Source organism: Pseudorca crassidens, chromosome 5 (assembly GCF_039906515.1).
Source record: "Pseudorca crassidens isolate mPseCra1 chromosome 5, mPseCra1.hap1, whole genome shotgun sequence".
Lineage (NCBI taxonomy): Eukaryota > Metazoa > Chordata > Mammalia > Artiodactyla > Delphinidae > Pseudorca > Pseudorca crassidens.
The window spans coordinates 96348335-96420423 of NC_090300.1; positions in this window are offsets into that span (position 1 = coordinate 96348335).

A 72089-nucleotide genomic window follows, 5' to 3' on the forward strand; every position below is an offset into this window, starting at 1 on the left:
TTCAGAGCAAACATAAAAGTTTAAATATTATGCATTATTACTCATAAAAATAAATAAAGCAAACCCAAAAAACTAGCTAAGGGACCGAGCCTCCCCAAAGCTAGCAGAAGGGGAAGAATTGTTGCAATCTCCTTAGAGACATTTTCCATTGGCCATTCTCTGTGACAGTACATGGTGTAGAATAGAGAAGGAAAGCTATTTAGAAGGTCCATTTTGTTCATCTGCACTTCCTCAGAATCCAGTGTAGTTGCTGGTGTATACTAGGCATGCAGTAAATATTTGTTGAATAAAGAATGAAAATAGGAGTAAATATAGGGCTCATTCTGGTATACTCATTGTTCAGTTCTTCCTATGTGCTTGTTCCGCCCAGCAGCACACTAGCTTCCTCAAAAGGAGCACCTCAGAAGAGCCTTGGGTCCCTTTTACTCATTCATGCCTCCTTTCTATAACTTCACCTTCTTCTTACTGACCCTCCCTTTTCTCTTTCTTCTGACTACTGCCTATCTCCTGCTCCAGTGATCCCAGCCCCTCATTCCGATTGCTCAGTTTCCTGATTTCAATTCTGCCTTCCTGTCTTTTTTTTTTTTAATTTATTTATTTTATTTATTTATTTTTGGCTGTGTTGGGTCTTTGTTGCTGTGCGCAGGCTTTCTCTAGTTGCGGCGAGCAGGGGCTCCTCTTTGTTGCGGTGCGCGGGCTTCGCACTGCGGTGGTTTCTCTTGTTGCAGAGCATGGGCTCTAGGCGCCCGGGCTTCAGGAGTTGTGGCTCGTGGGCTCTGGAGCGCAGGCTTAGTAGTTGTGGCGCACAGGCTTAGTTGCTCCGCAGCATGTGGGATCTTTCCGGACCAGGGCTTGAACCCGTGTCCCCTGCATTGGCAGGCGGATTCTTAACCACTGTGCCACCAGGGAAGCCCTGCCTTCCTGTCTTGATATACTCATAGATCTACTTGTAATGACTTCTTTTGATTGATGATTCTTGGTCCATCCTCTCCTGCTGTCCTACCTTTTAAGTAAACTTCAATCCACCAGGACAGTAGAACCCAGTCAGCTGTAACTTCATAATGACCTCAGGGTTTAAATAGGTGGTTTCTCCTATGTTTCTTACCTTCCTCAACATGCTGCCTCTAGAAGCCTTCTCCAAAAGGTTATAATATAGTTCAGTTGACTCTCAGTTACTGGCCCTTCATCTAAAATTTCAATTCTTATCCAATCAAAGCTTTGACACTTCATATTAACACTCTATGACCTTACCATTTTACATTAAGGAAATAATTCCTGTTACCTCCCAAACTTGAAAGATCTTAGAAAGTTACCCACAGTGATAATATGCAATGTAAAACTTCAGAGAGAGAGGATGAATGCTTTTGACTTTCTGCAATACTTTTTGGATATTGTCTGATAGTGAGGAGAGAGGAAAATTAGAATCAAGTAAAATTTTTATGAATTCTTGACAGAGGAACACTCATAACCATGTTAGCAATGTTATAGTGTGAATAGTGTCAAACAAAGCAGATAAATGTGCTATTTACACACTTCCAGTGTAAATCTTAGCAACTTTTTAAGTGTTTTGTTTACATATTTCTGTTTTCTATGTCATTGTCAAATCCATAAACCTTTCAAACATGCACACATACACACACACACAAATAATCAATAAATATATCCGAGGAGTAGTAGATTTAGTGAAATTCCACTAGTTTTCACTTACCTGTACACGTTCCAGTTGCATTTATTTCTCTCTATTCTTAGAAACTAAATGTCAAAGTGAAATAGATGGGGTTGGTTCTAGGTAGGATTCTTATTTGTTTCAGCCAGTCACAAAGAAAAAGAGCCAGACCTTCTGCTGGGTCTTCAGAACATGGCTTCACATTTGAAAAACCTGAATGAGCTTAAAAACAATACTGATCCCCAACTCTACCCAGAACAACAACAACAAAACAAACAAAAAAAAAACCCTGGGTTGTGGGGGAAGCAGTGTATTTGTTAACACCTCCATGGTGATTCCAACGTACAGCCAAAGTTAAGAACTGCTGATTTAGAATGTGTTGTTGTGCTATTATTTTCTTTGCTTTAGCTGAAGAAAGGCAATTTAGATTATTTTTATATGGTCCTGGGAAAAATGAAACAAAAGTATGCAAAGCAAGAAAGTACTTCAGTAGGGCCAAGTAAGTGAGGCAAAGGGTTTCTATTTTATAACTTGATAGGCTATTGTCAAAATAGAAACAGGTCTAGGTTAGAATCCACTTTGAGATCCATAGAATTTGTAGCAAGCTCCCGTAGCTGGAAGATAAACAAACAGGCTTTCTCCTGGCAACACACTTTTCCCAAACTCTCAACTACATTCTACACTTGCTGTTTCCTGAAGATAATGCTGTTTTTATTATTTGCTGTTTAATGTTAATTACTTTTGCTCTTTAGAATTACTCACAATACATTTTGGAATCCAGTGAATACATTAGTGTCTTAGAGTATCAACATTTCTCCCAACTTATCCTTCATTATTACAAAGCTGAAAACCAGTTATAAAATAAACGCTGCTAAATGATTTATTTCTCATCCATTGAAATATACTTTTCTCATGAACAGGAAGAAATTATTTGAAGAATTTAATGCAGTCAAGCAGGAGATTCCAAAATCTGTACATAGAATTTCAAGTCCTTGTAAATAGGTCAACAACATTTGTAAAGTATGCATAGATGCTTAGCACTATAATAGGAACCTAAAGTGTATAGTTGAGATTAGACATGACTTATGCCCTCAGAATTTTATAATCTTTCAAAAAAGACGAGATAGGTTGGTATTCAATGAATACGAATACATACAAAGAAATACTCTGACAGAAAGAGATAAGGAAGGGATTGTGCAGAGCCACAGTTAATTGAGGGAAATTTCCCTTGAGATGTTTTTGTGAAATGGGCTCTGAACTTCAATTTAAAGTGAGGGATATGGTTTGTAGGACAGGAATGTTGAGACTATTCCTTGTATATGTGATAAATTAAATGAAAGCTCTAAGAAGTGAATAAAATGGAGTGAACTGGCTGAAAAAGAAAAGGAAGAAGAAAGCTCCTAGATGTCTGTAATGTCTGTGAAAAGAGACATTGCATCTTTCTCAGCATTTTAAAATTAGCAGTTTACTGACAGTTTTCTGAATTAAATGATTTATATGAACATTTATGGATGGAAAAATATGTTTCTCTGATGATAAAAATGCTATAATTTCTCCTATTTTAAAAGTTAAGTGCCTTTATATATGAAATATTTTTTAATAGATCTTTATTGGAGTATAATTGCTTCACAGTACTGTTAGTTTCTGTTGTACAACAGAGTGAATTAGTCGTATGCATACATATATCCCCATATCCCCTCCCTCTTGAGCCTCCCTCCCACCTTCCCTATCCCACCCCTCTAGGTCATCGCAAAACACCGAGCTGGTCTCCTTGTGCTATGCTGCTGCTTCCCACTAGCAGAAATTTTACATTTGATATGTTGATGCTACTCTCACTTCGCCCCAGCTTCTCCTTCCTCTCCCCTGTGTCCTCAAGTCCATTCTCTATGTCTAAATCTTTATTCCTGCCTGCCACTAGGTTCATCAGCACCTTTTTTTTTTTTAGATTCCATATATATGCATTAGCACATCGTATTTGTTGATCTCTTTCTGACTTACTTCACTCTGTATGACAGACTCTAGGTCCATCCACCTCACTACAAATAGTTCAATTTCGTTTCCTTTTATGGCTGAGTAATATTCCATTGTATATATGTGCCACATCTTCTTTATCCATTCATCTGTCGATGGACATTTAGGTTGCTTCCATGTCCTGGCTATTGTAAATAGAGCTGCAATGAACATTGTGGTACATGACTCTTTTTGAATTATGGTTTTCTCAGGGTATATGCCCGGTAGTGGGACTGCTGGGTCATACGGTAATTCTATTTTTAGTTTTTTAAGGAGCCTCCATACTGTTCTCCGTAGTGGTTTTATCGATTTACATTCCCACCAACAGTACAGGAGGGTTCCCTTTTCACCACACCCTTTCCAGCATTTATTGTTTGTAGATATTTTGATGACGGCCATTCTGACTGGTGTGAGGTGATACCTCATTTTAGATTTGATTTGCATTTCTCTAATGATTAGTGACGTGGAGCATCTTTTCATGTGCTTCTTGGCCATCTGTATTTCTTTTTTGGTGAAATGTCTATTTAGGTCTTCCACCCATTTTTTAATTGGATTGCTTATTTTTTTGATATTGAGTTCCATGAGCTGTTTGTATATTTTGGAGATTAATCCTTTGTCCATTGTTTCATTTGCAAATATTTTCTCCCATTATGAGTGTTGTCTTTTCATCTTGTTTATGGTTTCCTTTGCTGTGCAAAAGCTTTGAAGTTTCATTAAGTCCTATTTGTTTATTTTTGTTTTTATTTTCATTACTCTAGGAGGTGGGTCAAAAAAGATCTTACTGTGATTTATGTCAAAGAGTGTTTTTCCTATGTTTTCCTGTGAGAGTTTTATAGTGTCTGGTCTTACATTTAGGTCTTTAATCCATCTGGAGTTTATTTTTGTTTTCAGTGTTAGTGTTCTAATTTCATTCTTTTACATGTAGCTGTCCAGTTTTCCCAGCACCACTTATTGAAGAGGCTGTCTTTTCTCCATTGTATGTTTTTGCCTCCTTTGTCATAAATCAGGTGACCATATGTGCATCGGTTTATCTCTGGGCTTTCTATCCTACCACTGATCTATCTTTCTGTTTTTGTGCCAGTACCATACTGTCTTGATTACTGTAATAGTTTGAAGTCGGGGAGCGTGATTCCTCCAGCTCCATTTTTCTTTTTCAAGATTGCTTTGGCTATTCAGGGTCTTTTATGTTTCCATACAAATTGTAAAATCTTTTGTTCTAATTCTGTGAAGAAAGCCAGTAGTAGTTTGATAGGGATTGCATTGAATCTGTAGATTGCTTTAGGTAGTATAGTCATTTTCACAATATTGATTCTTCCAATCCAAGATCATGGTATATTTCTCCATCTGTTTATGTCATCTTTGATTTCTTTCATCAGTGTTTTATAGTTTTCTGAGTACAAGTCTTTAGCCTCCTTAGGTAGGTTTATTCCTAGATATTTTATTATTTTTGTTGCAATGGTAAATGGGATTGTTTCCTTAATTTCTCTTTCTGATTTTTTGTTGTTAGTGTATAGGAATGCCAGAGATTTCTGTGCATTAATTTTGTATCCTGCAACCTTACCAAATTCATTGATTAGTTTAGTAATTTTCTGGTGGCATCTTTAGGATTTTATATGTATAGTATCATGTTATCTGCAAACAGTGACAGTTTTACTTCTTCTTTTCTAATTTGAATTCCTTTTATTTCTTTTTCTTCTCTGATTGCCGTGGCTAGGACTTCCAAAACTATGTTGAATAAGAGTGGTGAGAGTGGACATCCTTGTCTTGTTCCTGATCTTAGTGGAAATGCTTTCAGTTTTTCACCATTGAGTATGATATTTGCTGTGGGTTTGTCATACACGGCCTTTATTACATTGAGGTAGTTTCCCTCTATGCCTATTTTCTGGAGAGTTTTTATCATAAATGGGTGTTGAATTTTGTCAAAAGCTTTTTCTGCATCTATCGAGATTAGAAAATATAAACAGACCTATCACAAGTAATGAAATTGAAACTGTAATTAAAAATCTTACAACAAACAAAAGTCCAGGACCAGTTCGCTTCACAGGCAAATTCTGTCAAACATTTAGAGAAGAGCTAACACCGATCCTTCTCAAACTCTTCCAGAAAATTGCAGAGGGAGGAACACTCCCAAACTCATTTTATGAAGACACCATCACCCTGCTACCAAAACCAGAAAAAGATGTCATAGAAAAACAAAATTATAGACCAATATCACTGATGAACATAGATACAAAAATCCTGAACAAAATACTAGCAAACAGAATCCAACAACATACTAAAAGGATCATACACCATGATCAAGTGGGATTTATCCCAGAGATGTGAGGATTCTTCAATATATGCAAATCAATCGATGTGAACACCATATTAACAAATTAAGGAATGAAATATTCTTATTATACCTCTTATGTTATAAATATTGTTACTTCTTGTAGAATTATTCTAAAGCTGACTCCCTTGTGGCAGACACATTTATCCTCATGAAATAGCCATGATCTGTTCCATATTTTTCAGCCCCCTTGAAGATAAGTGGGACCATTTAACTAGTTTTTGGCATGTAGGCTGTGTGCAGAATTGATGTATGTAACTTTCTTGCCAAGGCATTTAAGAGTTGGTGTGTTCCCTCAAGTTCTCTCTTCCCCAACTCATCATCTGGAAGCTGATGCAGACAAAAGATTCAAGCAGAATGAATCTCTGGGTCACTATTTGGATAGGAACCACCAAGAAATGTCATCGCATTGTAGTAAACTTTCTTAGGTTATACTCCTGAGATCTTGGTTTCTTTCCCTGGTATAGGCTAGGCTAACCTCACTGTACCCTCCAAGCTTTTTGCATGCATAATCTTTTGTTTTAGAAGAGATGAATTTCAGGAAAGTGGTGGCAACAGGGGAGATGGGAAACACAATGTATCATTACAATTAAAGACTCATGTTCTAGCCACAAATCCTTTCTCCCTTGAAATAAACTTTTACAAACGATGTCAGGTTAAACTGCCTTTATTTTTCCACAGTTTAGCTAGAATAAGGCAATATCTTTCTTTTGGGTTGCTAAGGAGGATTTTATTTATTCATAGAATTGTACTTTGACAACAGAGTCAACTTACCTCAATTGCAGGTTCGCTGAATTGCTCTCAATTCTCCTATTTATTATCTTCTAATAAATTAAGACTAAGACCATGTCTGTTCATTGAACTTCAGCTAAGAGTTATATCTAGCCAGAGAACTCAAATATGTTTTGGAACTTGTCTTATTCACCCTAGCAATTGTTAAGACATTTGTGAGGAAAATGACTTTCACCAGGAATGAGGGCAGGATACATTTTTATAGGGGCTAATCAGAGTCTAATGAAATTGAAACAAATAAATTATTCTTAAGTGAAATCAGTTTCATTAAGCCTCTGCCATTTCAAGCCTTCACCTTGTATGTCCATCCTTAGCCCGCAGTAGAAAAGTGAATCTGGTGCTGTCATGGTGCCTCAAATGGCTTGCTGCAAGCTCTAAGAGCTGTTGTTCAGTAGGTAGTAGCTAAAAGTCTTCTTTGCATTAATAGCATTTTGTTTTTTAATTAAGAAAATTTTGGTTTTTAATTAAGAAAAAAGCAAGGCCCTTAACTTTCACTCCATTCTTTAATGATGATAATGGTATATGCAAAATAGAGCCAGGCAGAATTCCACAGTGATAGTCCTTATGTAAAAACATCAAACTTCAGGCTGCATTAAAAGAGCTTTTGAAATTTTTAAGAATGGCAGCACATTTGGCTACCATTTTCCTTTTTTTTTTCTTTCTCTGCCCGCACCGTGCAGCATGCGGGATCTTAGTTTCCTGATGAGGGATTGAACCAGCGCCCCCTGCATTAGGAGCGCAGAGTCTTAACCACTGGACCACCAGGGAAGTACCACTATTTTTTTAATATATCAACCTTATCATCAAAAATGTTTCAGAAATAAAAATATAATAGGTATGTATTTATAATAAGGGACATTGTTTTTAAAGACCATTCCTATGAGCAATATAGTTGATACTTGTCTGTGTGTAGAAACACGTATCTGAAAATACTGAGTACAAATCAAACTTTACAAACCAAAACAAATGTAAAGGGAAATGGTAAACAATAATAAAAATATTTTCATTTTAACAGAGATTTTGAGATTCCCTAAAGCAGCCATATTTGTATTTTTTTAATATCTTAATTGGAGTGTATTTTTGCATGATCTTCAAATACTATTCATATGTTAGACATAGAATGAATTTTATCAGTGTAAATATGGTTTGGGCCATACCTGAAGAATGGTAAAATATATATTTTTTATATATAATATAAATATATTTATAAATTCCTACTATCTGGAATATAGCTGAGAACTAGAAGATAAAGTATAAAATGATGTTATGTATTCATGTTTTTGAGAGGTTGTCTGTTTTCTCAGACATAGCAGATGAGGCAAATTTAAATGGAAGGGAAGACAAGGTTGTAGGACTATGGAACCAGCAGATACACAGCAGTGACTTTAGATCCAAATAGACCCCAGTTCAAATCTCAACTTTACCCCTTGCTAACTGGGGAAGGCAGTGAGTCACTTAATCTCCGTGACATTCAATTTCCTACTTTGGAAAATGAAAATAATCACACCTGTCTCACAGGATGTTGTAGAAATTAAATTCAATAATGTGCATATATGTCATATATAATATCAGACTCATACTGTACTCTAAAAATGCTAGGGTCATCTTTTATATATTTATTCTAGAAATGTTTAGTATGAACTTACTATATGCCAAAGACCATGCTCATTCACAGTCGAATGAGAGAGAATTCTAGTTTAAAGTCTAGTAATTGAGGCTGACCCCACTGAAGCATCCCATAGCCAATCCTGACTTCTATAGGTATACAATTTAATAACAAGAAGGTGCAGTAGAGAGAGAGGGAAAAAATAACCAAACATAAAGAAATCCAAGAAAAATGGTCTAATTTAGTGAAGGGAAAAGTATCCTAATATATCTCAGCATTCATGAGAGTATGGCTCTCTGGTCTCAAATTTGACCGGAGCCAGTATAATGATCTTTTTTTTTTTTTTTTTTCCTGTACGCGGGCCTCTCACTGTTGTGGCCTCTCCCGTTGCGGAGCACAGGCTCCGGACACGCAGGCTCAGTGGCCATGGCTCACGGGCCCAGCCGCTTCGCAGCATGTGGGATCTTCCCAGACTGGGCACGAACCCGTGTTCCCTGCATCGGCAGGCAGACTCTCAACCACTGCACCACCAGGGAAGCCCAGTGTAATGATCTTGAGTCACTGAGTGGTTAGTAACATAGAGATATTAATAAAGTATTTAATTGTTTTTAAAAACTATATCCTACAATTTTATAATATAAAGTGACTAATAAGTGGTAAAAGTTCACTAATGTGTAATACTATATGTGGAATACCTCATCCGTTGTTGATAGCACAGTATGCATTTATATATTCAGCAACAGTAAGAATGACTCTGTAGCTAAGGCACTGTAGGTACCATAGGAGAGAGAGAGAGGTAATGGAGACACTATTATATATTTATTTGCTTTTAGCAAGTTTTCTCTCTGACATGCCATGTACCATCACAGGAGTCTTTGCATCTCCCTACAATACTGCCCACCCCCATCCATTTGCTATATGTCAAGCTAACAAAAATGTCCTGATAAGGAAAAGCTACCTGCTTTTCCTTCCCTTATCAGTACTTCAGGTTCCTTTTAGTCAATAAGAATAATACCGCTGAGTCTTGACAAGGTATAAATTCAGACTTGTCTGCCACAGAGGGACAACACCTTGAGGCAGTCACAAACTCAGCTTTGTTCTTTTGCTTTTGGGAAAATATATCGAGTCTAAGTTTGTACTGTCATTTCTCCCTTAGAAGCTAATGATATCTTGAATAAAAAAGTCACCAGAGGAACGTATTATCAACCAAAATTTTCAAATGATTCTAAATTAACTGCTGCTGATGTGTTAATAGTCTTGCTGTACTTGAGAGGGTGGGGCACAACCTGAGTATGCTTTTTAAACTTTTTATAATTTCAAATAGTACTTCTGTTCCTGTTGAAGTTTGCCACATGCTGATAGAAAAAACAATAGATGAAAAATCAAGAGCACATATGTAACTTTAGTATATTTTTTTTTATCTCAGTAATCCCAGGTTGTAGGACAGACAAATAATTTTCTTCTTTTAAAGGAAAGAGAATTCTCTTCAAGTTTTCTTCACTTTGTGAATCATGGCTGAGACAAGTTCAGAGGCTTAAAGGATGTATTTCTTTAAATATTTACTGAGGAAAAAGATGTATGTCAGGTTCCCTTCCCATCATCCAAGTCCCCTGAGGATTCCTATATGGGAAGCTTTTCCACAGAAAGAATTTCATCCCACCATTAGCTTTTGTAGATATAAACACATCATGGAAATTTCTGAATGAGAAGGAATACTGCATCACAGGAAGATTGGTTAGACATAAGGGCTAATCCTTAATGCCAAGCATATCAGGACATATTATATGAAAACAGTTTGACATGACCTTATAGCAGGTGGTTTATTATATATTCCATTTCTTTTAAAGCAATAAACAATGTCTGTGTTCAAAGTAAGAGGGCAAAAGTAAACCAGCTTTTCTAGACTATCAATATTCCCAAATAGAGTTTAGAGTTTCTCTGCACTGGAAAAGAATTTACATAATCATTTGACATTGGTCTTTTAAAATAGCATGTCTATGTCTATATGGTCCCACCACACCTATATCATAGCTTATGACTGCTCAGGCAATGTCATTATTATTATCTTTCAACACTGTGTCAAATTCCTATTCAAATAAATGAATATGGCTAATTAAGTTCTTTTAACTAGATGGCTACTCCTAAGCAGCTAAGAAATAATTCACAAATATTGGATTGAGAAAGTTTTGAGTAGAGGAGTAATAAAGGAACTACTAGCCTACTTATCTTTTTAATCCAAGACTCTATTATCAAATGTATGAAGAAAAGTCAATAGGGAAATAAAGTACACACACACACACACACACACACACACACACACACACACACACACACACACACACACACACACACCCCTATTTGGAATATCCTTAAGATGTACGTTCTCTCTTTTGTTTTCTCTTATCCCCAACTAAATTTGTATTAAAGGAAAATTATTCTACTTTTGCTTTTATCCTTTCCTACTTTTCTCACTTGGGAGAAATCAAAAGTTAACTTGATTAATAACTACATTAGTAATGCTTGTGATACACATCTGCATTGGGTAGTCATGTCTCTAAGGATGGAGGTTACTCGCTGCCTGGCATTTTCTACTCATATCTCTAAATTTTCTTATTCCCATTCTTTGGCTGTGATAAATATTGCTTACAGTTTTTCAAATCAACAAATTAGGTGACAGCGATGCACTTGTTGATTTATAAAAAATTTTCTGTATCCTAGCAGTTACCAGAGTTCCTAGTGTATATCAGAAGCTCAATAGGCTGTAAAAAAAATAAAGGAATGGTTAAAGGAGTATTTAGGTACCTTATAAAGTGTACAGTTCAATTTAGCATTGAAACAAGTATGTGACTGCTCCTTCATGAACGTCGTACAGAGCACAGCGTCTGCTCATCTTAGGACTGGTTGCTGGACTAGAAGCAGGCCCTACTAGACACTAAGTGGTGCCTGCCATCACCACCTTCCATGTTCCTTTTAGACTTTTTCCTACTTTGTCTCTAGAATTCTCAATGTCCTTATGATTCAGATCCCTTCCTGGGAAGAGTGAGAATATGCCAAAATTGTTAAAGCCAAAGTGTCTCCAACTGAGAAGTGGGTGCTTTAATTTTAAAATAAAAGTTTCAATGTTATAGGTGTGCTAAATCATATAACAACAGGAACAAAAAATCTTCCCATTTTTTCCATGAAACTTCAATGACATTAATATCAAAGGTTGACAAAGACAGCCAAAAAGAAAAGAACAGAAAAGAAATAAAGAACAAAAGAAAACAGCAGAACTCACAAATACAAATACAAATACCAAGCAGAAATTTCCAGCTGAAAATCAGCAAACAGAATCCAGAAGCAAAGTGAAGAATAACACCGTGATGGTGAAGTATGTTGAATTGTGATTCAATATTAAAATCCATTAACATAGTTCAGAATACTAATAAAATCAGGAAAGTTGACTCCACAGATGATGAAAAGTTATTCAATAAAATTTGACATCCATTCTTTATTTAAAACATTAGAAAATTTCCAAATATGATCAGTAGCAAAGTAGCATGAATTTTATCACTACTACCATTTTAACTTTATTTCCTAATTGCTAATGGATGAAATTAAGCAAAAAGGGGAAAAAAGTAGTTATGAAAATGGGAAAAGTAGAGATAAAATTACATATTTTAGATGATTGGAAGAAAAAAGAATCAACTGAATAATTGTTAGTAATGGTAAAATAATTAAAGTGAGAAGAAAATCTATAACAGGATCACATTGTTGTCCTATATACTGCAACAACCACTTCTTTGTAGAAAGAAAAGGTTCATGTACAATAGCAGCAAAAAGGTAAATATCTGTGAATAAACTTGGGAAGAAATGCACAGAATCTATGAAGACAATGTTAAAATAAAAGTTAAGGACATATAATAGTTTAAAATACAGAAATTGATAACAATGTTCTATAATAGGAAGCTTAAACAGCATAAAAATATGAATATCCTCTGAGTTAATTTATATATGCCATGCCAGTCTTCTTCCAGTCAAGGCCTTGTATTTTAAAATGTCTGGAAGGGCCCATTTCCCCTAATACAAATGAAAACAAAATGTTTTTTAAGGTACACAGTTGATTCTACAGTTTACTTAATACATAAGTAGGAGTAGCCAATTAAGTTACAAAAAGAAGAAAACTAAATCGTGCTATAAAGCTGTTAGAATTAAAGCAGGATAGTACTTGGTATGCAAATAAACAGATCAATAGAAAAAAATAGAATATACAGAAATAGATTTCAATATATATGAGACTTTAGTAGATGATAAAAGTGGCCCTTAATACATTGTGTTGTTGGGACAACTAAGTAGCCATCTAGAAAAAAAAATACATAAAATAAATTCCAGACATATCAAAAATGTAAACATTCAAAAATTGAAATATAAAAGTAATATAATGAATATTGAAAGATTTTAGATAATGCCTGCCTTAGTATAAAACAAAATCTAGGAGTAATTTTTAAAGTAATAAATTTAATTAAATACTTAAACTTATTTTTCTGAAAAAGGAAAACCACAAATTAAATCAGAGACAGATTAAAAACCAGGAAAACTATAACTTTGTCATAGAAAAAATAGCTGAATTCTTTAATATATAACAAGCCCCTACAAATAAGTAAAACTATGTAAACAATTCAGTAAAAAGGAGCAAAAGGTGACTACAGTCCACAGAAAAGAAGGCATAGCTTCTAAACGCAGGAAAGTATCCTCAAGCCCACTCATAAGAGAAATGCAAATTAAAAGCCACATAAAAATAACATTTTTCACCTAGGAGACAGGTAAAGATAAAACGTTTTAATAACACTCTTTTATTAAGAACTTAGGAAAAGAAGTTCTCTTACATTACTGGTGGGAGTGTAATTTTTATATCTCTATGGAAACAAACAGCACAAGCTATAAAAATTTAATATGTATATTTCCCTTTGCCCCCAAAATTCCATGTTTAGAAATTCATTCCACTGATAAACCCATGAAAATAGCAGATATAGAGGTAAATTTATCGTGGCACAACATGTAATAACAAAAGATTGGCAGTAATTTAAGTGTCCTTTAATAGGGAATTGGTTAAATAAACAATGGTGATCCATACATTGGAAGTCTGTATAGCCTTTTAAAAAAAGCTGAGGGCTTCCCTGGTGGCGCAGTGGTTCAGAGTCCGCCTGCCGATGCAGGGGACACGGGTTTGTGCCCCGGTCTGGGAGGATCCCACATGCCGCGGAGTGGCTAGTTCCGTGAGCCATGGCCACTGAGCCTGCGCGTCCGGAGCCTGTGCTCTGCAACGGGAGAGGCCACAACAGTGAGAGGCCCGCATACCGCAAAAAATAAATAAATAAAATTTAAAAAGCTGAGACAGAACTATATGTACTTGTGAGGACTATCTCCAAGATATATGATTTAATATATTTTTTAAAAAGCCAAGTTCAAGTCAAAGCATTGTGTCAAGAGGCCCAAGTTTAAGACTGTATGTTTATTTATATCTCAGAAATTGGAAAGAACTTTGGCAAAAAAGTATGGCATAATGAGGGGAAACTTTAAAGAAATCTAACGTGACATTGGCATACTGATCATATTTATTGGTGACATATTTCAGAGGCAGCTTTGCTCCACAAACTGATTGGAGGAGAATATTGAGTCAGAAGAAGAAAAACTGTCTCTCTTTAGCACTGCCAATTCTTGCTCTTCAACCCACCACTACCCACCCCTTAAAAAGAATAGCTGTTTGCTTATCATAAGTAATACCTCCCGCCCATGTTTCAAGCCTGGATGCTGTTTACACTGGTTAGACCTTTCTGGTTATTTAGCTAATGAAAAATAGAAGGCTGAAGAAAGAATGACAAAAATATAGACTCATTTACAATTTCAGCCTGGAACTGCTAATATCAGGACTTAATTGCAGGCAACAGCCCCTGTATCGACATTTGAATGTGGACCAGCTATGTTTCGAGAAGCAGAACATGTACCCAAACCATAAGTGCTTGGTGAGGAAGGCAAAAGAGTGGCCAGTGGTACTTACTGAATAAACATAAGAGGAGTGTTTTAGAAGGTACAGGTAAGTCCTGTGCTTGAGAAAAAGAACATGCAGATTAGCGTTATTATTTAGTCCACACAGGAAGAAACTCAACTCTTTTTTTTTTTTTTTTTTTTTTTTGCGGTACGCGGGCCTCTCACTGCTGTGGCCTCTCCCGTTGCGGAGCACAGGCTCCAGATGCGCAGGCTCAGCGGCCATGGCTCACGGGCCCAGCCGCTCCGCGGCATGTGGGGTCTTTCCCGGACTGGGGCACGAACCTGTGTCCCCTGCATCGGCAGGTGGACTCTCAACCACTGCGCCACCAGGGAAGCCCTCTTTTCTTGATTTATAAATAAGTGAATTCAGAATCTATTTAGTGACATATAAAAAGAAAACATAATCTCTAAAGAAATTTAACAAGCTGGAGTGGTAAATACTGTGCAGCAGGAAACATAGTGTTTATCGATTTTCTAGTGTCTGACACAAATGCTGCAGTTGCTGACTTTGAAATGGCTAAGGGAGTTTAACAATTAATGGCTTGTGAGCTTTCTCAAAGTCAAAATCAGTGTTTCTCTCTCCCCGCCCCCTGTCCCCCCGACTGTAACAACCTGTCCTTAAATCCTCATGCTGAGTTTCTACTCCATATGTGTGTTTGGATATGCTCTGGACAGGGAACTGGCTTTTCCAGACCTTTTAAGTAGAAGGACTTGACTGGAAGAAGACTGGCAGCAATTCAGCTTTACCACCTTTTATTTTCTGAGTTAGTGCAGATAAGGGAGCTATCAGCTTGGGCACCAGGCTGCAGCAGCAGATCTGATTGAAGCAGAGATTACAGTAAATTAAGAATTTGTTATCATTTACAACAGGCTATCCTTCTTGCAGGGCTTGTGGGCAATGTCACGAACTGATTGAAGGGCTTCCTTGTTCTAATAATACTGAATATTTACATTTCTGAGGCTAAAAGGACAACTTAAAGATAAAATGTGTTGGTTCTCAAACTTGGGAGCTTCCTGGGGTGAAATTTGAAACTGGCCCACATACACGGAGAGCAAGGAGAGACCAAAGGTAGAGAAGCAGGCCACTCCAGATGGGTAGGTGGCAGGTTTAATAAGCAACAACTTACATTCAAGGCTGGTCTTGGGCGGCCACAAGATAAGTATTGATATATCTCTGAACCCACCCACCAGACTCTTAAGTTTATACTGAAGCCTTACCTGAGTTCAGTCATATATTCAGTCCATGTGGTCTCAACTACACCTTGCCTTCTCAAGGCTGTGTCCTTGAAAATGGCTCCAGCTATGTGAAGGGTGGGCAGAAGCTACATTCCAAGTACAGGGGACGGGAGGAGGAGCCTCTGATTCCCTGGATCCGGCTCACAGGTCAATCATCAGTCACATTCTCTCCATGACCTCCTCCAACCCTCCACCCTTTGTGCTGGTTCTTAGAATTTCATAAGCCCCCCTCTTCTATCATGTTCCCTGAGTCAGGCAGGGGTTCCACTAGCTTGGAGGTGGGTCATTAGGTGGTTATCGGGCGGCCCTGGAGGCAGATACCACAGCAGCAACAGAGGCACGTGCAAGAGAAAACACACATCAAAATAATGGTTCCCAAAATAAGTAACGATTTTTTCCTGCAAGATCCCTATGATCCTAACCATGAACCACTGATTTATTAAGTCCCCTGTGCTGGGAGTGGGATCACTCAGGACATTCACTTGTGTCTTCATGTGACTTAATAAAAATGTTTCATTAGCAAGCTCATCAGGTATGAACACATAGCACTCTGTTTGGATAATGGCACAGGTGCCTCCTTGTGAGGCAGTAATAATATCCAAGGCCATCGTATCTTGGAGGACAGCTTTTCTCATTAGATACATTTTAGTGTTCAGTAAAGACAGGCTTTGCCAGCTATCATTTAAGGTTTGCTGGGTGAATTTAGTAAGGGCTTCTATGTGTGGTATAATGTCCTCCAGGCCAGTGGAAGGGACAAAGATGGTGGCCAATTGATTGTACCAGTAGAAAACAGAGCATGCCCATCTTGCCTTTAGGGGAAGGAGGCTGGCACATACCCATTAGCTGGGGTTTGAGTAGTTATATCTCTTGTTGCCGTGGGGTAGATTCTCCCCTGTGCCCAGGGAAAACCCAGGGTGCAGTGGCCGAACCATCCAGGTGGAAGCCGTGTCAAAGATTCATGCCACACAACCGCTGGGTCCCATTTGGGGCTACCCATTAAATTCCTGGGCAGTATAACTAGTCAGTGCCAAACCAGTCACTATCTTTTAATGTGTCTGAATGACTATACCGTTCTGGTGATATCCACCCCATATCCCTGCAGCAATTGAGTTGGTTCCATTTAGAGTGATATTTCTGTTACCAACATAGACGTACCTGGGTTCAAATGTCCATAACCCCAGGTGCTACATGAACCTACCCCAAATCAGTGTAGCCACCCATGGCTCTGTTGGTGGTGTTTTAGGACCTTTCCCATCAGCAGTTTGATGAGCTGCCTGTGTAGTTTGACAGAAAAAGAATACCTGTGCCCAGTGTTATGGATAGTTTATGCCACAGGCCAGGCTTTTGGGTCAGTATTGATAATATCAGGTGAATTAAGATTACTAGTCCTAGCTTGTTCTCCCTCAATATACTGCTTTAGGGCCTTCCAACCCCCTCCCTGGAGGGGTGGTGCCCACCGTGGTAATCCTGATATGCTAGACAGGGGGCAGCAGCCCACATACCCATCAGCTGGATTGGTTCCTTTGTGCGGCATACAAGTAGGTCCACTGTAGAAAGGTATTTCCATCAAGTGTCCATCTCATGACCAGATACCTCAGGAGTAGCAGGAGTCTAAGGTCAAAAAGACCAATATTGAGTAGGAACTTTGTGTGGGATAGTCTTCTTTTTCTGCAAGAATTGCACTTGTGGCCTGATCCTTAGATGTTAATATGGTAGCAGCTTTGGGAATCTGACCTGGTTGTGTATACCACACACATTGGCCAGGGGAGGCAGCACTGAGAGACGTGAGAAGATGGACTGGGGTGGGATATGCCAGATCAGGACCCCCACCTTCTCCCTCTTTCAGTGTTGCATTCCAGGTATGGTGCATTTCAACAGCTCTGGCTTGCAGCAGAACAGTGGGATCCCAGTGGAGTTTGAGTAGTTATATCTCACCCAGGGATTCAGAGTAACTCACAAATCCCAGTGGGACATCCCATTGCAAATTTCAGTAGATAATGCTTTTCCCAGGTGCAGTGGAGCTTGGTGTTCTCAGCAGCCATAGGACGTTAATTCACACTGAGAGTCGAGGCAATGGCTGTCTCCTGAGACTTCTGTATGTTTAAGATGTTGGGTATCTAGGCAGGGGTTGCCAGTACGGCATATGGGGCAATAGCCCTAATGATTGATCATTCAAATGCATTAAAGCCTGGGACAGTACTTTAGTCTTTCCAGCCAAGGTGGTTTTACTTGTTAGTAATTTAATCTACTGCTTTTAATATTTCATTTTTTCTTTCTACCAACCCTGCTATAGGGGAGATGGAACCTCCATTCAGTATTAGGTCCTTTTGTCCATTCTTGACCTTTGAAATGTGATCCTCAATCACAGTCTAATTGACGAGGGTATTTGTACATGGTACTCCTCTTCTCTCATCACTAATAGTGGAAGCCTGGTTTGCACAGCAGCAGGGGAAAGCTTGGGTTAGGCCAGATGCAGTAACCATGCAAACAAAGGCATATTTAGAACCCTTACTCAGAGGGAGGGGGCCAATATAATCAATTTCCCAGTCCCTCACTTGTTGGGAGCTCTAGTGGATGGCCCAAGACTCCTTTGACATTCACCTTGGGCATTGTTTAGAGCAAACAGGAAATGCTGTTATTGTGTCAACCAAGTCACTCTATTTCAAGGGCAGTCCATCATCCCTGGCAATATAGTTGCTAGGGCTTGTACCCAAGCTAGAGCATCAGCTTCCTGATTGCCAGGAGGTGTCAGCATCCTATGAGCTGGGACATGGAAGACAGTGAGGACTGCCTCAGGCTTTTGCAGAGCAACCCAAACGTCTTCCCACATATGCTGACCCTGCAATGGTTTATTCATGATCAGTCACCCCTTGGCTTCCTATTGTCTAAGCCATAGGGTTAATGCCTTTAGAACGGCTCAGTTGTCAGTGCAAAGAGTTAACAGCTAGGGGTCTAAAGTGATCTTTAGCCAAACCCCTCTAAGTTGAACCCACTGGCTGCTGCAGTTTGTTCCTTTTTCCATCCAGATGGTGTCAGTGTTGGGCTGAATGGCAACTGCAGTCCGTATGGATGGGTTGCCTCAAACAGACCTAAGTGTGTAAGGGGTGTCAGTGGGAATTTCCCCCATTCCATCTTTACAGGCTGCAGGGGCCTCTGTAGGAACAGGGGCGGAGGCATTTGAAGGATCTATATGTTCCACAGGGCCCAGTAGCACCCGCAATTCTAGAGACAGGGCCCAGTAGCACGGCAATTCTAGGACAGGGTACTCCTCTGCTGCCAGTAGGCCACTCAGTCAACCTGGGAGTGTGAGCTATGGCAGAGGTGGGTGGATGGAATGTATTCTCAACCCAGCCCTTCATAGGAAAGGAAGTTCTTACGATAATACGCAGTTCCTTCATGAGAGGCTCTATCTGGAGGAGCTCTGTGTACACAGCTAGGAGCTGTTGCTCTATGGGGTATATGGGGTATCTGCCCCCTTCCAGAGCTGAGACCAAAATCCTAGGGGTACTCTCTCCTTCTGTTGTCTCTGCCACAATGCCCAGCCCATCCCTTCCAGAGTCACAGACACATCTACCCAGATTGTACCCTGCTTGGGAGATGCCCAGAACTTTAGTCTGCTTCCCTAGTACTTTTGCCTTCTGGAAGGTGGCTTGATGCTCTGATCCCCAGTCCCACACATACCCTTTTTTAACCAGGTGGTATAAGGGATGGAGGCACTGTGACAGGTAAGGAAGAAAAGTTCTCCAAAACCCCTAAATCTCCACAAAAGCTGGCACCTCTCTCATGTTCTTGGGGGTTGGATAGGCTTGTACCTTATCAGTCACAGCTTCTGAGTCAATGTGCATCTTACTTGACAGAATGACACCATAAAACTTTATGGTGGTGCATGAGCCATGAATTTTCTGTGGTTTATCATCCGTCCTCTAGATACCTCATAGGTATTCCAGCAAAGTCTGCAGAGTGTCTTGCAGCTTAGGCAAATCTTCACATGTTAACGTTATATCATCAATGCAGTGAGCCCATTTTACTAGTTGGGGAAGGAGAAAAGGGACAGATCTCAGGCTACCATCCCATATAACATATGGTGGGGCTGGGCATGTAGCCTTGGGGAAACACTTGAAAGGTCTATTGTTGTCCCTCCCATGTGAAGGCAAATTGATCTTGTGACTCAGTGACAAGGGATATACTGAAAAAAGCATTTGCTAAGTCCAGTACAGTAGGATACACTCCTAGGACCAGGGCCAAGGCATCTAAGATGGTGGCAATGTTGGGTACAGCCGCATGGATGGGGCCACTACCTTGTTCAGTTCTCTGTAATTCATAGTCATCCACCATGAGCCATCTGGCTTTTTTACCAGCCACACTGAGCTTGTTGAAGGCACTATGGGCAGGATGTGCAATGCCCACTCAGTGCAGTTCTTGCATAGTTTCTCCTATTTCTTTATGCCCCCAGGCAATTTATGTTGTTCAACGGTTACCGCTCTTCATGCGGTTGGTACACTTACTGGTTCCCAGTTGGTGTTTCCCCTCAGTGCTGGTTTGATTACTCACCAGAGGCAGAATTTACTGACAGAGCTTTGCAGAGTTTGACCTTGTAGGATGTCAATACCCAGTATGTTCTCTGGTATTGAAGAGATAAAAACCTCATATTCTTATGGGAGAGAACATCCAATCTGCAGTGTCAAAGGGACCTTTCTGACTATAACCATTTGTTGTTCGTAATTATTGATGGTGCTGAGGGGACCAGAAAACTTCTGTGGGTGACCAGGTATTAGAGTACATTCAGCTCCAGTATCAACAGAGCTGTTGCCTTTTGCTTAGTTCTGGGGGACCAGTGAATAGTGGTCTCAGCATGAAGCCTCCTGTCACCTCCAACAGCCCTCACCTGGAGGCTGTCTTGGCCTGCATCCTATGCCTGGGCTGTGCAGGCATCCACCCTGAGTAGGACTGTATCCCTGAGGCTTCTGTTGGAGCAAGTGGGGCATCAGAAATGGTAGAGACAGGGGGGGCAGGTCTGAACTGCTGTTCAGTTTTTAAGGCTTTCCACAGGCTGACCAACAGTGCTAGGTTGCTAGTCTGTCTTTTCAGGTAGGGTCCCAGCAGCAATGAGGTCAAACCACATTTGTTTTGGGGTTAGTTTTGCCAGATCCAGTACAGACTATTGGGAAAGCATTTTGGATTTTCCACTCCCATCTCTGTCTTGGGCCTTTCCCACAACTCATACCTGTTCCCAGGATTTGTCAGTTTGTGTTTTCCCCCAGATCAGCAGTGGATTGTCCAACATCATAAATGTCTTCTCCCACAACTGGGCTCAGCACAGATATCAGTGTCCCACACCAGCTGTTGGGGGCAGACTAGAGTATCTTTGCTTTCATTCCTGAAGTGAATGGGACTGGATCAGAGCCTTCAAAGGCAAAGGCTTGTCTCATTCCCAACTCCCTAACAATTTGTTACACCTCCTCTATGGATTTCCAGGGTCCCACATGCCCAGGGAGATCCCCCTCATTGCATCAAGCCTCCCTGCAGTTAGAATAGTCCAATCTACAAAGGAGTGAACTCCTTGAACCGCCCAAACACCATACAGGCACTGCCAGAGGGCAGGGTGTGTGGTGATATTGTTCCTTTTCTCTGCTTCCTGTCAGTCAGAGAAATGCCATCACACCCCATATCCCATAGCTGCACTAACCAGGCCTGGATACTTTCCCTGGCCTTTCCCTGGAACTTGGCAGCTCTATCAATAAGCTCAGTGGGATTATATTCTCTCATCATGAACATTTCCTGAATGTGGGGCTGCTCTGCTGCCTGGGGTTGTGGTTACTGTGCTTTACCTTTTCTGTGTATTAGGAGTTGAATGGCAGCAGGTGTTTCATCCATTTCTGTCAATCACCATAACCTCCTCTGGCTCTCCTCACTTTCCCAGGAATTCCTCCTCCTAGCATCCCAATTAGGCTTTGTCACAAGCACTGGGACTTTAGTCCATGGCCATCTGCACCCTCCTAGCTTTGTAGAATGGCGCCCTAAGTTCTTCAACTTCTTATCCTGCTCTCCCACCTTGTCTGCCAGCCCCAAGCTAGCAGAACAGTAGACACTGCATGTCCTTCTGTAACCTCAGCTCTTCTTCCAACTTTCTAACTCAAGCTTCAGTGTCTAGTTGGGCATCAGAGGCTAGCCTACCATGGTGGCTGTTCATTTTTCTTCTTTGCCACAGTGTACTCTGCACAGTTCCTTACACAAGTGTATTAAACCAGCCAGCTTTTTAGGGCATTCCCCATATTCACGTGGTAGTCCCCAAGCACCTAACATATAGGTCACCTCTCCCACACAGAAGTCGATGGCCAACCCAGGATTTCCTCTTGGATGACTCTTTCCCAAGACCCATTTCTTCAGTCTCCTGGCTGGCTTGCCAATTTCTGGAGCTTCCCCGCATGAAATCTGGAACTGGTCCGCATACAAGGAAGGCAAGGAGAGACCAAAGAAAGAGGCAGGCCACTCCAGATGGGTAAGTTCCCTTTTTGATAAGAAAGGGAACTTACATTTGAGGCTGGTATTGTGTGGCCACAAGATAAGTAGATCTCTGCACCCACCCATCAGAATCTTAAAAGTCTATATAAAGGCCTTAACTGGGTTCAGTCATGTATTCAGTACAGATGGTCTCAACACCACCTTGTCCTCTCAAGGCTGTGTTCTTGAAAATGACTCCAGCTGTGGGAACATGATTGCAAAATCATGAGAGGAGTGAGGAGCCTTTGATTGCCTGGGTTCAGCTCTCAGATCAACTGGAGATCATGTCCTCTTGATGACTTCCTTCACCCACATCGAGAGTCATGATAGATCCAGCTACATGTCAAGTAAGCAGACTTGGTAAGTGACCATGCATACTGCAGTAATGTTAAGAGCCTAGGAATTTTGTGGTCCACACAGAGGCTAGCCAGTGCCTAAAATTTAGTTGACTCTTTCCAATAAATTAGAGCTTTGATCTGTAAACTGTGGATTCCTTTCCTGCTATTGGGACAATCTTTAAATTATTAGTAGACATTTTCTCATTAGAGTAAGTGTGTTTCGGATTTTCTAGGGAATAGGTTTTTAAATGTTTGAGGCTCTTTCTTAAGTATTTTTGATCATCCCTCTTTACCTTATCACACTTCATTGTAAAGTACATGTTTAATTATTTGTTTCTTCTATTAGTCTATAAGCTCTGTGAAAGCAGGGGCCTTGCTTATATTCAGAAGGAGTTTATCTTACCACAGTGTCTGGCACTTAATAAAATCTCAGTATTTGTTGTATAGAACTGAATTTCATTAGACAGAATTGAATGAGAGGTTGTTCCTTGAAGAGAATAAATTCCTTTCTTCCTTTAATGAAGAAAAATGGCACAGCTAACATTACTAGAGACAGACTTCACTTACTGAAAACCATTAAAAGCTTGACTGACCTTGAGCCTTATTTAATGGTCCATCTATTTTACAGATGAGGTACCTGATTCAGTGACTTGTCCAGAGGCATACAGATATTAATTGGTAGAAACAGAATAAGGGCCCAAGTCTCCAGACCAATAGTCAGGCATTTATTGCACCACAATTTGTCTTTCTTCTGTCTTAACATATTGCTGTTTGGGAGAATATGGAGACACAGACAGCATGGCTGTGGAGGGCATTCAGCAGCAGGCTCTGGCATGCACATCCGTCCAATCTGATAAACGTCAGCTTGCTTGTCATTTACTTTTAGGAAGTCTTACCAAAAAGTGCCTCTAAACTGTAGATGCCCTCTGTTTACTTGAACAACTGATTCCAGTGGCTAGAAAGAAGGATGCTGTACTCTCCTGTCTGGAGAACAGTGTCTGATAAAATGAGAAAACTTTCTTGGAGAATCTCCTTGAAGGATTCTGATACCCTTTACTTGGTGGAATTCTTATTTCTTGACTTTCTTCTCCATCTTTCTGCCTCCTTTTTGTTGCTGACAGCTACATGGCATGGTGGGTACACATCTGGGGATGACCCCACTAATGTGGTAAATTTGTTTAATAAACTACCTTTAACTTGGTTAAAATGTATTTATTAGTGCCATACCCCCTTTCCTACAAAGAATAATGTTGTGTTCATAAATAAATAAATGGGCAGGAGAACTTCTGCAAAGTTTAAATTTTAGCAAGGAAGCAATGTACTATAACCACGGCAATCTGTCACTACTGAATGTCAGATAAGAGCAATTGAAAAATATCAACTAAGTTTTTAAAACCCTGTTTATTCAAAGCAATTATATCTGCAAATCTAAATGCATAACTGCACATAAACACTATACTGTAGTTGATAAATTTGTTTTCCATAGGGGTAAAGGTTAATAATTATGATCCTGCTTTGCATGTATACTGGAACTGAATATTTATGTAAGTGGATGGTGGATGATGGTAGCCATATTTCTCACTGTTGAAGTGGCAGTTTACAGATGGGCAGGGGCAGAAGGCTGGAATGATTCATGCGGTGGCGGATTAGAGTTGGAGAAATCATTATGAACTCATGTTTAGCTTAATATACACACATATGGTTACATATAAAATATTTATAGATACGTGTATATACATAGGGCAGTATTCACACATATATTTCCCTGCTCTGTCATCTGAGAGGGCCTAAAATAAACAATATCCCAGTAGAAACAAGCACACTTAGCACCCAGATCTTGGTTTCTAATTCCATTCTCTGACTTAGAAACAAAAAACAGACTCCTTGGAGTCTGAAATGTCTGATTTTAGGACTGGGAGATTAAATATAATCTGGAGCATTTTATAGTCCAAAAATGTAAGGAGGTGCTCAAAAAACAAACAAACAACAACCCATAAACCAATCTACATTGATGAGGGTACCTAACAGAGACATAAGAGCCAACTGAAAGTGTTTACAATGGCCAAAACCAGAACAGTTTGAGTTACAAAATTAATAAAGTAGTATTGAATTATAACCCAAAATATAATTATTCATGATCCATACTGATATAAACATATCATTGAATAAATGGTGGAGAAGAGACAAATCTCTTATTCAAAAGAATTCCAAATAAATTATGTAGATAGTCCACCCTAAAGGAGGGGAATCATACCTATCCACTTTTTAAGTACAGACTGCACACAGTGACTTCCTTCCAAAGAGTACAGTATGGAAAGAGGGGGGAAATAAATGGCTTTACAAAAGTAGAGAAACCTGACAAATACTACCTTGGCTAGATGATCAAGGTTAACAACATCAGTTGATATCAAATTGATAGTATGTACCTTTATTTTGATGTGATGAAAATGGTACTTCTGTTATGTTTCTCCCCAAAACCTATAACCCCAATCAAACCGTGAGATAAACAGACAGATCCCAGTAGAGAGGCATTCTGTAAAATATCTGACCAGTGCCCCTCAAAGCTATCAAGGACATCAAAATCAAGGAAATTAAAAAACGCTCCAGTCAAGAGGAGTTAAATGTAATGTGGTATCCTGAATGAGATTCTAGAAGAGAAATAATATTTAGGTAAACACTGAGGAAATCTAAATAAAGTATAGACTTTAATTAATAATAATGTATCAGTATTGTTCATTAATACTAATGTAAGATGTTAATAATAGGGGAATCTGGGTGTGTAATACATGGGGGTATATAGGAATACTCTGTACTATCTACTCAGTTATTCCATAAATCTAAAACTGCTCTAAAAGTTAAAGTCTGTTTTTCAAAAAAGCAAATATAACCTCTGTTTACACTTAATGTAGACATGTTTGTGCCAGCATTTACTGTTTCTCAAGACTTTTCATTTCTGTTAATTAAAATTTAACCATGGTGTTATTGCCATCAAATATTTGAAAGTCTATGATGTAAAAAGAGAAGTAAACTTTTTCTACTTTAGATGGCAGTATTAGGACCATATCAAAACCAAGAGCAAGGCCAATCAATACCAGCTCCCTAATATGGAATCCTTTTCTAATTCCAACAATGGAAAATGCTAACCCATGGAGTAGTAGACTTGCTGTCCGCCCAAGCAGAGACTGACTGATACCATCCATCAAGTATGCTTTAGTATAGATTTTTTTCATTGAGTAGACAGATTAGAAAACCTCAAGGATTCTTCCAACTCTGTTCTAAATATCTGTGGACAGTTGCCCAGCTGTCTGTGTAGTTGAAGTTTAGACAATTTATTCCAATGTGAATCTGGACTCACAGCCAAGGCTTTAAGCACAGTATGTCTGTCTGTTGACCACAATTCTAAGTTTAGCTGATTGTTCAAAACCTACCAGCTGCACTAGTCATCCAGTGAAGGGAAAGTAAATTAGCCTAGTAAGCTATGCCCTTTTTGAGCCATGACGTTTGGTATGTTACCTCCTTGAAGTCTTCAAAAGTCATAGGATCCAATTCAGTGCGTTAGCAGTGTTATGATTACCTTACGACACAAATCCTTGAGTCTTGCAAATCTAAATGCCACAATCCCACAGCTTGGCTGAAATACTCTGTAGTTAGGATTTCAGTGACTGCTAGTGAGGTGAGAGACTTTGCAAATGAAACTGAGGTTAGATGGGTGGGTGGATGTGCAGAGAAAACATTTTATATTTCAATCTCACTTTATGAGCCCAGCTCTCCCTTTTAATGATAGGAGCTGGAAAATTCTTTTGAGAACAGGGTAAACTGATCTTTTTGGTGTCACAGATTCCTTGAGAAAGGGAATTCCTAAATTTGAGCCACTTTCCAGAATTAATACTAAGAAAAAAAAAAAAAAAAACTATGCAAGAAAAAAAGAAAAAAAAAAAAAAACTATGAAACTGTCTCCTTGCAAGAAAAAAAAAAAAAAAAAACTATGAAACTGTCTCCTTGATCTACCAGTGTTTACCAAACTTTTTTAGTTTACAACATACTTAGAAAATGATCATTTTTCTGTATCCACACTAAATAGAGAAGGAGCTGGAGAACAAAAGCACAATCCTGGCTTCTAGCTATTGCAGCCAATACAAGTGTTGGGAGATCAGTGTCTCAGCCTGTGTGTTGAGAAGATCATTTCTTTAACAAACAAACCAACATAATTTTTATTAGGAAAGAAATCATATTAATTACATAAGCTTGAACCTTACAAAATGGCCATTTGCAGATCAGACACAGTTAAATAAAGGCAACTTCTTATGGCCCATCCTAATAGAAAATATGGAATCTCTAGAAAAGCACAGCAAAGTAAAAAATTATGCTCTAATCTCTATACTTAAGGAATCAAATATTACATATTGATGTATAGGCATCAATATGTTGGGTTTTTTCCATATACATATATATGCTTTACATAATTTAAATCACATCCCAGCACATAAGTTTTTGCAACCTGCTTTTTTCCCCTTAATAATGAGTATCTTCCCATGTCATTAAGTATTCTACAGCCTGATTTTCAATGACTCCTGGTATTCATTCCCTCATTAGGATAAACAAATTAATTTAAGCAATCTTCTATGGTCAAATATTTAATTGCCCAAATATTCCCTTTTTATAACTTATGCTGCTATAAGTATATTTATAAGGGAAATTTTTGCATACATTCCCAATTATACTCCAAATATTACTGGGTCAAAGCATGTGCACATTTTCAGACTTTTGATATTTTGCCAAATCACCTCCCAGAAGGCCGTATCCACCAGGAGCACGCAAGCATGCATCTTCTCATTAACCTTCTGTGTTATCATTGTTTTAAATCTCTGCTACTCATTTATTTCTTATCTGAATTTCTCAGGAGAACTTCAGGGTCATTAAAGTCCTGTTATGTTTGGCGTTGATGGTGAACTTTCCACTAGAATTTTAGGAACAATTCAGGAGCCTGATTGGTGCTCTGCCTTCCTTTCAGAGATCTCAGCCAGTTGCAGAGATAGATTGCTGTGGGCTACAAGCAGAGTGTCAAATGCCACAGACAACAACCTGGGTCTTTATCCTAAAAGGAACTCTGTGCTTGAAATGCATCTCCAGCTCCTAATCTGATATTCTACCTCCCATCTAATAATGAAGTGGGGCAGAGGTCCTACCAAGAGGATGATAGTCCATTAATTGTTAGAGGCAAATCCATTGCCTCCTACCAGCTGCTACCATCTTAGCTAGATACTTGCTATATTAGATCAGATGCTGGGTGGTCCATGGCTTCTAACAGGACAGGCAGTAGTTAAAAATAGACAAGGGGATGGCCTGTTTAAATGTTTAGAAAATAGGCAATTCTTAAAAAAAAAAAAAACCTCTCTACTCACCTAAAACATCTGGGAATTGGGACTTTTTTCTACTCCAGGGGTCAGTACTTGACAGATATGTAAAACACATGGAAAAACAGTCTTCAGCTCAACAAGAGGATAAACTTTTAAAATATTAATGCTACCTAACAATGAAAGAGACTGATTCTGATTCAATGGAAAATAATGATTTTTGCAGAGAACCAAACTGATCACTCCCTTTTAAATAGTCACATTGTACATCCCACATTATTAGTGGTAGTCATAGAAATTTATAATTGGTTTTACACATTTGCTTCTACTACTAGACCATGAGCTCTTTGTAGCTAACTAATATTCTTTAATATTATAGGAATGAATAATTGGATTTTAGAACTTCTGAGTTGGCTTCTTATCTACAAAATACTCTTAGTTAGAAGTAGATTCCTTTGATTTAAGATTATAATAGCTCTGAATAGTAATAGATAAGGTCTTATTTATAATTTTAAGTGAGTGAGTTATGAAATCTTTTCCTGGGGGAGGAGGGTGAAATGAAGGAAATGGGTACCTTTGTGCAAGGAACATAGGGAAGTATAAAAAAAGAAAACAAGTTGAAGCATGGAGTACTGAAGGCAAAATTTGCTAACTGTATCTGTTGCTCTTGTTTTTGTTATTGTTGTTGTTTTTTTAAGGGTCCCTTTTGGATGTAACTGACTTCCTGCATGATTTAAAGCTGCTCTTTATTTTAAAAAATCTTACCTTAGGGCAGTGATATTGTGGGAAAAAGTAAGTTTTCTTGCCCTAGAGTCAATATGGTATGAAAGGTCATTCATTAGCTCTGCCAAACTTCCCCACTTGCAAAAAGTTCAAATAAACCCTTTTTATTAAAACAGTGGAAGTAAGAGCAAGTAGGAGGTAGGGATGGAACACAGGGTGTGGTTGAGATCCAAATGTTCCTGGCACTGGTGGGGTGAGCTTCTTTGAAACCAAGTATTTAGGCTTGCCATCTGATCTCAGTACAGTGGCATCCTCTCCTTCACTTGAGACTATGTCTCATGCATTCATTCAACCATTCACTTAATAAATACAAAATGAGTGCCTACTTATGTGCCAGACCCTGCTGTGGGCTGTGGGGATACAGCAGTGAACCAAATAGACGAAACTTCCTGACTTCATGGAGTTTACATTAGGGTGGGTTCTCCTTTGATAAAAGAGCATTAAACCCCAAATGAGTATAATTATGTCAACAAAAGGAGAGGTTTTGTGTTTAATCCTAAAGCAACCTGAATTTAATAAATCTAATAAAGTTTTAATTCGCAATGCAAGTGCTAGTCTGCTCCAGAATTAAACTTCAGTTTTGAGATACGTGAGTGAAAGACACCCTTTGCTAAAGCTCCCTCCCTGACAAAAGAAGGCTTCCAGCATCCAAGTGGAAAAGCGTGAACTGCGGCTAAATTTAGCCAAAATTAGCATCAGTGTAGACTGAGAAGTTTTTCAGCCAAGCGAATTGCATAATCTAAGCGCAACCACTTTTTCTTGTACCCTTTCCTGAGAAAATTTCCACCATGCATGCTGCCAGTGCTTATGCTGCCCACATTGTCAATGCCCTTTGCTATAAGAGATTGAAGGTTGGCTACAAATAATTTCCAATGAATGCCTCTAATTAGCCACTAAAGTTGGCATATTTCCTGCTATCTGAAATTAGATCACAGAGTTGGGTTGAGATGAAAAAGTCCTATTAGCTCTCTAGACTTCCATTTCCTATTTGCTGGGGGAAATGACTGTTTTGAAGTTCATCTGCTACTATGTGAAGAAGTCCGGAGTCGACGGTAGTGAAAAGATAGGTGGAAGTCTGGACTTTCAGTTCTCTTCCACTCTACAACTGGGACTTTCCGAAATAAACTCATAAGAGGAATGGCCCTGGGAGATATGTCAGTGGATTTGTGAGAATAAAAGAAGGAGACTCTATTTAAAAGATGTCAAAACACAACATTTTGTAGTTGTCCATATATACATAATCCTCTCTAACAAATAAATGGTTTTAAAACAATCTAGTACTATTCATCAATGGGTGTCTGAATTTTTCTTGGAGCCAGTTCTGAATGCTTTCCATTAGAGGTTTATTTCCTAGTGTGCCTCTGCCCCTCAGTCAGGAAAGTAGTGCACATTCCACTGTTATGTCTTTGGGAGGAGCTACTTGTATCAGCCCCAAACTGAACCTTTTCAAGGCAGCTTGTGTGCCTCTAGTCTCGCATTATAAATAACCAACTGAGACGGATGCTATTGTTTTGGAGTCCTGTCTGCTGTCATCAGCTGCTGCGTGGCTGATCTGCTGATAGTTAACACACCAGATGCCTGGTACAACCAGGTACACTCTGGAGCTTCTTCTGGATATGATTAATCATCCAGTTCCACTGACTCCAATGCAACAATCAAAAAGAAATTTAGAAGAGGATGGAGCCTGGAAAATCAGTGCAAGAGTTTTGAAAGAGCGAATACATTGCATTAGAGTAATAAAGTGGCTTCTTTTTAACTGTTGGAATGAATCTGTATTTTACTAAAAGTTAAATATTCCCTTGACAAAAGTACTTTCAATAATCCATAAATACCTTTCTGTCCCTTCTTTGGAAAGTGTCTGATAATAAATCTTTCCAGAGGGAACATAATAACTTCGAAAGTGTACCCAACAAGACTGGTGCCTGGCCAGTGGCTGGCTTTTTTAAATTAAATTAAAAAGTGTTATACTTTTTATAATTGATATCTCATGAAGTTTCCTTTAAAATACAGAACCTAAAGTGTAATAAAATTTATTTTATAAATAATGGAGGCTTGTGGCTTTAATTTCTTAACAAATTATTAATTACAACAATGCTAAAATAATTAACTGTATTTGCCTTTTGTGTGTGTGTATACCAGACTTTTAAAAAGAATTAGTAAATATTTGAACCGAAATAGTGCTGTTTCTGTCTAGGTATGGCTTTACTCTAAATAGTTGAATATTTTAAGATATGTATTCATCTAAGGCAGAAAGTTGGCAAGTTTTATTCCTATTACACAGAGGAAAAAATTGAGGTACCAAATGGAGAGAAGGTAATCCTGCTTTATAATTTAGTGATACATATTGGTTCTCTTTACTTTCTAAATGAAAATATTAATGAACAGATTGAATATTTCAAAACTGTCAGCACAGATTGCAATGAAGAATTGAGTGTTAGGCCTGTGATATAGTCTCTTTTTTTGTTCCAGACTTTGCCAGAGGGTTTCATTATTAAAAATTTTTAAAGTAAAAAAACAAATAAAGTAAAAAATTTAAAATATATATGCATAACGTAGAACTTTTCAAGCTGAATTTTCTAACAAATATACACAGAAGACTTTCTAATATATTCCTTAAGAGTGTTTAGAAAAAATTAAATATTTTATTTTATAACCAGGCAGGAGTGTGTATCAGCCTAGGGTTCTCCAGAAAAACAAAGGCACTAATATATATACATACTCATATAAACATTTATTTTGAGGAATTGGCTTATGCAATTGTCATAGCTGCCAAGTCTAAAATCTGCAGGGCAGTCTGGTAGGCTGGAAACTCTTGGGCAGGAGCTAATGTTGCAGGCTTGAAGAATAATTTCTTCTTCAGGGAAGCTTCAGTTTTGCTCTCAAGGCCTCTCAACCAATTGGAAGAGTCCCACCCATGTTATTGAAAGTAATCTCCTTTACTTAAAGTCAATTGATTGTAGACGTTAACTATAATACATCTACAAAATACCTCCACACCAACACCTAGATCAGTGTTTGATTAAATCACTGGGTACTATAGTCTAGCCAAATTGACACACAGAAGGCAAGAAATGTGCCTCTTCTCCAGTATCCAGATGGGTGTTACACTCCCACAGCACATGAACATACATGGAGTAGGAAACTGACTGCATCTGATTTTAATGACTTTAGTTCATCAACAGAATTTGAGTAAATCCTTCATTTTAGAAAACTACTCACTATTGTAATGTCATCCTTTTCATTAAGAAGCACACTAGTCACGTTTTTCGTTAGAACGAATATATTCTGTAGAAATCAGCGAATATTAGACTTCTCATTTGAAGAAAAGAAACCTGCCTCAAAATGGTGGGGGCCATGTCCTCACCCTCTGGTATAGCTCATAATCAGAACTGGACTCTGGGTTTATATCTCAGTTCTGACACTTCTAGCTGTGTGATCTCAATATCTTTGCCTGTGAAATGGAGACTGGAGCACTCCTATCTCAGAACTTGTGTAGGGTACCTGTCTCATAGCAGGAGTTATGGAATTCTTAGACAATATTATTTCTGGGGGTGCAGGTTACAGCCCTTGAAATTCTTCAGTTTATCATCTGTATACCACTGAAATAAGGCCAGGTACTGTGATTTACATTCCTGAGTCTGGTAAACTAAGTCAGTGGTACTCTAATTTGGATCTGTGGGCTAGTGCTGGTCAGAAAACTCTTAGTTGCAGATACTGATGAGATAAGCACTTAAATTATTTCTGTGACATTTTTATTGTATTTTACAAAAGTGGCAGCACATAGTGGATCTGGATGAACAAAACAGATAAACAGAAAGATGGGTCCTTCACCACATGGTATATAATTGGGAAAAAAACTGGTCTTAGAAACCCCTATGTATAGGAATTCACTGCCAGATAAAAATTTAAGCATTAATTTCAACAAAATTCAGTACGTTACCTCCCATGGAAAAACTGTAGTTGTGGTGCCTGTCGTTGGTCTGTGTGTGCCTCCACATTACCTTTGTAATTGTTTGTGTGTCTGTCTCCTTAGCTCAAGTGTGAGACCCTGGCATGCAGGGCTTCATCTTGTTTGGGCTCCCAGGGACTGGAACAGTGACCCACACATATCTGGTGCCTGGTAATCATGTTTTTGATGAATGAAAGCAGGATAAGTGACAGAAATGAAACTAGTTAAGGATAGAAAACGAAATAAGCTTATTATGTTTGTCTTGTGATAGGTTGAATGGGAAAGTGCTGGAGATGTCAATAGATCTAAATAGATATTGGATATTAATAGATATTAATTGATTATGGAAAAAATTTACATTATATCCTTTGAAATGTTATGTATACTATAAAGACCGTACTGCCCTTAAATCTGAGTATAGGTATATATTGACAGTTTTAATAAGTGAACCATGCTGTGGGTGTAGCCTGGAAAAAGAAGAAAATAATATTTTTCTTCAGCAGAAACCCTTTGCAAAACTAAGTGGTTGAAAAGGTGCTCTTTATCCATGAAGAAGTGATGGTTTCTTCCAGAACACACTAGGAGTCATATTTGTTGACATTCCCAGTAAAACTTTAGGAGAGTTTATGTGAATAACTGTATCAGCACTGTAATTTGGGGGGGTTTATTTAGGTCCTTTTTCCTGAAACTAAAACGACAAGGAACATTTTATTAGATCTATGTATGAGGCTTTGAAGTGACATCTATGGCTCAATAATGCTTTGTTAGGGTGACCTCCTTTCAAGAAAACATGATGTTCTCTTCTGGCGTATAAGGTGACATCTCTTTTCGTAACTTCTAGAAAACAATCTTTTTCCGTAATTGGCTAGTTACCTGGCCATCAGTCATGAGTCCCTGATGCCATTTCACATCATTTTCATTGTACTGTGCTAACACATCAAATAAGCTCATCATAAAACACAGACCGGGGGAACACAAAGAAAGCCAATACTTACTGATCTTTCAAGATGAGTGATTTGTATTAATCCTGGAAAGATCAAAATAAGTGTGTTCAACTAAGACTTACTTAGACTCCAAAGAGCAGCCAAGAATTCTTTGAGGTTTCTGGAGTGGAAAGACTATTATATCCAGTAGACATGGGAAAAATTAAAACAAACAAAAATCTCTATTGGTTATCTTACTAAAATGATAATAAATTGCCATGTACGGTTCTGTAGCATGAAGGAACTCATATATATTTATTGGGGTCTACCTGTATGCTCCTCTGTCATGATGCCATGATATGTACCAAAGGCCATCAGCTTTGCAGCCCTACAGACCTGGATTTGAATTAGAGCTCCACGGTTGCCTAGCTATGTGACTTTGGGCAGATCATTTACAACCTCTGATTTTCCTCTTCTCAAACAGACATTATAAAACATACCTTGTCAAATTATTGGACTATTAAATGTCATTTAAATATAAAGTGGCTAACACTGTTTCCAGCATATGGTAGGTCCTCAACAAATGTTGATTTCCCTTCTTTGTGCTCTCCTGCTGGATCCTCCTTTGAAGCAACCTCAGTTTGCTTCCACATTTCTAGCTTACTTATCTGTTTGTTTGCAGCTCAATAGATAAAATGAATTCAAATAACAGAGCGGAATGTATTTTAAGTTTGATATACTCCTTTTTCCCCCTCTGGTTCTTCTTTTCAAAGCTGCTGAATGATGATACCAGTCACTCGTTAAATCCACAGCTCAAGGATAGCTGTGCCAATATCCATAATCCCACTTCTTGTCCACTCCAGGTTGGCATACCCAAATTTAATCCCACTTTAAAAAAAGAATTTTTTTGTTTGTTTTATTTTTCCAAATACATTTTTAAAAGCAGTAAAGAGAAAGTTTGTTCTTTCAATTTTGCTTAATTTCCCTCCACCCACATACACAAAAAGAAAAGGTGAGGTCTGCATGAAATGCTATGCATGATAATGGTGTATTAGGAAATTTTCTTCTAGCTCTCCTACTAAATGTCCATCTATATCATTTCAGCATATGTTTGTTGGTTTGCTTTTCATCTATTCTCTCTTTTCCTAAAGGACTGTGAGCTCATAGGGCAGTCTCCTGTGGGTATAGAGGGTTGAAAAATACGTCCTAAGTTCATATAGATTCTTTTTGTTTCTAAATGAACAGAAACATTCAGGAGTTTCTTTTATATAAACTAGAAGAAGCTTTTCATGGAGGCTAAGATGAGAGTTTTGCTATAAGGCTCAGTCCTTTGCACTTGAAGATGGCAACAGTGATGGAAAGCTCTGAACCATCTACACTTCTTGCTTTGCCAACAAGCCTTTTCCATATAGACTGGAAGGAGGCTAAAGTATAATCTTTTGGGACACAGAATTTTTACCCACACAAAGCTACCTTTCATATATATATATATATATATATATATATATATATATATATAAAAGTGAAATCGGTATTTCTTTCTCCCTCTCCTTCTCCCTGGCTCAGGTTCCCTGGTATCATGCTCCAAACAGCTAAACAAATTCTCCTAAAAATCTGTAAAATTGTGTGAAAACAGTAATAGTTTAGACAATAAGAATTATTCCCTACCAAGCACCTTAGATGCAACTGAATATTCAAGATTAACATTTGCTTACAAATGTGCCTTTCAGCTGACCATGCATATATCCTTGGAGCTCCTTCCTACAGATATTTAAGACATTATGAGCAACAGATAACCCTGAAATCTATCTGACAGGGAAGTTTAATTTTAAAAACTCATCATAATCATCCTCAGGGCTATGCCATTTTCCAGGCGTTTTTTGTTCAAACATACCTTTCAGCTGAGACTTTTTCTCATCCAGTTCCAAAATTCCCAAGCAAAATAAGCACATGCCAAAAATACATAGTATTTACCCTGAGCATGAGTGACCTTACGGCTCATGAATACAGAATGACTTGATTGGTAGAATTCAGACTGTAGCATGAGTCATTTGTTTAAAATAAATGTGGGGGCCTGCTTAGTGACCAGAAAAATCACTAAAACATGAGCAGTGGCTGACAAAAATTCTTAGATCACCCCTCAGATATCAATGAAAAAATACGTTTGTAGTGTAGCCGTCTAAGTACCACACGCAACATGTGATATACCTGAGTCATAGGCCTTGTAGGAGTCACAGAGCAGATGAAGAAGGCAAGAGATCAAAGTCCAATTTACTGAAACAAATATCTTGAAATCTCTAGAAAAGAGGAGATTGTTCCTTTACAAAACTCATGAAATATTTAATACCCTGTAGTTAAGTAAGACCCATTTTAGAATTCTATTTTCTTTAAAAAAATTTTTTTTGTGACCTGGGACCTCTCCTGTATGTTTCTTTTTGTCATTGTTTTCTAATAGAAAAGTTATTTTTTTTTAAATTAATATTTCAAAGCTTTCTGTAAGCACCTCAGGTAAGTAGTAATACTACATGGTTATCTATTATTTTGAAATATATGTAGCTGTTAAAGTTATAAGCCTAAAATTGGACTAAATAGGGAAAAATAGAAGATTTCAATGCTAAAGAGTATGGGTTGGTGAAAGCAAACAACTAATCATTTAATAATTATTGAGCATGGTGGACAATTATCTCTTTTTGCTGTCCCAAGGAATTTGCAATCCTTTTGGAAAGATAAGCCATAATTTAAAACAATAATTTGTAGCAAGAATCGGCAATCTTTTTACATTTCTCTGTAAAATGTTAAATAGTATATAAGGCTTTACGGGTCTAGAAGCTAGTATATAAGCAGTATTTAAAAAGAGAAAATACTCCTCCCACACACACACTCCGCCCACCCAGCCCTGCCCTCTTGCATTTGCTTGGGGTGGACTTGCTTTGTTGGTGGGACACCTTTGGGTCAGCTGCAGTCAGTTGGACGTGTTCTCCAGACCAAGAGAATCCAGCCTGAGGGGAGGTGCCTATTTGGGGGCGTCAGGAGGCAGCTGCCTCAGTTATAGTCACCCTCTGTCCCAGGTCTCAGTACACTCTTCCCTCTTCCCAGTGACCTCAGCCATCTCAACTTAGGCAGGTGGCCAGAAGCAAGGTGGTTCATGAAATTGCCAATTCCCCAACTGAGAGATTCTACCATTTGGTAGATTCTGCCACTGGCAGTAGCTAACAGCTGAGGTCCCGTAATGTAGGTGGTGATCCTAGACAGCATGAGGCCCAGCCACAGTCTAGGGAGTCAAGTATGAGACACAGGGGAGGACAGGAGCAGAGGGAGATGCCCAGGCTTGCTGTCTGTAGTTCACAGTGCTGTTTTGTTCAGTGTGGGTGCCCACAGGCCACAGTGATCTGTAGGTAAGGACCAGCTACCAGGCACCCTGCTAGATCAAGAAAAATTTCATTAACAGGATATGCATTGAGCCCAGTGCTAAAGGATAAATAGCAATTGAAGAAACAGGAAAGAAGAAACCAATTCAGGTGGGTGAAGTGAAATTGTTAAAGAATAACTTCTTAAAAGGTCAAATTATGATTCATAAAATATAAAATAGATACATGTCAAAGATTTTATTTAACCAATTGTTATTCATTATTAAGAAATCCATGTGATGTAAAAAATGGTTCAAAACACTATCAAAGAATAGGTACATATATGGACATTAAGGGATGCTGAGATAAATTTGTTAATGGATACAAAACTTGTGTCTTCAACAAGCTAGAATTCAGTTTAATCTCTATCATCCAAAATTCATTTGCTCTTCTATGAACAGGAATCATTTGCATTGACCATCATCTCTCCACAAACTATCTTGAGCATTGCAACATAGTCAAAGACAATGAAAGGCACATATCCTTATAGAACCAGATAAACCCAGAAGGGTCCTTTAGATAATGTCCCACATTCCATTGTAAAGTACCCAGTGATCACTTTTCCCATTTCAGATTCTTTTACATGATAACAGGAATGAAAGTAAAAAGAAAGTGCAATATTTTTGTTTCAGAGACATCTATCCAAACGCCCAGCTGAATGCCCAGCTCTTCATTTGAATTTTTTAGAATTGCTATGTGTGATAAACTATTGTTGCCATATTAAACCTAAAAGTGTTAACACAATATTCTAATGTTATAATTTCTGGCCCTTTGGTAGGTGTGTAAGGAAACTATTGAGGAATCAAATTTGGTGGAGAGTAATAGGCTTTTCAGCGCTTTTTAAATTACACAATACACGTAGTAACCCTCTTGGTTCTACATCCTACTCACTACTTTAGTCAAAGGATAGTCCTATTCACTACTTTAGTCTAAGAAGTACAAAAGAGGAAACCAATAAAAAAACAAACAAAAACAAAACACCTGGGAAAGCAAGAAAATATCACAAAACCCAGGCACATTAAAAAGACAAATGGGGTTCTAGCATATAATAAATTAAGAAAGTCAGATTCTCTTGGCAAATATTGTCTTTCCTCTGCTAAAATGGACATAAGACTAAAAACAGAAAATACACTAACAGCACGAGGGCAAAGAAGTAGATAGAAAAAAAATACCAACTTGAATTGCAAAAATTTGATGTAATGACTATAGTGCTAGTAGGGTCCTATGGGGCTCTAGAGTAATAAAGCAGCACCTTGTTAGAGTGAAGCACAATACGTGATGCTCATGGCAATGACTTGACATCATGATTAAAGGCTCAAACCATGTGCAGAGCATTTTCATTGTGAACACAATTAAATACAGTATATATTTTTGGAAGACTTTTGACTTATGCTTTAAAAATGTAAGTGCTCAGAGAGGATATAAGACTCTTTAAACCTATTAAAAAATTGAGGTTTTTTTGTAATTGGAAGAATGCAAGTATGGGTAGAGACAGTAATTACAGGCAGAGTGGAATAAGAATAATCAGGGAAAATACTTGTAAACTAAGAAAACCTTTGCAAATTCTAAATATTCCACTAAGGAGTAAGATGAAAGGTAAATTTTTACTGTTCAAATAGTTAAGAACAGTTTCAAGGAAGAGAGATCTAGCTGATCTGACTGCCCATTTTGTGATGTTCAACTTTCACAGTAGATATTAGTAGCTAATATTGTTTCACAACATATAAGTCACAGTATTAAATGATGTTATTTATGTATATATATAGTTATTTAATTTTCAAAATAAGCATATGAGAAAGGCATTATTTTCTCTATTTTACAGAAGAGGAAATATAAGCTAAGAGAGGTTAAATTAAGATTATGAAACTGCTACATGGCAGAGAAAATTTTGAACCCCGATTGTGTGAGTCTATTAGTTGGACTCTAAAGCATTCTATTTTATTTTTTCTGTTTAATTCCCAAAATAGTCATTTGGGGTAAGTAGTAGTATCCTCATTTTTTATGTAAGGAAACAGGCACAGGACAGCAAAGTAGCTAACCTAAGCATGCATTAATTGTAAGAGTCAGTGTGCATCCACTAGGTGCTCTTTCCACTGTGAGAGGGCACAGTGGGCCTGTCTACGTGTGTCTGCTCTGCTCAAATCCTCTCCCCACCCCTCAGCTAAAGGGGCAGCTGTGAGCAGCTTGCCGCAAACTAGAAAATGCAAATATTGCCTGGAAGACATTCAAATTCAATTTTAAAAAAAACAAACAAAAACAATCACATACTGTCGTAACAAAGAATTGTCTCCTGGGCTTATTCTGCTATAGTCTGCCAATTTGTGACCCTGGGAGTGAAGGGTAAAAGACAAGTGGGGAGAGAATTGAAGAGACAGAAGCTGACTCACAAACCGTAGCCGGGTTGCTCTAATGGCAGGCAATTAGAATAAATAACCATTAATTCCCATGACTCTGGGCCTTGGAGCTGTCTTGAATTCTAAAGAACCTTCTGTTTCCAATCACCATTAAAAAGGTATGACTTAGTTGTTCAGTTTTTTTAAGATTATATGTGTACGTATCCCATAATAAACCCTCATTACATCGGGTAGCATGTAGTCCCATTCCTTGCAACCCAGTGAACCTAACAAAAACCATCACACTATCATTTGCCTTGAATTTCCCAAATGTATTTTTCTAACTTTTCACTCCAAATTGTGCTTTGGCTACATTACTCTATGCTCTGGTCATGAATGAAACATGAAAGCTTCTAATGTAGAAGTAAAAAAATGAATAAGTCATGGTTGCTCTTTCTACAAACAAATTTGAATAAGATATTCAGTATGAAAATAAATTTGCAAGTGTCATATTGATTCAATCTATTAAACTACTGCTTTTACAGAGAATTCTACTGACCAATGTTTCAGAGTGTTTTATATCCTTTGAGCACTGGTAATTATGATGGTATAAACCAATGATACTGACTTTTTAAAAAGTAAGATTCCATGATGACACCCTTTTTAGAGATACTTTTATAAATAATACATTGGTGTCACTCTAGAGGTAAAGATAGTTACCTTTAGAATCTTATAACTATGAGTGGAAATAAGGGAGAAGATCATTTTTTTTTAGCCTGGCTATGCTTGGGAAACTAAAAGATGTAATGATTCTGCTTTAAATATGAGGAGTAACAAGTCTGGGAACCTGGGAAGACACGACAGGGCCTGAGAGGCCCCAACACGAGTGACTAGCTCTAATCAAAAACTCAGTGTCATGAATAAACTATGAGAAAGCCCAGAATAGACATGACTCTTTTTTTTTTTAATTTATTTATTTTTGGCTGTGTTGCGTCTTCGCTGCTGTGCGCGGGCTTTCTTTAGTTGCGGGGAGAGGGGGCTGCTCTTCTTTGCGGTGCGCAGGCTTCTCATTGCGGTGGCCTCTCGTTGCGGAACATGGGCTCTAGGTGCATGGGCTTCAGTAGTTGTGGCACGCAGACTCAGTAGTAGTGGCTCATGGGCTCTAGAGTGCAGGCTCAGTAGTTGTGGCACACGGGCTTAGTTGCTCCGCGGCATGTGGGATCTTCTTGGACCAGGGCTCGAACCCATGTCCCCTGCATTGGCAGGTGGATTCTTAACCACTGCACCACCAGGGAAGCCCAGACATGACTCTTGACATTCAATCTTTATCTGCAGCATTAACATCACAGTATTCCCAGGAGATGTATAGGATTCGTGATATATCTGACATGGATGGGGAAATATGTCTTCTTAATTTTTCAGATTAATCTCTCAAGTTCTCATCTATTCTTTGGCAAGGACATCTTCTGAAGCTTCTTGTCACTGCCATCACCACCACTCCCAAATTTTCCAAAGACTGAGAACTGAGATAGTACAAATTTTAGTCCTTTTCCAATTCTCTGTGATATTGGAGATGGCTTGTCTTTCACTGCAGGGCCAGAATAGTGTGAAGTAAGTGAAGTGCCTAGGGTACAGCATGTAAGGAGGCACTGCTCTCAGTATGCTACAAGTATGGGCTGAATACTTGTACAGCTGACAGTGAGCATCTCATAAATTTTGTGACCTAATCTCTTCACTCTTAAGGAGGCTTTCACTCTCAGGCAGGACCTGCTACACAAGTTGTAGAACCCAGTGCAAAATGAAAATGTGGGGCACTTGTTGAAAAATTATTAAGAATTCTAAGGCAGTGATAGCATTACACTGAACCAGGTATAGGTCCCTTTGGAGGTTGTGCACTGCTTCCAGGATCCCACAGGTGTGGGTTCAGCTCTTGTGCTAATCTGGGAGTGAGTGCCTCCTGAAACTTTGCACCCTAAGGGCCTCATTTCCCTCGTCCTAGGCCCAGCCCTGCTCCATAATTTCATTTACTCATGGAAATGGTAATTTTGTCTGTCAACTTGACTGGACTAAGGGATGTCTAGATAGCTGGTAAAACATTATTTCTGCGTGTGTCTGTGAGTTTCTTTCTGGACTAGGTTAAAACTTGAATTGCTAAAATGAGTAAAGATCACCCTTACCGATACAAGTAGGCATCACCCAATCTGTTGAAGGCCTGATTAGAACAAAAAGGCAGAGAAAGAGTGACTATGCTCTCTGAGTTGGCACATCCATCTTTTCCTGCCCTCACACACGGGAGCTCCTGGTTCTCCAACCTTTGGACTTAGACCAAGACTTACACCCTTGTGTAAGTAAGAACCACTCTTTGGTTCTCAGGCCTTCAGACTTATACTGGAACTATACTATCAGCTTTCCTGGGCCTCCAGTTTGTGGATAGCACATTGTGGGACTTCTCACCCTCCATAATCATAATATCATAATAATCTCTTTCTATATATCCTATTGGTTCTGATTAATGGAAGAGCCCTGAATAACACGTTCATCAACTTCTATTTTAACAATATTCCAGACACTATTCTACATGTTGAAGATAGAGCCAGGGCAGCTTCAAGTGCAGTCACACAAGACCTCACACTCAGAAGGACCTAAGGTTAGTGTAGTGCTCTGCTGTCACCATCTTGAAAGTCTTAATAATATTTTAACAAGGGATCTTGTATTTTCTTTTTGCATTGGGCTCCACACATTAGATATCTGGTCCTGAATACAGTAGAGAAGGAAACAAAACAGTCCTGTTCTTACGGAGCTTGTGGTTTACCTGTGCTTACCTACTGCCCTTAGAAGATGTCCTAGACAGATCTTGGTTCTGCTTCAGTCTCAAGCTTATGTCCCAAAGCTCGGCACTCACGTTGTCAAGCACCGTTTTCAAGGGTATAAACTTTGTGACAGCATGGCCATGTCCAGGATATTTTTGAGCCTCAGTCAAAGGCTAATGAGCTTTTGGGCCCCTTCCAGAGCCAGGGTCACCATTTAGCCAGTTTCACTGCAGAGTAATTTTATTTAACAAGGCCTTATTGCTCTTTGAGTCTTGCTAAGACTAACCTATGAGAGAACTACAGGAGGAAACTGCAGAATGAATGGCTTAGGACTTCATGCATTCTCAGAGGGGGAGATATTGCCCCCAGGAGGACAGAAATTGGTTCTTGAGAGATGAAAACAATCTCACTTTCTTTTTGTATAAATCACAGACATACATAAAGTACAGAAACAGATATATCTCATCTCTATCCTAACATCATTGAGAAGTCATTGGAGGGTTTTAAATAGGAATGTCATAGGCTGCAATGTGGAGAACAAATTAGAAGGAAACAAACTTGGATAGAAGACCGTTTGGGAATCTTTTGCCAAAATCTGAGAAAAAGACAAAGGGACCTAGATTGGGGAGTGACTGTGATCTTTATAGAGGAATTAAACTTTATGTGGTTTGTGGATTAATTGATTTTGGGAAGTGAGGCAGATGGAGGAATCAAGGATAACCCCTCTTTGACTTAGGCAAAGAGTGCATAGAGGTGGCAGTCACCAAGGGTGCAAAATGGTTCAAGAGAACTGTTGTAGTAACAGTAAAACAACTTATCGAAGGCCAATTAAGTTGTGTTTCCTTTCTGCTTTAATCTCCTTTAATCTAAAAGAACAACAAACAGGATATGTCTAGTTGATGATTTAATTAACTACAGTATGTTTAGAAGTTAGAAATTGTTATGATGCTGAAAACCTCAAGACCCTTCAAGGCTGGAATCTTTATTCCTTATTCCCTAAAAAGTTTAGGATTTTCACTATTTTCACAAGTGAGGCTATATCTGAAATTAAGATCAACCCACAAAAAAATGTAATAATTCAGAATGTTCAGTAACTGAGAAAGGGGAAAAAACCAGGGCACAATCACTTTTAGTGAAATGGACAGGGTTATTTAAATGGCTTTGAAAGTCATACTGGAAAAGTGCAATGCAAAGTTGAAACCCCATTTATTTTCTGAAATGGACAGAGCATTTGAGGGCACAAGAAATAGGATCAAAGAGAAGTTGTGAGGTAAATTTTATTCAGGGTCTTCGATTTATGTGGTTTGAAAACGTCTCTAAGACTATTCTTGAAGAAAAGAGTAAGAGAAAAAGGATGTTAAAATTTTCAGTGTGTTGCACAGTCCAAAATCAAAGTTCCGACACAATTAGAAAAGAAGGAAAACCCCAGAGAAATATGGAACTAGAGAGGTCTGATTATGATAAAAATCTAAAAATGTTTTCTTATTATTTTTCTATAATCTTAGGTTAAATAATGAATTGGTTTCACAGCTGCCAAATAAGTGATCACATTATCATTCATGTTTTATAATAGCAATACACAGTCTAAGAAACTGTCAATATCTACAGCTATTCACTCTTGATTCAATCCTCGGTTCTTTTTCTCAATATTTCTGACCACAATTAAGTATCTAATTCTTCATTCATCCATCTTTTACATCTTTCTTCATATACCAGTTAATTCTCTTTTAAGAGATAAATTGACATAATTCTTTAGGCACATTTTTGTATCTCTTCCCCACTGACCAGTTTTGCATAACAAGTTGTAGATCAGCTTTTATTAAACAAATGGGAAAAAAGAAAACAGGAAAAAGGTGTTAACTCTAATTTCAAGACAGAGTTTAAATATCTGGGCTACTCAAATCACCGTTCATAGAACAATAAATATCAGTTTCTCTTGGTTATTTAAATAAATTTTCAGAAACAGGTAAATTGTCAGGATTTATAACTATTACTGATGAGAAAGATATGAGGAACAGAAATAAGAAGTATCACCCAACAGCAGAATAAGCAGAGATAAAAGTTTGTGAGAAAGTCTAAGTGAAGTAAGATGATAAAAGTGTAAATAGAAAAATGTTTTTTTCTGAGCCCAGGAGAAAAATAAAACGTAAAAGTCTTATGAAGATTATAAATATGAAAATGGAATTATACTTTATTTTTATATGTATAAATATTTCCTTAAATTGGCCACACATAGTTGTACACAGAACCTAGATGTCAGCTCAATTGAATATTTTATAATATTCATTCATTCACTTATTCTTTCAAAATATATTACTTTTTTGTTTGTTTTTTGTTTTTTTGCAGTATGCAGGCCTCTCCCGTTGCGGAGCACAGGCTCCGGACGCGCAGGCTCAGTGGCCATGGCTCACGGGCCCAGCCGCTCCGCAGCATGTGTGATCCTCCCAGACCGGGGCGCAAACCCGTGTCCCCTGCATCGGCAGGCGGACTCTCAACCACTGCACCACCAGGGAAGCCCCAAAATATATTACTGAATAGCTATTATATGCCAGGCATTATTATAGGTATTGATGATAAGCAAAATTCCTGCTGTCAAAGTATATACGTATTTAAGCAGAATAGGTTCAATAAATAAATGAAATAAAAAGAAGATAAATAGGAGAAAATACAGAAATTAAAATGAACTGACGTGCTGATGTATGGTCAAAGAGGATATCTTTGAGTAGATGATGTTTAAGATAGTATCTAAAGTCAGGGTGGAGCTATCCAAAAGCACAGCTCTATGTTGTGTCATATCATAGTCTAGAAGGCATTAACGTTCCTGTATGATGATTAAGGAAAGAGCGTTCCAGACAGAGGCTTCACCGGCTACAAAGACAAGCACCAGTTGGAATGACTGAGAGACTGAATATAGAAACAGACAATGGCCAGATCATATATGGCAATATAACTCTAACCCATGTCTGCAGCAACAGTCCCAGAAGCCAAACCAGGTTCCCTACTTTTGCCTCTGTTTCCAGTTCAAGACCAACAGGTAGCCAAATGTGTTCACCAGTTACATAAGAGACTCTGCTTCTATTTAGCCCCCTTACAGCTTCCCCATGCCAGCAACTTTCAGTGAGAGCACACCTGAAGCTTTGCCTTTTGTTCACTATAAAGCTTTCCCACTGCCCTGACTGCCTTTGAGTTTCTGCCAAATGCAATTAATGGTGACTGACTCCCTTTTTAGCTATGAATGCACAGACTCTCTTTTCACTCCAGTGGTCTTCATTGATTTCCACATGACTTTGGCTTGAGCCATAAAGAAAATTAAGGCAATATGACTGGAGTCCCTGAAAGAAGGGGAGAAGTAAGCATAGGTTAAATCACGTGGGGTCCTGCAAACCAGAAAAATTTAGATTTTATTTTCAGTGCAATGGGAATGCTTTCTGAGGCCTGGGGAGTAGGTGGTAAGGAGAAGTTCAAAGAAGGGAGTAACATGATTTGATTTATTTTTTCCTTATTTGTTTAGTTTTACTATTTTGGTTTTCAAATTATTATTTTATTTCCCTAATTTTTTTCTTATACATTTTATTTTACTAGTTTATCTTATTTTAATTAAAAAAATTTTTGTAATTAAAAACATTTATCTTTGCTGTTTTTAAAATAATTGACTTCATTTTTTAGAGCAGTTTTACATTCACAGCAAAATTGAGTGTGAAGTACAGAGTTCCCATATATCCCCTCCCCTCATACATGCACAGCCTCCCCAACTACCAATATCCCTCACCAGAGTGATGCATTTGTTAAAATCAGTGAACCTACGTTGACACATTATTATCACCCAGAGTCTATAGTGTACATTAGGGTTCACTCCTGGTGTTATAGATTCTATGGATTTTGTCAAATGTATAATGACATGTATCCACCATTATAGTATCATACAGAATAGTTTCACTGCCCTAAAAATCCTCTGTGCCCCATCAGTTCATCCCTTCTTCCCCTCCAGTTCCTGACAATCAGTAATCTTCTACTGTCTCCATAGTTTTGCCTGTTTCAGAATGTCATATAGTTATAATCATACAGTATATTGCCTTAGCAGATTGGCTTCTTTCGCTTAATAGTATGTCTTTTAAGTTTCTTTCATGTCTTGTCTTGGTTTGATAGCTCACTTTTAGCAATGAATAATATTACATTGCCTGGATTTCCCTTAGTTTATTCGTCCATTCACCTACCGAAGGACATCTCATTTGCTTCCAAGTTATGACAGTTATGAAAAAGCTGCTAAAAAAATTTGTGTACGGGCCTCTGTGTGGACATATGTTTTCAGTTTATTTGGGCAAATATCAAGGAGCAATAATTGCTAGATTTTGTGGTAAGAATTATGTTTGGTTCGTAAGAAACTGCCAAACTGTCTTCCAAAGTATCTGTACCATTTTGCATTCCCACCAGCAATGAATGAGAGTTCCTCTTGCTCCGCATTTTCTCTAGCCTTTGGTGTTGTCAGTGTTTTGGATTTTGGTCATTCAAATAGTTGTGCAGTAGCATCTGATTTTTGTTTTAATTTGCAGTTCCCTAGTGACATAAGATGTGGAACATCTTTTCATATGCTTGTTTGCCATCTGTATATCTTCTTTGGTGAGGTATCCATTCTGATCTTTGCCCATTTTTTATTTTTATTTATTTATTTATTTATTTTTGCGGTATGCCTCTCTGTGTTGTGGAGCACAGGCTCCGGACGCGCAGGCTCAGCAGCCATGGCTCACGGGACTAGCCTTTCCGCGGCATGTGGGATCTTCCCGGACCGGGGCACGAACCCGCGTCCCCTACATCGGCAGGCGGACTCTCAACCACTGCGCCACCAGGGAAGCCCTGCCCATTTTTTAATCAGGCTTTTTATTTTCTTATTGTTGAATTTTAGGAAGTTTGTGTATATTTTCAAAAAAGTCCTTCTCGGATATTTCTTTGCAAATGTTTATTGCCCGTCTGTGGCTTGTATTCTCATTTTCTTGAAGTGGCTTTTGCAGAGCAGAAATTTTTAATTTTAATGAAGTCCAGTTTATCAGTGATTTCTTTCATGTGTCATGGTTTTGGTATTGTATCTAAAAAGTCATCATCATATCTAAGGTCATCTAGATTTTCTCTTATGTTATTTTCTGGGAGTTTTACAGTTTTGTGCTTGACTTGCTTTTTTTAAAGCTTAATCAGGTACTATGTATCCAGAATGGTTTATAAAAAGGCAAACATAGAAGGAGGGTGACCAGTAAATTGCAGTAATCCATGTCAGGAATAATGATGATTTCACAAGAATATTAACAGTAGGGGACTTCCTTCGTGGCACAGTGGATAAGACTCCACGCTCCCAATGCTGGGGGCCTGGGTTCGATCCCTGGTTAGGGAACTAGATCCCACATACATGCTGCAAGTAAGACCCGGCGCAACCAAATAAATAAATATTTAAAAATAGAAAAAAGAAATCACGGAGTATTAAGGAAAAAAAAAGAAAAGTAACAGTAGAAACGGAGAAAAATAGATGGACTCAGGATCTCAGTAAGATTTAGAAATAGAATGTTGACAGTTTGGGTGGGGGAATAAAATCAAGAATAATTCCTAGCTGGTCCCCTTCTGATTTTCATGGCAGATTGCTTCAGAGGCAGTAGCAACCCAGCTTCTGGGGTTCTTTGATTTGTATCAGTCACCAGAAACTTAGCGGGAGGGGCATTCCAGCTGCTTCTGGTAGTGTAAAGAAACTTAGATATGAGGACCTGAAAGTGAACCAATTTATTTGTAAAGCTCCAAAAAGTAAATGATTCTCTGCAAGGCCAGTTAACCATGCCCACTCCGCAGATCATTTTCCAGCATCCAATATAACTCATGAGTTTCAGTGACAGTGAAATAAATTTTACTGGAAATAGAGTTCATGTTTTCAAGCTCATATGTTTCCAAAATATAAAATATGGTACTTGCACTCTCTTTTTGGATGTATGGGAACAGACCTATTTTATCTTGAATATTTGCCTTTAGTTTGTTAAAGTTTTTCTGTAGAGTTTTTCAGAATTAGCAGGCTAATTGACTTTATTTTTATTTCAATGCACATTGTTGTACCTTCACATTGAAGTATTTACATTATAAATTATTATAGAAAAACTTTAAAAAAACTGAGCATTGCTATCAAAACTTAGTAAAAACTGATAATATACATTAAAAACAAAAATGTTTGAGTCTCCCTGATTTTAATAGAGAATTCACCAAAGTGAATTTTCCAACTTTTTCCTCTTTCTTCAGGTGCTAAATTATTGGTGGATTTTTGTGGGCAGGCTTTCATGTAGTTTTAGTTAAAATATGTGCAGTAGATGGAGTAATGACCCCAAAGATGTTCATGTTCTTATCCCCAGAGCCTGTGAATATGTTACTTTACATGACAAATGAGACTTTGCAGATGTGATTAAATTAAGGATACTGAGATGAAGAGATTATGCTGGATTATCTGGGTTGGACCAATGTAATCACAAGGTCCTTATAAGAGAGATACAAGAGAGTCAAAGAGAGACATGACGTGACAACCAAATCAGAGGTAGAGAGAGAACTGAAGATGCTGTAAGATGCTTTGAAGATGGAAGAAGGAAACATAAGCCAAGTGGCCTCTAGAAGATGGAAAAAACAGGGAAACCAAGTCTACCCTAAAGCCTTCAGAAAGACTGCAGCCCTGTTAAGCCCTTGATTTTAGACCAGTAAGATCCATTTTGGACTTTTGACCTCAGAACTATAAAATACTAAATTTGTGGTGTTCTGAGATACTAAGTTTGTGGTAATTTGTTACAGCAGCAATAGGAAACAAATATAGTATATTATTCGGAAAATAGGACTTTCCATAAGAGCTGTATGATAAAAGAATATTACTGTAGCTACTGTCTTCATGAGATGGATGGTTTGCCGATCCTCGGTTCTTTAATGTCTCTCCCAAAGGCATGCTACTTCTTGTAATTTTGGCTTTAAAAAGAAGAAAAAAAAAACCCTATAATTTTCATGTTAACAATTTTCAACTGGGTGGGTGATGATACTACTTAATAAATGGGGAAGATAGAGATAAAAGTTACTGTGGTTTGGTAAATCATGAGTTCCTTTTTGGCTATATTAACTTTGAGGTATGAATTACATCAAAACTGGCCCATGAATTATTTATCAGTTAGTGACAGGATAAGTACAGAAATTAGGAGTAAGAATTTAGAAATGTTTATAGCAACTTGATAGAGCTGTGATATCCAAGCTTGTGGTAATTAAAGTTGTCACATTTAACTGTGTTGACCGGTTTTTCTGCTGTCAAATTCACATGGTGAGTTGCATGGATCACCAGCTACACACTAGTTATACACTGTAAGAACACATTACAACACGTGATAATTTAAAGTTAGTTTGTTCATTGTAACCTAGAAATGTACAAATTTGAAATCCATTTTTTTCCAGAAGAATTTAAATATTGTTATAACTTTATAGGATAAATTATTGTAATTGTCTACTGACTGAAGATGAATTTTGAAACTATATCACCACTAGCATTATTTTTAATAAAAATTAAAAGTAAATATCCTCTAAGAAGCAAGCTTATTTGTCAAGATAAAAATTTTAAATATTGATATACTTGTTGCTTGTTCAAAGCCTACTAGTAGAAAATTTAATATGGGGAATCACTATTTCACTCTTAATTTTTTATTATGATGATTTCAGAATAAAAAAAAATTGTGTTGATGCAGTTATCTATTAATAATATATATGCACACATTTGCTAAATACCATATGCAGTTTTTGCAATTCTTTTTTCCTATGCTTTTCTTGTTCTAATTATACTTATTGAAATGTAACTTTAGGTCATTATATCAATGAAAAAAGGGGAGCTTATATATATATATATATATATATATATATATATATATATATATTTTTTTTTTTTTTTTTTTTTTTTTTTGCGGTACGCAGGCCTCTCACTGTTGTGGCCCCTCCCGTTGCGGAGCACAGGCTCCAGACGCGCAGGCTCAGCGGCCATGGCTCACGGGCCCAGCCGCTCCACGGCATGTGGGATCTTCCCGGACCGGGGCACGAACCCGTGTCTCCTGCATCGGCAGGCGGACTCTCAACCACTGTGCCACCAGGGAAGCCCCGGAGCTTATATTTTTTAATGTGCTTTTTCTTTATTATTCTAATAATTATTTTTATTGACCTCTACAAAATTATTAGTCTATGATGAACTGGAAATTTTTTTAAATACCTTTTTAAATTTATTTATTTTTGCCACAGAAAGTTGGAGATGCACTGAATTGGATGACAATTTCAAGATTTTAAGTAGGCAACTGGATATTTTAATCTGGCATTCTCAGGAAAGATTAGTGTTAGAAATACTATATTGACATTATCAAGAATATAAATTGTATTTAAGGTCATAGGACTTGATAAGCTTTAGAAATAGATTGGCCAAAGAAGAGAAGGGTGTACATCATGGAACCTTGGCCACTTCACAAACTGAAGTCAGACAGAGGGGGTAGAAGCTCCAGCAAAGGACCCTGGGAAGAAGTGATTAGAGAGACTAGAGAAGGAAAAGCAGGAATAAGATGTCACTGAAGCCAGGTATTGAAAGATTCTAAAATAGAAAAAAGAGGGTCAAATCTATAAAATTTTGACAAGAGATTGGTTAAGATGAAGACAGAAATGTGACCATTAGATTTGGCAACATGGAAGTCTTTGGGGATTTTCTCAAGTGTTGGAAGTAGAAACTTTAATGTAGTGAGTTGGGGATATGGTGAGATATAAAACTGGGAGGTGAAGTAAGTTTTGCTGTAACAGTGTATAGAAAAATGGAACAACAATTGGATGAAGCCAAGGGCGTGTGAGTGTCTGTGTGTGTGCATGCATGTGTGCGTGCACGCGTGCATGTTTTAATAGAAGAGTAACCAGGAAATATGTGTATGCTCATGGGAACAATCCCCACAGTGAGAGATAAATTGATAACTGAAAAAGATAGAGTTGTTAGAGAAGGGAAAAGGGAATAAAGTCTAGCACACAATTGGTTGTCTTGCCCTTTGATAGGAGACATGGTACTGTAATCCTAGCAATAGAAATGAAGTAGAGAGTATGGCATAGGTACAAATAACTAACAATTACAGATACATATAAACAGTTTGACAGGGAATTTTTTCAGGTGAAAAAATAAGAAAACAAAATAATTTGAGTAGTATTGTAGATAATTCTACCAGAAACAAAAAGTAAAATGCTTTCCATTTCCCTGATGTTAAGCAGGATAATATCCTGTCTCTACCACCCATTCCCAAATATGATATTGTCAACAAAGCATTTTCCATAATAATTCTTTCTGTTTTCATAGTTAATCTATGGGAAAAAATCAATATTCACATGAAATGGAAGAATAGTACTATTAATATTGTTTTTGCCTGAATCAATTCATTTGAGAGTTTCTACCAGGTCACATTTCCAAGAAAACTAAATTCAAATATGAAAAGAGACTTTGTTCATGTTACCGTTCATGGTATAACTGCTCTAATGTTTCCTTTGACTCGTTTTCCACCTCCAAAAATATAAGATAATGTGCCTCTGTCTCTACCTGTAGCTTCCAATGAGAGGTTTTCTCCTTTCTGAATACAATTTCATAAACCTTTTCCTGACTCTTCCTTCACAAATGAAAAGAGAACACTCTAAAATAAAGTGAAAGAATACTTTTTAGAGGTTTTCTTAGCTTTATTGTTTTATTGTGTTTATTTTACTGCTAGGAAAAAATGCAAAACATACAAACAGTAAAAAGGCCTCCTGTGTGACTCTTAACTCTTCTCTATTTTTCACGTAGATCTCATACCTACAATACACAAAGAAACAAAGTAAAATTCTTCTTCTCAGAGAAAAAAGGTATTTAGACCCTTGGAACGTTTTCATAAAGAAAAACAAGTCAGAGTGAAGGTGATAAGGAAATGGAATGAAGAAAATGGGTGAGCTTCAAGTGCTGCCTAGAAGTCCTGTGTCTGTGGAGCAAAGTGGTGGAGGGGTGAAGAGCTGGAAAGCGGAGGGATACTGGGACATTAACCTCCTTTCCCCTTTCCTTTCCCACTTGCCATCAGATCTCCCTGGGGACATAGCCCAGGGTGATAATAAGATGTGGGCTTCAGGTAAGAGTAGCGCAATTGCAGCCAGTTGTGGAGGAGGTTGGGAGACATCTTGTCCAGGATTTTGGTAGTGGCCGCATTAAAGGAATGCCCTTAGCCAAAAAGCAGTTAAGGCACCCTCAAAAAGTACTTTATATTTGGGAAATAAGGAGAGTATAATAAAAGCTGAATACTCTTGAACACTAATTTTTTTTTGGTTTCTTCAAAATTAAGTAAATCAGTTCTTTTGTTGTTGTTGTTCATATATTTGGATTTAAGCACTTTCAAGTGAATTTCTCATATTCCCAAATAGTCTCCAAGTTATTGGAAGATACAGGCAAGTATAGGGACAGGCCCCAAACCAATAATATAAATATTTGTTAATAGTTCAGGCATTTGGAATGAAATGAAGCATGCTTTAGTCATAATGTGTAATAAAAAGGGGTATACAGAGATCTGTCACCTTCCATTTTCCATGTGTCAATTATTCTTACATTCCACCATAGGAAAATAATTATTTTGAAAAATGAAATGGTTACATTGGTGTATTCCTTTAGTTTAACAATAATATTTGAAATACGATAGGGCAAGCTCCCCTCTTTATTTTTTCAGAATTATATTAGCTATTTTTGGACATTTATTCATCAATATGAATTGCAATGGAGTTTGTCATGTTTCATGAAAAATATAGTTGTGATACTAGTTGTAAGCATATTGACCTTGTAGATTAATTTTGAGAGAATTTCATGTTTTCCCCTTATGAGCTTTTCCATTCACTTGCTCCATTTATTAAGGTCTTTTTTTGACCTTTGGTAATTTACCCCTTTTTCAAAAAATGAGTGCTTTGTGTTTATATCACTAAATAAAATGTTCAGGTACAACCAGATGATTTTGACTAATACAAACTGATGACAGGTATGTATTGTAATACATTTTCAGTTGTTTTTCATTGTATTTATATTAAAAGTTTTCCTAAAATGTGTGCACATTTTCTTTTGTGCTAGAATATCTTTGTTAAATGAGTTCTTTGGGATTAAAATACTTTAATGAGGGAAATATTAATTATCTGACCTAGTCAATTCCTAGATATTTCAGTTAAACACTTATATAAATTGTATTTTAAAAAAAGGTGGAAACAATTACACTGTACATATTCTTTCTGAAACTTACAATTTTCCCTTAGCAATACATTATGAACTTTTTTCATTGCCATTATATCTTCTATAACATTATTTTAAAGATTGCATAATATTCCATTATGAATCTTTTGATACTTGAAAGATTTTCGGTCTTTAAAGTTCTACATTCAAATACAAACATCAGTAAGAGTAGAAACATCTTAAATCATTATCAGTACACATCTTAGCTAAAATTAAGTTATCCAGTTCTTTCCAACCATGACAGCTAATTCCTGGGGAACGCTCCTCAAGGCTGGTGTCTGGGGGAAGGTGGAGCAGGAATAGAGCACAGACAGAGGAGGTGAGGGGAGGATGTCAAACAACAAAAGGATCCACTTCAGGATTTCTACAAGGACCATACTTGGATGGAGATCATAGGTGTGAAGCTAATTAGAAGTTAACTAATGGAGCTGAATGATATCTAGGGTAGAGAGAACATGACCATTTCTGTTTCTGAATCTCTATCCTAGGACTTGTGAAAACTTAGACATTATTGAGAATCTGAAGTGTTCTGAAACTCTACCCTGGCTTCTCAGCTAAACAGTATAGACTGGTTTCCGGAGACAGATACACTCCTCTAATTCATTGCCCTCTTCCTTACACTCCTGTCTGTGTGCCCTATATTTCTGGGAGGAAGAAGGGGGAGGGGGTGGAGGGAGTCATAGAAGGCATTGAAAAGGTCATGACTGATGGCTGTTAATGAGCACTAATATGTGCACTTATATGTATTAACTCAATTCTTGTGATGCTCACAACAATGCAATGAGGTAGGTACAGTTATTAACTCCAGTGTGCAGAAGTGAAGCACAAAGAGGTCAAATAACTTACCTAAAGTCACATGTTGTTAAGTGGCAGAGCCAGACTGAAATTTATGAAGATTGATTAATTTATTCAACAAATATTTGTGAGTCACCTATTACTGTGTCCCAGGCAGTATTCTAGACATTGAGCTTAGATTAATGAACAAATTAAATCTTCTGCCTTCATGGATTAAAAATTCTGGTGGGAGAGGTAAACAATAAACAAATAAAACTACACATGTGTCCTAGAATATCACATACTGGTAAATACCAAGAGGAAAATAAAGTGTGGTGTCCCAAAAGGCAAGAGAAGAAGAGACCAAATGTGTCAAATGCTATGGAGTCTTAAAGAGAGAGTACAGTTCAGCCTCCAAAGGGAGCAATGTGTGAAAGAGCACAGAAGTGTAGGAGAATGCTATGTCTTTCTCTGTAAGTTACTATAATGTGACAGGAGTATTCCTGAGGGAGGGCCTGGTGAAGGATGAGACTGGATCATAGTCATGGGGCACATCAAGATGGGCTGTAGATGTTGGCTACAAATGTAGGGCTTACCTTGAAGGCCCTTCAAGAAATACTGAGCATTTTTAAGAAAATGAGTGACATGAGAAGATTGCACTTTGGAAACAGTCCTTTAGTGTCTGAGAGGAGACTTGACTGGAGAGTCCTGGGGATGAGACCAGTGATGACAAGTAATGGTAACCAGGGCCAGAAATGATGAAGGTCCAGATCAATTCAGGGGCAGTGCAAACAGAGAGGAGAAGATGAATCTGGGTGCTATTTAAGGGTAAGAATCAATAGGCCTTGGTGATTGGGGTGATCCAGGTGATAAGGCAGAGGAACCAGAGATATCTTTCTCGGTCTGTAGCTTGGTAAACTACATAGATAGGAGTGCCTTTCACGGAAAGAGAGACCACAGGATCAAGAGGAGATAACATTCAACTTCAAGGCTTTTTAATTTGTAGTCATGTATGGAATATTTGTATGAATGTGTTTAGTGTGAGTATGAATTATAGGGATTTTGAACTCAAGAGAGAGCTACAGATATTGGAAATTTCAATGATATAGGAGTAGTTAAAACCCATGGAAGTGAGAGAGATCATCTTACAAAATCGTTTTCAGGCAAAAAGAGATGAGGGCCTAGGAAAGCACATTTAGTAACAATGACAGAAAATGCTGAAGAGTTGCCCATGAAAATAACCAAGTAAGAATGGCCTGACCAGAGGCACAACAATAAAGATTCAGAGACAGGGTCCTGGGTCCCTATTACCCAATCATAATGTGCCTTGCATGATATCATGTTCTCTACATTGTAGCATCATCACAATTAAACATCCAGAAGACGTAGAAAAAATGAAAGTCTGAAATGTGATCAAATGGGAAACATAATCATATAGGAAATTAGCTTTGTTAACTGCAAAAGTGGTGTTTAATTTTGTCTTTGATACTATAAACATTCCAAGTTTTATATCAGCATAAACTAAAAAAAGAGATACGTTATGAGTATATTCACTAGGAGACATCTCTAACCTGTCAGATTGTATCCTTAACCCTCATTATTTGTTTTGTTGGATGCCTCTCCAGAGTGGAAAGAAGAAAGTCAGTAGCAAGCTCTATTCTAGAAGCTATAGAAAAGAGCATTTCAGAAAGCAAGGAATAATCAATATTTTCAAGTGCCATAGAGAAGTCTTACATGAATGTATTGAAGGGCAGCCATTAGCTGTGGTACTAAAAGGGCATTAACAGCTTTATAAAGAACTGTTTCACTGTGTGAAAGGTCCTGGGTGCAGGTAAAATGATCCAGGCAGCAGTGAAATTATAGTAGAATAAGCAATAAAGGGACTTCCTGGTGGCACAGTGGTTAAGAGTCCACCTGCCAGTGCAGGGGACACGGGTTTGATCCCTTGTCCGGGAAGATCCCACATGCCGCGGAGCAGCTAAGCCCGTGCGCCATAACTACTGAGCCTGCGCGCCTAGAGCCCGTGCTCCGCAGCAAGAGAAGCCACCGCAATGAGAAGCCCGTGTACCTCAACAAAGAGTAGCCTCCGCTCGTCACAACTAGAGAAAGCCCACGTGCAGCAACAAAGACCCAACACAGCCAAAAAATAATTAATTAATTAATGTTAAAAGAGAGTAAGCAATAATTTATTTGGGTAGTAATGCAGACATTGAAATGGAGAATGTAGACAAAGGAGGGAGAGAAAACGAACAATAGCTGGAGAGGGGTGAAGAAATAAAGAGGATATGTTTTGTTTTATATTTGTCTTTATATATATGAGAAACTTGCATATGTTTATACATAGAAAGGAAATAAAGGAAAAAACTCATAAAGAAGAGGTGGTATATGCTGAAAGATACAACATTTAATTGAGAGATAGCTTAGAGGTAGAGTGTTGGAACTCAGTGAGAAAATGAAGGGATAAAACTTTGGTTGGTTGAGGGCCAGGATATTTTGAATCCTGAAAAAATAATTTATGTATTTTTCTAGGACCAAGTACTGGGCCAGAATTTTGATGGGAGTCTTTTCAGTTATTGCATTCTAATTTCTCTGTACAGAAAAAGGAGAAGTGAAGGGTTAGTTCTGAGAGTAAGGAAGAGCAGTGGTAGAATAGGGGTCTTGAGAAGGTTGGAAGAGCTGTCTGGGAGCGTAGCAGATCGAGCTAACTGGAGCCATGGTGGTAGGCTGAATTCCAAATATGGTCCCTCAAGGCATAGTAAGTGTGCTCTGGTCACTCAGTCCAGCACTAATTTAGGTACTGCTGTCAAGGAATGTTGCAGATATAATTAAAAGCCTGTCAGTTGATTTTAAGATACAGAGATTATCTGGATGGGCCTTAAAAGGTGAGCCTTTTTAAACTGGAGTATTTACTAGTCTGGTGCGGAAGAATCACAAAGATTTGAAATATGAGAAGAATTCAACAAGCCATGGCTGGCTTTGCAGATAGAGGGAGCCATATAATGAGAAATGCAGGTGGCTTCTAATAGCTGCCAGCAGCCCTGAGCTAACAGCCCGCGAGTAAATGGGGACCTCAGTCCTACAACTGTGAGGAGTGGGGTTCATCCAACAGTCTGAATGAACTTGGAAGAAAATTCTTCCTCCAGAGCCTCCAGATCAGAGCCCATCCTAGGCATCACCTTAATTTCACCTTTATGAGACTTTATGTAGAGAACTCAACAAAGCCTGCCTGAACTTTTTCTTTCTTTTTTTTTCTTTTTTTGCGTTACGCGGGCCTCTTACTGTTGTGGCCTCTCCCTTTGCGGAGCACAGGCTCCGGACGCACAGGCTCAGCGGCCATGGCTCACGGGCCTTTCTGCTCCGCGGCATGTGGGATCCTCCCGGACCGGGGCACGAACCCGTGTCCCCTGCATCGACAGGTGGACTCTCAACCACTGTGCCACCAGGGAAGCCCTGAACTTTTCTTACCTTCAGAACTTTGAGATAATAAATGGATATTGTTTTTAGCTGTAGTACCTTATAGTACTTTGTTACACAGCAATAGAAAACTGAAACAGCCATGTTAAAGTGTTCCTAGGCTGAAGTTGAGGTCCCGGGATCTTTGCTTATCTCAAACAAATGGATTTTCTCCAGGATCACTAAGGCACAAACCAGAAACAGTGGACAAATGGATTGGTTCGGAGTTTAGGAAGTATGGAGTTTGGGGTAGTTAGAGAAAGAATAGGAGTTAAAAGTGGGATTATAGAGAGGCAAGAAAAAAATGGTATTCTGAAGTACTGAAGAATTTCTGAAGTCAGTACATGGGCAGAGGGTGATACGGAAGTGAGGACACTGGGAAAAAGGAAGAGTGCTCTTTAAGGTTTAGAGATGAAACAATTTCAAATGTGACTATAGATATGAAAACCTGGTGCAGAGTAGGGGGAAGGGGCCTTAGGTTTATGAAGGTAAAGACATCCAGGCTCATAAACTCTGTGACAGAGACCCTGAAGTCTCCTGACAAGTTGAGAGGAAGAAAGTAGTAAAAATGCTGAAGTGGCTAAGGATGTTGTCAACTTCAGGAAAGAAGGAGATGTGACATAGCCTGATGATGTGACTTTGAAACAAAAAATTTTATTGGAAATTGGCGGAGCAGTGGTTTAGATGTGGCAAAACTCTGTGCTCTACATATGAATCAAAATTATACATATATCCCCAATAACATGATACAGGTAGTAATTAAGCCTTATTAAAATTTATCAATGGAAATGCTTATTTTTATTTGGCAAATATAACTCAATTTCGCCCTAAAAAACCCAAATTGTTTTTCCACTGCTATTAACATTTATATAAATGCCTATGCCTGCATTATAGTATGTTGTGAATGTCTGATACTGCAGAGCACACATTTTAATGGTGATTTTCCTATTCTGTTAACTGTCTATGTTAAGTGAAAAGCAGAAAATGATTTGACATTTAAAAATATTAATTGTTAGTTTGAAGCAATGTTCTGAAGTCAAAATTTTTAGACTATATATTATATGCTTTCATTTTTGAAAGCTGAAAATCCATTTGAAATTGGCCCTTTTATTCTGTCAGCTTAGTGGTGAAGAGGGCAGGGTCTACAAGTTAAATTTGTCCTTGACACTAGGAAGAAAGTAAAGTAGTGGTGTTTGAGATGCAGCACATGCCTGTTCTATGCTAGCACACAGCTGTCATGAGTCTTCCCCTGCAGAAAAAAAAGACCAAGATTATGATCATAACCTTGAGTTATCATCACCTGTGGTGTTGGTGTCTTATCTACCTGTAAGAACACTTCTGAATTTTAGGTGGAAATAATTCTTGCATTTATCTAGAGTCAGGAGAAAGCATAGTTTTACTTTCTTCTATCAAAGAAGGTTAACATATTCTTTTTTTTTTAACATAATCTTCAAGCATGGGGTACATTTAATCTTCGTATCGTGATGATATTTCCATTTCACAGGTTTAGCTACAACAGTATAATTTAATAATCTATGAGTTTATTATTTTATTTTATATAAATTATAGGCTATATGATTAATGTAAAAGAATTTTGTACAATGATTCTGGTTTTAATTGCTATATTTTTTCTTTGTACTCAATTCTTCTTGTTATTTTTTTTAACCTGTCCTTTTATAGTCTTGAGCCTCATTTTTGTGTTCTGATATTCTTCAAAGTGTTCTACAAATTCTATAATTGTAAAACCACTGTGTGTTGTTTTTGTATACACGTACATATATGTCTCTGTGTGTATAGCACTTTTCATCGCTATGATTTTATTTCTCCTGATATATCGTTTCATTTCACAAATATTTAATGAGTGTCCTCTATTTGCCTATCAATGTACTGGGTGATTGGTTATCCAAAGGTGAACAATACTTGATTTCATAAAGCTCACCTGATATCATAGAGCTTACCATCTAGAGACGGAGACAGTCATTAAAAGCTAGTTATGCGAATGTATGTAAATGAGTTGTACAGTGTTCTGATTGCATCTCTAGGAAGGATTTGATTTGATTTAACCAGAGAGATCAGAGAAGAGCTTTCCTAAGGACTATGTGAGCTAAGATATCTGAAGAAAGGGAAAGAGCATTTCAGAAAGCTGGAACAGTATGTGCAAAGGCCCTGTGGCAGCACCCAGCAAGGTACTCTGGAGCTGCTGAAAGAAGGCCACTCTGACTGGAGTACAGAGAATGGAAATGAGAATCTCAATGTGGGTTAACACTGGAGAGGTCAGCTGGGGCCAGACCAGGCAGGAGACTAGACCATATTAAGAAACTCAGTCTTTATCTTAAGAGCAATAGTGAACTATTTAATAGTTTTAAGAAAGAGAGTGGTATGATCAGGATTCCATTAGAAATAAACTGTTTCTGAGGAGGTCTAGAGAAGGGAACAGATGGAAAGGTGCCATCTCCCTGCTCCAAATCACTGCTCATCTTCTGAAGTAGGCTGTAATCACCTCACAGATGCAAATAAAAATCTTTACTGGGCTCTGTCCTATGTTATCTTCCAGGCATCTCGTAAATGAAAACCTAACTTGTTATCAGGCGCCCAGCTGCTATCTGAGTAATAGGGAACCGTCTGGAGTCCACAGGGAGCAGCACATCCCAATGAACTGGAGAATGGTGAGTTTCCCCGCGAGAGTTGTGGATCACTGACTGGAAGTTAATGTTAAGCTGCCCTCATGCTTAGGAGCAGCTGCATTAGCAGGACCTCTTTCCTTTCTTTGGCTGTTTCAGACTCTGCTGAACTGATGGAAATGAAGTCCATAATTTCAGCTCCGGTCATTAACCCTCTGCTTTGTGTTTTTACTAATCATTAACTTGTCATTTGTGTTAAAGAGAGGCTTTGAGCTCAGGGGGCTAGGACTTCAGTGCAGTGGGGACCAAGTACTGAAAGCAGAAAATGCATGACAAATTGCAGTGACAAAGCTATCCTGGTCACCTTGTACAAAGGAAAATCTCTTTCTAAATAATGCAGATGGTGCTGGGATTTGAAACCCTTTGTGCTGTGGAGAAGAAAAGCAAGAACATGCACTGTTACTAGAAGGAAACTTGGTTGTGATAGCTGAGAATTGTTATATCCTGTAGCCATTGAATAATTTAGCCCCACTAAGAAGGAAAAACATGAAAAATGTTTAGATCTCTAGATCCATTTTCTATTTGTGTACAAAATGCAGGTTTAAGGTGAAATAATCATCAGTTGAGTTCATCAAGCCTTTAGTGATCAGGCATTGAACTAACCCAATCTCATTCCTGCCCAAATGATCTTTTAAACCGTATCTCCCTCATTCTTCTCTAATTACTGTCACCAAATGGCTAGAATCAAAGCTACTTCATATTCCACTAACCCAGTTTGTTCCCTTTGAGCTCTCCTACCCTTTCTTTCTACTCCAGGCTTTCCTATCTTGAAGTCTCTGGTTAAGTCTACCATGTCTCCAGACTCCCCAGATGATGAGCTGCCCAAGAGAGTATACTCTCCATGAACTCAGTAACCTGTATTTAGTACTTGTTGCAACATTTTTATTAGTAGTATTAACTCCTGTATATTATTTAGTAGTAAATTTCAACTACCCAACTCAATGTAATCTCCTTGGTGTCAGAGAGCTAATGGAATATTATATTCAGTGTGGTTTAATGAACAAAATTTAAGCTGTCTGGTTCAAATAGGAATCAAAATAACCTTTGCTTTCATTGATTTCAGGAGTGAGAAAAAGTCTTGGAATGTTCATTTTTACCTTTTTTTTCTTGAGTTGTATATTTGGGCACTAAATCTAATTCTCTTTAATTAAGGTCGCTAGTAGCCTAAATCCACCATGCCTGTGTTCTGGCATTTGTGCAATTAAGTATGTTCCTAGTTATATACACCTTCATGTATTATTTCAATTTTATAAGATTTGTTTTATTATAGTAATTACAGAGGAAGAATGTGGAAGAATAATCTTTGGTTAATAAAGGATCTCACATATTTATCCTGTTAATTAGGCTTTACTGGGTATAAAATAATATGATTTTTTGAAAATTATGTGGTATTAATTGTATATTATATAAGCCGTCTGAAATGAATAGACATAAATACATATCTACAAGAGGATGAGGAATGAAGTAAAAGAATAAAAAAAGAAAGATTATAATGATGCCTCAATATTGTTAATACTAAGAGCTATTTTTATGTTGACCATGTATGTCTTTTTTTCTCATAACATAAAACAAGCTCTACTATCTCAAAGCCTTTCATGTGAAGAATTTATTATGAATATTATTTAATTTTACTTAAAAAATGTAACTGCAACAAATCAAACATCATTCACTGCTGATTTAGCAAAATGAGTTTTCTTTTGGCATAAAGTAAAATCCAGACCATAATGCTTATCCTTCACTACCAAAAAGTTCTTGTGTAAACTTTCATGTCAGAAAATACGCTTGATGGTTGGTCACTTTCATTTTTGAAATATATTTCTTTTTCTGCAGTGTGCTAAAAATAGCTTTAAATCTAAACAGCATGACAAATCACATCTATTTCTTATTTGGAAAAAGGCTCTTGTATTATGGCATTTTTACACAATTATCATCATTCAGAACTACTTTTCCTCCTAGTGAACACTTGTCTTTATCCATGTATTGGCTGCTGGCAGAGCTGACATTTTATTTGTTGGCTGATTTCCCATATGCAGTACCTTTGTGTATTGTTCCTTCTTTGAGTGTTTAATAATCCACTGTATATTTTATTTGTGACCTTACTAAGAGCAGGTCTTTATAGCATGCATCATGATACAGAAAATTCCACTGAAAGTAATATAAAATAATACCCTGGGAAACCTATTTTCATCCATGGAATTTAAGTCACTTGATATAATAACCTTGTTATTTTGAAACAGAAGATGGTAAAATCTGAATTTTGTTTTTATTTTTTGATATTAAGAAATGGGTTGGGCTTTCCTGGTGGCGCAGTGGTTGAGAGTCCGCCTGCCGATGCAGGGGACACGGGTTCGTGCCCCTGTCTGGGAAGATCCCACATGCCGCGGAGCGGCTGAGCCTGTGAGCCATGGCCGCTGAGCCTGTGCGTCCGGAGCCTGTGCTCCACAACGGGAGAGGCCACAACAGTGAGAGGCCCACATACCAAAAAAAAAAGAAATGGATTGTATACATAAAATAGAAACCTAAATTAACATAATCCTGAGGATGTGGATTTAAAAACAGTTTGACTAGTTTTCTGAGAAATAGGGTTAAGGTTGAGGAATAAGTGTAATTAAAATGAAAGACTCTGCCTCACAACATTCACACATCAGATTGTGCTCCATGCCTTCAGATGTTTTATCAGTCCAATAATGCACACTAGAGGAGGGAATATTTAGCAGCCTGTTAACTACTCTTTCTGCAAAGCTGGCATTGGATGTGAGATTGTACTTTGCAGGGAAGCTTGTTTTTTTTTTTAATTAGCAACCTGTGATGTAAAAACTGATTTGCATTATATGTTAGTAAATCAGGGTGGTATTCTACCATAATCTCAAACTTCTTCGGTGCAAAATAATATTTCTTGGCCTCAGTTTGTGTTTCTGTAAAATGGAAAACATAGTTTATATTATTCTAAGGTCTTCTTAGGTCTTAGGTCTTTCCTTTCATTCTGTGGTTGATTATATTTAGAAACAGTCATGCTTACTCTCTGTGATTACAGATTATCAACCAAAATATTCTATCAGTGTTGAGCAGATTTCTTGACTTGTATACGGCTATTTTTGTTGAAGCCTAAGGTGTTTATAGAAAGTACAAAGATCAGGGATATCTCAAACAAATGTAAACTGGGACTTTGGAATTAAGCTGTAAAAATTCATCCAGATAGCAGACACTCCTCTTGCTATAGGAGCAATCACACCAACGTGGAACTTTGGCTCAGGCCTTCTAATAACCGTTTTTTGACATGTTTGTTCACAAGTGGGAAAGAAAGAGCAAACAAAGTTTAGAACCGACATACTCATGAATGCATATCTATATGTGATAAACTTTTAAAATAAAAACTATTATCCTTAACGTTCTAATACGAAAAAGGCTTGATAAAGTGACTTCAAATCTCTAAGCCTCAACATTTTCACATATAAAATATTGAATTAGACAAGTTAAAAATAATACACTAAAATCCCCTCCAGCTTTGATACTTTCATTGACTGGATCACAGACTCTTCTCTTACAAAGATTAGTGGCTACTGGGCCTGGGTTCCCACAGGGTATGGCACCACACAGAATAGAAGAAGGAAGGCAGAGCTTGAGGGAAGAATCAAGGTATCCTGGTAATAAAGACCACAACTACAGCAATGTGTATTGTTTCAGACTTATAAGTTTGAAAGTGCTTTCATATCTGATCTTTCATTTGGTCATCCTCTAAACTTTTTGGTGTAGTTGCTACAGATAATACTTTCCTTTACTTGCAAAACAGGAGATTGAAATTCAGAAAAGTGACTTACTCAGAAAATAATGGCACGTTAGAATCAATCCTCTCACCTGATTTCTGCAGTGGTCCTCACATTGAGCATTCATGAAAAACATCTAAATAGCATGTTAAGTTTGCAGATTTGTGGTCTCCACCTCCAAATAATCTCATTTAATAAGACTGGATAAGGCTCAATATTCGCTACCTTTCCCTAACCTCTCATGATTCTGATGCATGCTATGAGGAATTCTGCCCTACACCTAATCGTGTGTCCCAAATACTATTTTCTTTTTCTTCTCTGTCCGCCTTGAAAATAGGCTACATTTTTTTTGTTTTGTTTTGGTTTTTTTGTTTTTGCGGTACGCAGGCCTCTCACTGCTGTGGCCTCTCCCGTTGCGGAGCACAGGCTCCGGACGCGCAGGCTCAGCAGCCATGGCTCACGGGCGCAGCCGCTCCGCGGCATGTGGGATCCTCCCGGACCAGGGCACGAACCCGTGTCCCCTGCATTGGCAGGCGGACTCTCAACCACTGTGCCACCAGGGAAGCCCGAAAATAGGCTACATTTTATGTGTTGGCATTTTATATATGTAAATACTGTTTCTGAAAGACAGCTTATCAAAGGTAGGGTAGTTTCACCTCTTATTATAATTCTTTTTCAGTTTTCATTATTAGAATACCAAATAGTTTTCCCTCTGGTAAGTAATCTCATAGAAATATATTACAACATCTTACTGCATGGCAAAAAATAAATGTCTTGGCTTGGCATTCAAAGCAATTCATCAGTGCTTTTTCTGACTGTTTCTGTATTAGACCCCTGGGATATGGTCATGTCTATTTCAGTGGTCCTCCACTGCATGCTAATGATGGCATGATACCACACTTGCTCAAACTGTGGTAATGCACAATAGGATTTTAAGAAAGGGTTAATCAAGTGGATCACAGAGTCAGGTAGGCCTCATTGGGTTGTCCAAAACCATTTAAATTCTCCGGACTGAATCAGAAGACAGTCTATTTCACCTTAACAATAAGTCTCAATTTTTCATGGGAAAGGCTTGGACATTGTAAATGAGCAGTTGGCTCTGTTGTTCATCAGTATCAAAAAAAAGACTGGTTGCAACTCTGGAAAGATTGAAATACCCAGAGAATGAACTGGCCTTCCTTCTGAGCATAGGTTGTAGGGTGGATGATATTCACATGTGACCTAATACAAATCGAACTCTCATGCTCTAGAGGCTAAGTGAAAGAAAGAACAACTGAACAAAAACAAAAGGTATTTGTTCGGAGGATACATATGTATGATAACTTAAAATTCTCTACACAAATACTCTTATTTTTACATTACTAATGTTTGCATCATTTACACATAAACATTTTAGTATAGGGTTGAGCATACTGTACTTTATTGGAAATTAAATGGATTTTTCAAGGGTAGTTTTAACCATATTTAATTTCTAGTATGTGCCTTGTCAGAAATTAACCCAAGCTAAAATGTGGAATATAATTGTATGCTGAGTCTCCCTGCTTTATACTCTTTTCCCCATCAGTTTGTGCTAGTTGTGTTTACTGAAGACGCAAGAAATGGAGTTTTCACTCCTAAAAAGAATCTGCCCTGTCATTGCCTCAAAAAAGGTTTGTAAAGGAAAGCCGAAACCATTTAAAGGCAACATGTTTCATGGTTTTTCTTCTCTGTGACCCTGAGAGCCTGACCATGTTGTGACATCAGAGGGAAAGGCAAGACCACACCCTAGTGCATGGCATTGGAGTAAAGTTGCTTGATGCCATGGAGGAGTATGTCCATTGTGCTATGGAGGCTGGAGTCCAGGCCCTGGGGCTTCAAAACACTTCAGAGTGTCTGTACCCCCAGCATAGCAGAGAAGCAAAGCTAGTAGATATTAACAGACTAATTAGGAGACTCAGAACATAAGCTCCTCAGAAGAACCAGGGAAAAGAGAAGGCTAGAGAAACCTCCTCAGCTAAGCTGTGTGTAAAACCTGGGACATAGGTTTTATGTCATAGGTTTTATGTCCCATGAACCGGGAATCCCAGTCATGACCAAGGTAAAATTCCCCCCTGACCCAGCAGGACTGAGTCATCGAATCCATTTAAACTAAGTACACAAACAAAGATGGCGAATATGATGTTTCTTGCATATCGGAGTTCACTTGTCAATTAAGAGTCACTTGTTTTTCAACATAACGTTTCTTGTGCTTTCTCTTTGATTCATGATCCATTTTAAATTTATATTATATGTTTATGACAAAAGCAATTTTAGGCTTTGTAACAGTCAAAATCATCAGAGTGGCCAGTGTTCAGCTGAAGGATAAGCCATTAAGTGAATGAACTGTAGTCATGCTTAGCTGATCTCTAATAATCACTGTACATGCTCATTCAGTATGAACTGGAAGGCTTGTAAATAGATTAATTTTAAAATGAAAACTATATTAATGTTATTTTATTTATTTTTCAGAGTAGAAATTAAAATTGCAGCCATTTCTGAGAGCTCCTGAACTTTCCACAGTCTCTGCTGAATTCTTAATTTTAGAATTCACGTCATTTAATGTAGCATTGGACCTTGTACTTTAGTTATTGTTTTACACTGTGCCATCATAGGTGTTTCTTTTCTCTACAACAAATGTGCTAGTGCCTTGAGGACAAATATGATATCTTCTACCACTGAATCCTTCACAACACCCCATCCAATAACATTTATTAAATATTTTATAGCTTCATCTTTGAACTATACTTACGTTTGCAATTAAAACCTCCAAAATTTAATTAACAGATAATTAACATGTCACTTTATCTCATTGGAAAGTCCATTTTAGGAATGCAGAATGATTTCTCAAATTAAGATAAGGTAATATAAAGGAGAATTTGTTTCTCTGAACCAAAATGTCTTATTTATGTTCCATCTTTCTCAGATATAAGCAGTGTTGAAGTTCCAAGCTACTAAAAATGTGTTGTATCTGTTCATTCTCTGAAAGTTTACCATCCCTTAAAGAAAAAGTGACCTTCATCTTTAAAAACTATGTCGTGTAAATGTCCTAACAACTATGTATTCTCCTTCATTTTCCTTGGGTACTTACCTAAATGTTCATTCTCTTTCTCTTTTTTCTAACTCTCTAGGAAATTTGTTTTCAAATGATAACTCACAGAATAAAAAATATGCCTCCCACAGTATTAAGTGGTAAAAATTGCCAGTGGTGTAGAGGATTAGCCAGATCCTTTTGATGTTTTGACTTCCTTGTGAGGCTATCCACGCTGGTACAGCTTTAAGTGGTAGCAAGTTTTATTTTGTGTTCCTTTCTTATTACCACTAATGGACACCTTGGATGTTTGACCTGACTTCAGTACTTATAGAGAGCTCTGATAGAAAGCTTATTATATGGTGCTACTTTCTTGGCTTTGATGTTCTTTAAACCATGTGTATGATTGCTTTTAGGGGAAAAATTCAAACTCTCTGTACTTCAGACATAAGTGAATTCTCTCTGAGACTCAGACTTGGGTCCTGAATTATGAAGTGCATAAGGGATATATAACAACTAAAGATTATTTCTAGATGCTGAAAATGGAGGCAATGTTTATAACTCATATTTAGCAGTACATTTTGAGAATTGATGCTGTTAGAATTTCTATGAGAGTGTCTCATTCCTCTGCCCTAGGGTTTTTTCCCTTATTCTTTGGATCCCTTTCAATACTTGAAGAGAAAAAGTTTCATTGGTAAATAGCATGATGATATCATCCATTTCAATATCTTCTGTCCTCAGATTATGGCAGAATTTCATTGGGTCACTGGAAGTACAAGTTAACTCTCTTAAAAAGGAATTTTAAGAAATAAAATCATGTCCTTAATAATGCATTTTTAAGTCAGTAGTTTGGAGTGAAGAATGTATTTTTCTTTAAAAATACAACAGACTCCCTTCTTTCTGTTGAAAGAAAGATCCTTGGATATAGAAGAAGCAGGCTGGGTTCCAAACACCCCACTTGTCTCCATTCCTGGGGTACACAGGTCCATGCTATTTTTATTGATTTTTAAATCTAGTTTATAAAAGTTAGCTTCAATAATTATAGTGTATCAAAAAGAAGCTTATGCAACACATTTATCGTAAGAAATAGATCTTCCTTTCTGGGGATGGTGAAGAAGAGAAATAATAGGATGTGTACCTTTTTATTGGGTACCAGGCCAACTTTAGGACACATTTTTTTAGGAGACAAATTTTGATTTTTCCTCAGCCATCTCTCACCTAGATGGCAGTACCTAGCATACACGTCACTACTGCCGTCTTGTACAAATGGCAGCCACTGTTAATCAATCCCAGAGCTTTTTCATGATGAACTCATATTTGCCTTCAGAATCCTCAATACAGTGACCCAAGATTTGATAATGCATTCATTTGGCAGACTATTAAATTGAATCTCACAAAGGGGTACTATGGCCTAGTAGTAATATTTGTGTTGAAAATACAACACAAGGAATAAGAAAGTGAGAACCTAGTGAAGAATCAATGAAAATCAATGACCGTAGCAGCTAGATAGCTCCAAGGGGGTTAACCCTCTGGGAGTGGATCAGTAGTCTCATACTTATATATGAGGGATGATGCTATGCAGTTCACTAATTCTCTTTAAGGCAGATAAATCCATCAGTAACAACGTCACTTAGTTATTTTTAAATATCTCTAGAGTTGTGGGCTGTATCCAAGAGAAATAGTCTATTTGAATTTCTATGACTAAAAATGTAATGGAACAATAGAATGTCCCTGCCTAAATAGTGGGTTTTTTCTTGCTACAGAGCACATGAGATGCCTAGCATAGTGTCTGACACAGAATAGGTAGGTGATCGATGTATGTTTGTTGCTTTTTGCTTGCCTTTCATTCAAAGAATCTAATTCAAGTTCACTGTGATTTTTTTTCTTAAAAGATTGATTAAGAATATTATGTAGGATGTTTCTGTTCATAAAATTAAAATGCATGGCAGATAAAAGTAATAGTAAAATTATGTGTATTTTTTAAGTATGCACTTATAAAGGAGATGGGTTTCCTGCCCATCTGGCGTCCAGAGCAACAGCCAAACCAATACTGTCTTTATTTAAGAGGGTCATGGAGAGTTCAGGTATTCAGAGAGCCAAAGTCCAAGCCATAAGAACAGAGTGGGTTATTCTCAGCAAAGCCTTTCCTAGAAGATCTTAGCTTATAGCCACAGATAAGAAGGAGTTTTATTTTAAGAGGATTAAGCCTAGAATTATTTGTTCGTGATGATTGCCAGGATAGCAAAAACTTTCTTCCGGAGCCTGGTAGATGAATCAGGAAACAGATCAAAAGAGCTGACTGCTAGGGTAACGACCTCAGAGAGATGCTATCACAGACTCAATGCTTGTTGGAAAAAAACAGTTCAAAAGATTGGGAGGAGTCATTTAAAAAGGCGGTCAGTGCAGCATTGATTACTGATAAGCAACTATTAATAAGTGGATCTATTCTGTAAGTAGTTGCACATTTCATTACTATGTTGTGATGAGCCCAAGGTTACATAGGCAATCACCTGGAAATCCTTTTAGGACCCAGGAGTGACCCCCAAATGTCTGGATCAAGAAAACAGAAGGCTCTGGAGACCTGTGTACCCCAGGAATGGAGACAAGTGGGGTGTTTGGAACCCAGCCTGCTTCTTCTATATCCAAGGATCTTTCTTTCAACAGAAAGAAGGGAGTCTGTTTCAACCATTCATTTGTTGATTTATCCATTTTATATGAATGTTTTCAGGGTACTTGCTACATGCCAGGCATGATGGTATGTGCTGTGGATGAATGATAAATAAAATAGACATGCTCTTTGCCCTTATGACTGTTACAAAACAGTGAAATAGAAAGACGTTAATTAAATAATTACAAAATTTGTAATTGCTAACTGTGAAAACTGAGGTAAAGGGAAAACTAAATGAATTTTATTTCATCACTGTTAAGAAAGTTTTCAGTTGGAGGAAATTTAAAATATTAAGGGTTCGTGTTATTTACTTTGGAACATAAAATATGGAATATTAGAGCTGAAGAAGGTCTTAGGGCTCATATAACCAAACCTCATTATTTTTTCTTAAATCTGAGGCTAAAGAAAGTAAAATGAGTGGTCAGGGCTTCAGTTTTATTTTATTTTTTTTTTAATTTTTATTTTATATCGGAATAGAGTTAACAATGTGGTGTTAGTTTCAGGTGTACAGCAAAGTGATTCAGTTACACATATACCTGTATCTATTCTTTTTCAAATTCTTTTCCCATTTAGGTTATTATAGAGTATGGGGCAGAGTTCCCTGTGGTACACAGGATGTCTTTGTTGTGTACCTATTTTAAATATAGCAGTGTGTACATGTCAATCCCAAACTCCCAATCTGTCCCTCCTCCCACCTTTCCCCCTTGGTAACCATAAATTTGTTCTCTAAGCCTGTGAGTCTGTTTCTGTTTTGTAAATAAGTTCGTTTGTATTTTTTTTCTTAGATTTCACATATAAGCGATATCATATGCTATTTGTCTTTCTCTGTCTGACTTACTTCACTTAGTATGATAATCCCCAAGTCCAACCATGTTGCTGCAAAAGGCATTATTTCATTCTTTTTAATGGCTGAGTAATAGTCCATTGTATATATGTGCCACATCTTCTTTATCCATTCCTCTGTCAGTGGACATTTAGGTTGCTTCCATGTCTTGGCTATTGTAAACAGTGCTGCAATGAACATTGAGGTGCATGTTTCAAACCATGTTTTCTCTGGGTATACGCCCAGGAGTGAGATTGGTGGATCATGTGGTAGCTCTGTTTTTAGTTTCTTAAGGAACCTCCATACTGTTCTCCATAGTGGCTGCACCAATTTACATCCCACCAATGGTGTAGGAGTGTTCCCTTTTCTCCACACTCTCTCCAGCATTTATTGTTTGTATACTTTTTTTTGTGTGTGTGGTACACGAGCCTCTCACTGCTGTGGCCCCTCCCACCACGGAGCACAGGCTCTGGACGTGCAGGCTCAGTGGCCGTGGCTCATGGGCCCAGCCACTCCATGGCACGTGGGATCCTCCCGGACCGAGGCACGAACCCGCGTCCCCTGCATCAGCAAGCAGACTCTCAACCACTGAGACCAGGGAAGCCCCTGTTTGTATACTTTTTGGTGATGGCCATTCTGACTGGTGTGAGGTGATATCTCATTGTAGTTTTCTCTAATAATTAACAACGTTGAGCATCTTTTCATGTGCCTCTTGGCCAACTGTATGTCTTCTTTGGAGAAATGTCTATTTAGATCATCTGCCCATTTTTTTATTGGGTTGTTTGATTTTTTTAATATTGACCTGCATGAGCTGTTTGTAAATTTTGAAGATTAAGCTCATGTCGGTCACATTGTTTGCAAATATTTTCTCCCATCCTGTGGGTTGTCTTTTCTTTTTGTTTATGGTTTCCTTTGCTGTGCAAAAGCCTTTGAGTTTGAGTAGGTCCCATTTGTTTATTTTTATTTCCCTTACTCTAGGAGATGGATCAAAAAAAGATATTGTTGTGACTTATGTCAAAGAATGTTCTACCTATCTTTTTCTCTAAGAGTTTTATAGTATCTTGTCTTACAGTTAGTTCTCTAATCCATTTTGAGTTTATTTTTCTGTGTGGTGTTCTAGAGAATGTTCTAATTTCATTTTTTTTACGTGTAGCTGTCCAGTTTTCCCAGCACCACTTATTGAAGAGACTGTCTTTTCTCCATTGTATTTTCTTGCCTCCTTTGTTGTAGATTAATTGACCATAGGTGCATGGGTTTATTTCTGGGCTTTCTATCCTGTTCCATTGATCTATATTTCTGTTTTTGTGCCAGTGCCATACTGTTTTGATGACTGTAGCTTTGTAGTATAGTCTGAAGTCAGGGAGCCTGATTCCTCCACCTCCGTTTTTCTTTCTCAGGATTGCTTTGGCTATTTGGGGTCTTCTGTGTCTCCATACAGAGTTTAAGATTTTTTTGTTCTAGTTATGTGGAAAATGCCATTGATAATTTGATGGGGATTGCATTGAATCTGCAGATTGCCTTGGGCAGTATAGTCA